Here is a 70,977-nt window from a genome sequence, read left to right as displayed (position 1 = left end):
GGCTTCAAGGGTCATCTAGTCCGGCCCCCTGAAATGCAGGACTCTCAACTAAAGCATCCATGACAGATGGCCACCCAACCTTTGCTTAAAACTTTCAAGAAAGGAGAGTCCACAACCTCCCAAGGGAGACTGTCAAGCAGCTCTTACTGTCAGAAAGTTCTTCCTGGTGTTTTGTCGGAATTTGCTTTCTTGTAACTTGAATTGTGTCTCTCCCATATCGACACTCACGGCCAAAGCAGGTGCTGTAACTCTCCTATAGTTTGACTTCAGCCCTGAAGGTGCACCCTTCCATGGTCTCCCAAGACAAACAGATGCCAACCAACACACTGCCTGATGCAAACTATTCCCTAGCTCAGTCCCCAGCACACTACAGTAGTACCTCGGGTTAAGAACTTAATTCGTTCTGGAGGTCCATTCTTAACCTGAAACTGTTCTTAACCTGAAACACCACTTTAGCTAATGGGGCCTCCTCCTGCTGCTGCAAGGTACTATTTCTGGGTTAACCCGAGGTACTATTTCTGGGTTAGCAGAGTCTGTAACCTGAAGCGTCTATAACTGAAGCATCTATAACCTGAAGCGTCTGTAACCTGAGGTACCACTGTACTAGATTTGGAAAAGGCCTTTTATTTGAATATTTTTTATTTTCAGTTTAAACTGTAAACTGAAACTGGAAAAGGCCTTGTCCCCTAGAGTCCACTGGGTAAATCACTCAGCGGGTCCGCTGAGTTCAGACTCCCCCTAACATTTCCCCAAATATACAGCTGTCACCACCTCCTGAGCTAGAGAAAGGAGTAAGATTCTCCTCTTACTGTCACTTACAAAAAGGATGGGGGGGGGGCAAATTGCATCTACCAGCACACACCACTATTCACAGGAGTTTCACACTGTCAAAATTTGGGCTGGTATACCAGCATATGGTTCCTTCCCAATATTTCAAATTTAGCATGGCATGCCGGTATATTGACTAAAAAGCCACAGTTCCTAAGGCAACAAGCTTCTTCAGTGTAAAAGAATGATGGAAATCAGGACAGAAGCACTAGCACTGTAAGCAGCAAACACACACAATAAACCCTACATCTGAATGCAGCCTTGCTCAACTAACTCTCCTGCTCAGCTGGCTCTCTCCACGTCTCTCATTCTGCCTGCCATTCCATCTTGCTCTCCTGCTGTCACTCATTCTTCCTCTCATCCTTCCCATCACACATTTCACCAGCAATGGGAATGGCATCTGCCTGAGGAGCTGCCAGTCTGAGTCAGCAATACTGGTCTGATTCTGCATAACACAACTTCCTATGTTCACCTGAAAGGTTTCAGTTTTGAACCATCTTGAATTGCATCAAATGGCTCACCTGCAGAATCCCTGGGGCATTTAGTTATTCATGGGTAGGGGTGGGTGAATGTCAGGTTTGGTTTCTCTCAGGTTCTCATTTTCTGATCTTCAGTTCAGTTTTCTACATTTTCTACATCAGCTTGTGATTAAAAATAATTTCTCATAAATGTATATCAGCATTTCAGTGTGAACTTCCAATATGTACATTTGTAAGCAATCTTCCTTAAGGTTTGCATTTTGCAGTTTCCCATAATCTAAAGCATATTTGTATGCCGTGTTCACTAATATGTGCATTATGGTGCACATCTTCTCAGTATATGCATTTTTGGACACAATACTTGGCTAGAGAACTACACTGAAAGATTTGGAGGAATCTGAATGTTGAAGGATGGCTGTGTTTCAGTTTTCTTATTGTTTGGAAAGTGTGATTTCAGGTAGCTCCTCTTTTCAATTTGAACTGAATCAAATTTCTTCCCCAACCCTATTCAGGAGCCCCTATCCAGGGGATCTCAATTCAGTGATCAGAATCCCATTTCAGTGATGGCAGAACAGTGAATGCTGCTCACAAGATCAGACTTAAAGAGGCAGAATGGTTCTACTCATGTCAGCTACAGACTTGGCTTCGTTATTGTTCTCTATATTTTAATTTAGTAACTATTGGAGAAACTTGATAGCAATTCACCTTTGGAATTACAGGACTACAGAGACACGTGTCAGATAAGTGCCAGACATTATGCTATGACTTGAATATGACCTAAGCCCAAAAGTCGCTTTCTGTGCTGAAGCATTATGAAAATATGAGGAAAAATCAAATGTATTAGAGATCTTAAAGTTCACGGCAATACATCAATGTTAACCACCGGGACAGGATTTTGTCATCATTCATTTCCACGTGACATCTGAGGCATCATGTAGCTATTATGCCAAACCCCATAATTGCTACAAATGATGTCACGTAGGAGCAAGCCATTTCAATAAATAATGCAAATTGCTAAAAGAATGAATACTCTACTAGAAATCTGGACAAGTCATAAATAATGTTGATGAACTACAAGGAGAGAATTTAAAGAAGAAAGTGACACGTATGTTTCACCGTTGTGGTTGACAAGTATGTTGCTTAAAATGATATTCTTGAGAAGCACCATGGGGAAATGAAAAAGAAGGGAATGGGTTTGTTCTTCAAACAAACGAAGGGCTCTGGTCTTTCCAGGAGCCACTTTCTGGCTATTGGCCTTCACCAGGTGAGGCAGAGGGCTCAACCATTTGCCCTCTGGCACAAAGCTTCTTTCTTTCTTACACTATTTAGGGACCATTATGGGCCTTTCCTGGTTAATTCAACAGTGGGATTCTCCATTAGATGTTAGCCCTTGCTGGATCCAGGAATTAGGAGCTCAGGCATCATGCAGCCTAAACCCTCACCAAACTTGCAATAACCCCTTTGTTCATGGCTCTGGCGCCATCTACCACAAGCATGTGACCCCTCAACAGAAAAAAAGATTGCCCCTAAAGTATCAGGTATTGAGGAGCTTGTTGATCTTTGCTATAACTTGAAGCCAAACTGACATCTATGGCACACAGTACTTTTTATCAGTTAAGGCGAGTGTCTCAAGTCACAATGTTTAGAATAATGATTCGGAGAAGACTTTTCAGTACAGCAGCCCCAAGTCTGTGAAACACTGCTCCTGTTAAGATACTACAGGTGCTCACAATCTAATTTCTGGGGGGGGGGGGGGGGGAAACCTAAGACATTTTTGGATGTAGCCATCCCAACCAATTCTCCCTGCTGCACTTTCTACAGTGGAGACACAAACAAAGAAATGTATGCTGCTTCTGTGCAACCCACCTTTAGAAGTTCTGTCACTCCTTTGGTAGCAACTGACATTCCAGCCATCTTCCCGTTGGGTTCACTGCTTCTGATGTACTTAATGAGCAATCACTTATTAACAGGGTGGTGATGGATAAACACTTTTTCAGCAGAGGTAATTCACACATTTGGCCAAGTGTCAAGTAATCTGATGATCAAGGGATGTATGTGTATGTGTGAACCTGTTCCAAGTCTGGCGGTAGACTAAATTGAATTACTCTTCAGGAAATATTTCCTGCTACCTTAATGAAATTGATTTGTTACGATTATTGCATCATTCTTTAAGCAGCAGAATAAATAACTTACTTGGAGATGATGTAAAGGTTGAGAGACAGGTGCTGAAAGCAAGCAATTCCTCTTTCAATCTCACTCTCAACATGATTGTTAAGATTTGCAGTCAGGTGAAGAGAGAGCTATTCTTTTGCCAGAACAGTGCTCTATATTCCTTCCTGAGCTCCTAAGCCTACAGGGATCCTGACTCTCAGAAATGTGTTTGTTAACAAGTCAGTTGAAATTCTGTTGCCAGCCAGGCAACTCTCTCTCTCTCTTCCTGACAGCTGTCATGGATAACATTTTCCTGCATGACCCCAGCAACTATACAGGTTTTATTTCCCCCCTTAAAAAAATAAATCACAGCTTGACATTATTGACCAGCTTGAGAGAGGGGCAGATCTTGAAAAAAGCAAGGACGGGTTCAGATCTTTATCAATGGCAGGTTGATCGTCTCCAACTGCTCTATCTGATAGACAGATCTATCCTTCAGCCAAAGGAAATATCCAGCCTTTGCGTTACTGAAGAGGCATTAAGGAAGTGTGAAGTGGTAAACTTCTGCTTAATCCATAAATCCCCAGCATATAGCCCATGGGCTAGATCCAACCTCTAGCCATTTTTATCCAGACCTGGCCACCTCTACCAAATTTTAACCATGGTACAATGGTTGCCCCCCCGTGTCAATGAAAAAAGAAATCTCTTTAAATAACGAAAAGGAGAGATGTTCAAATCCAACACACACACACTTCTAGACGGCACTAAATTCATTATGTCTTGAGCATGCAGTACAGCAAAGTTATATACAATCGGCCCCCACCTCTAAGAAGGATTTTACTTTCTGTTCTGTGGGTGAATTATGCACTGGATTTCTGCAACTCTTTGCACCAACTGGAGGGTGTCTTATGTGCCTTGCTGGCAAAACAGGAATTTCAAAATTCTGCAGAAATTTCTAGTGTCAGCTGAGAAAAGCTTGCAGGTGTATTGGCAATTATAGCCATGTGGGTCTCTGTTTTCACTTTATTTATTGTTTATTTATACAAATATTTATATACTGCTGTATCATTAGAAATATATTACAGCAGTTTTTAACAGTATAAAAATGTAAAGCTTATCACTTTACAAGTTAAAAACAAAAGCAAAAATAAATTAAAAATAAACATCAATAGACGATTGTGGTGAATGCACTCTTAATTGTTTGCATAGGTCTGTCCCAAAAGTTTTCAGCAGCATCTGGAGGGACAAAAGTTCCCCACACCTACAGTGAAACATTAATGGAAGCTGACTGCATTGTACTGATATCAAGACAAGACTGCATATTGAATGACCTTATAAAACATTTTCACAAAATGAAACGTCTGTCCTTTTTAGCAAGCATTTTGTTTTTGTTTTTTATAGTTGTACATACAGGTGGCATTCTGTTTCCAGGATAGCTGTCAGGTTTTTTGGTTGTTTGTTTTGCTTGGAAAGGAGCTCCTCCACCTTTTTGCCAAAGGCAAAGTAATATAAAAAAGTCTTTGATGTGTAATTTCAAAAATAGTCCTGAAGATTTCAAGAACTTTAGGATTTTCAAATGCTGCCATTCACTTGTTTTTATATAAAAATAGTACATTTTAACAAGAATCCAAGTATTAAAGGTGCATTGCAAACTTGAAACTCAGGATTGTAAGCCCCAATAATTTTCCGTAAAAATTTCAACTAATCTCAGACATACTCAGAGCAGAACCACTTAAGTCCACTGATTTCAATGGGTCTGTTCTACGTATGGCTAATGTTGGATATCATCCAGTTAAGTTTCAGGACTGAAGCCTGTACTGGAATAAAATAAATAAATGAATGAATGAGAGAAAAAGTAGTTTGATATAATTGACCCAAATCAGAACCACATTTTCTGAATTTTATAGCTGCACATCCTTAGTATCTATGCTGCCATACAAAGAATCAGACACAATGAATTGCGAAGTGATTTAAAATATTTCACAATTATAGAAAAGTGAAATTAGTCTGTTTTTAAGGCTTATCAATGGAAATTTCTTAAACACTGTAGCTATAATTTTAGATGTAAGACTAAGTATAGTTGTACTATACAGTTCCTAAATTGTGTCCAGCTTAATCAAGTCATAAATGTCTGCAAATTAAATAATTAAATACATTGCGCTATACAACCCTGAGATTCGTGAAATTCTTATAAACATCTCTTTAATTAACATTTTTTTATATTCCTAGTAAATAGTAATTGCATTAAGATCAACAGCAGCTTTAATTCTAACATTGTTTCTTTTACACAAAAAATATTAAGTGACAAGTGCAAATTACAAAAAGAACCCAAGAGAAATGCAATTTTCCAACTAACAGTAGCATACTAATGTTGGCTCCATCATTTTTAGGGCTTCTTTAATGTGAAAGAACTACTCTAAGAGAAGAGACCTTCACAGATCCAGTGACTGTTAAGTAATCTTTGGCAATATGGTGGTCTTGATCCATACATATCCCTTACCGCCCCTGCCCCCCGCTACCCCAAGGAGAAGGTGAGGAAGCCACAGGCAGACAAGATGATGATGCGTCTTTCCCCGTTTTGCATCCTTCTCATTTGTACTTGCTTCTTTCTGCTTACTTCCCCATGTCTCACAGTGAGGGAAAGCGAGGGCAGGAGAGAGAAGAGTAGCAGGAGGGAGTAGCAGGAGGTAAGCATCTGCTCACCATTCCTCCTTTCTCTTCAGGGTAGGCAAATCATGTGCCAGACTGTAACTTTAGGGAACCTGAGTCAGCCCAACCAGCACTAGGTGTCAACCCAATTAGCACTAGTTGTTTAGGCGGTACTTTGGCTTGTCATCCAACCAGAAAGTCTAACTCAAGAAATAGAAGCAAACAACTTACTTGAATGCTCAAGTATGCTCATGTGTTGTATTTTCTGGGCCCACAAACTGTTCTACTTCATTCTGCTCACAGAATGCTCAGGATTTTTGAGACTCAACCAAGGAAAGATCATTGGAAACATAGAATTCCTGGAGTTCTTCCTGCTCATATTTTATGCAAGGTCTTTCTAAGTGGGTCCCAGGTTCCAGGGCATTCTGACCAACAATCTTTAGGTTCACAAACTTGATTTTCCACGTATTCTCCCTAAAGGGGCATCGGATGAGTCCAAAGATTTGTTCAAAGATGCCCAAGCAAGAAGTATTTCTATGAACTGTGCCTGCTACTGCCACCACAACTAACCCATGTCGTGAAACTGTCCACTTCAGCCCACCAGCGTCCAAGTTCGGGTTCAGGAAGAGGTATTCTTCTTTCACCAATGACAGTAAACGAAGGCTAACCAATTCTGCACCCAAGTACTCTTCCATGTTTTGTTCTGAAGTGTTATAGCAAAACTTTAGGATTACATCATCCCAAAAATGTTGTGGTCCCCATTCATCATGTGGTTCTCCAACCAACGGGTTCTGAGAGTTCAGAATTCCAAAGAACCACTGGCAAAACTCCTCTCCCAGACTGTGGCAATCTTTGCTGTGATCTTGCTGGTCTCCTCCTTCCTTCCCTCCCTCTTCAGGTTTCTGAAAAACAAAGTAGGGACTTTTACTTTTAAGCAGTAACAAAATGTACTGATTCCCTTCCACATGATAGTTCAGCAAAGCTGAAATGGACTCTACAACTACAACTAACATGGAATGCAACAATTAACACTGCTATAATTTCTGCTTTGAAGATGTTCAGAACTATGCATACCAAATGAAGGGGCTGTCTAAAGATGTGTGGAATAGACAGTTTACTTGGATCCCCTTTATTAGGCAGAAAAAAAACTCTGTAGATTTCTGTTTTGTGCAAACAGGAACCATTCATTAGTCAGGGGTTGTATGAAATGCTGAGCAAGTGGATTTCACACAATAGGACTTCTACTTCCTCTCCTCCCCCATGTTCAAGGCAGCAAAAGAGTAGGGGGAAATCAGATGTACACATAGTACTCTCCAAACTGAGTGAATGAGCAGGAAAATGGCAAATGCAAATCAATATAAACAAGTGAAAACGGATGCATCTTAATTTCACATATACACTCATGGGGCCTGAACTGGCAGTGACTACCCAGGAACAAAACCTGGGGGTAGTTCTGGGTAGTTCAATGAAGATGCTGACCCAGTGTGCTGCAGCTGTGAGAAAGGCAAATTCTTATCAAATTCCATGCTAAGGATCATTAGGAAGGAACTGAAAATAAAACTGCTGATATAATAATGCCATGATGCAAATCTGTGGCATGAGTGTATTTGGAATACTGTTTATGGTTCTGGTTGCCTCACCTCAAAAATGTGTAGGAGCTTGCAGAGAATGAAAGGGGTTTGACTCAAACATCTAGATGGTCACAGGTTCCCCATCTCTGCTCTAAAGCACAGTTGTGCTGAATATGGCTTCCAAAACTCGCCTACTTTCTGTAGGAATCACTCACAGAAGCCTCTCTCATTTAGACACCTGTTATTCTACTATCTTCAAAGCATGTGAGGAGCAAACAGGAAGGTCCGATGCTTATGTTGCACAAAATGCTGTCACATGACACATTTCTAACAGAAAGAATATGCCCCCTGCTACTCCATAGAAGACAAATGTGAACAACATATTAAAGCATGAACAAGCAACTAATTTCCAAAAAGAATGCTTTGAATTTACAATAAACCTCACCTGTACATCAGGTTTAGTATAGATTTCTTCCGAGCCATTATCTTTTAGCTGTTCACACCAGTACTCCTTTGCACGATCAACAAGTTGGTGCTTTTCAGAAGAAGGTGGCACTATGACTCCTTTTGCTGCCAAATACTTGAAGATTACCTCTCGAAATACCTTCTTTCTCTTCAGCAGCTCTTCAGCACTTTGACTGTACAATACGATGGCATTTATGGCTTCTGAAAATAAAATCAGAAACAGGGGTGTTCCTTGAATCCAATTATCATTCTGCAAAAGAAAGCTGGAACTTGAGTGTTGGTCTTAATCACTTGAGAACCGTTAAAACGTGCTTTCGAGCTATTATGTCTCTCAAAAACACCAACTGGTGTTCCTTCCCTCATACCCTTCTCCCAAGCCAAAGAAATGGGTAAAAGGCAGCAAGGTTCTCACTGAAGACAGAGGCCTAAATATTGTTGAGTCTGTCTTCAGTTGCAGCTGCTATTCAGAACATATTTTCCCACACAGGTTCATGGTCCAATGTAATTAAGTCACATGTTGGTTGGCAAGAAAACAAGTTCCATGTGCCATTGGAAGCTAGTTGCCTTATATTGGGTCAGATCATTCCTCCATCTTGCTCAGTATTATTTACACTGACCAGCAGCAGCTCTCCAGGGTTTCAGACTGGGTCTTTCCCTATCCCACCTGGAGACGCTGGGGCCTGAACCTGGGATCTTCTGCATGCAAAGCAGCTGCTCTGCTACATAGCGACAACCCTTCAGCTTGCCATTGACAGCCAATAAGAGATCCAATGGAAATGCATGTTTCAATCAAGAATTATTCACCAATCAAAACAGAATAATCCTTATCGTAATTAAGTCTGCCTAAAGATGTTCAACTACAAGGGTCTATTTGCAATATCTGCAACAAGTTATTTCCCCCCATATAGTTATTTACGAGGAATATGCATCAGCTCTCTGTATACCTCAAATAATGATGCATATTGGGGTGATTCAGGAAGACTTTGATGTTTCCAACTTGGACTGCCTGCTTAACAAAGTGTATCAAGGGCAAACAGGGAATCACCAAACTTGTAAGTCTGTTGCCTGTGTTTTTCCATAAAATTAAACACACATCCCTCACTTTTCTTTTGAGATACAAATCCAAGCTGAGTGGGGAAATGCCCAGAATTTAAAAGGTTGTGTATGCGCAAAGGGGGGGGGGGGGAGGTGGAATAATATTTCATTTTGACTGACAGGACTAGCTTTTAATCACAGTAGATAATTTTCTCAGTGTCCTCCAGGCATGTCCAAAGTCCATTTCGGGGGCCTAATCCAGCCCGCCGGTCGATTTAATCCAGCCCCCATGGCAGTATATGTCCTGGGGTAAAATATTTTTTTAAAAAAACTCATCAACTTCAATCCTAAACAAAGTTCAACAATTTTAGGGTAAACTTGTAAAAAAAGCTTTGGTTGGCCCTCATGCATGTTCACTTCATCAAATCTCGCCCACTTTGAAAAAAGTTTGGACACCCCTGGTGTACTCCAATCACAGTGATTTGAGGAATGGTTTTCTTTACGCAGGTCATGATTCTGGATGTGAAAGCAGGGCATGAGCGATGGAGTTAGACTTATTTTCCAACTATTCTTTTCCTAACAATAAAAAAACATAGTGTTCTCTTATTTCACAGAGTGTACTTCTAGGAAGGAGGTGGTGGAGGGGTGAGAAAAAATGCCTTTGCCAGTATAACAAAGATAAAATAAATCACCTAGCAGGAAAGCTCTCCTTCTCCCAAAGTCATTGGGTCACCAAAAAACTAGAGAAGAAAATGATCCAAAACAGTTTTGAGTTGCTTCCAAATGCTACAAATATAAGGTGCAACTTATGCTCACAGCAAACCTCTACCATTTACACTTCAAATATTTAATTTATTTAAAGTCTTATAACTTTCTTTAGTTTGGCTTCTTACATTTTAAATTGAATCAGAGCACCTTCCAAAGGCTATATTTTAAGTACTAAAAAGCCGGCTATGTACTCCCCAAATACCTTCTCAGATAAGCACATAAATGTTCTTATTTTAATTCCCACCTCCCACTTGGAGCTATAACATTACTTCACTGTGTTCCAAAGCAGAGTAGCCCTTCCCCTAGGCACTGATGGAAGATGGGAAGAGATGAAAGTTGGACAATCTAGCCAGATGCTCAGTATAGTAGAATACTGACAAGTTCCTGTAGGATTTCTTTTTCCCCAAAAACATAACACATCCCACAATTAAAACACAACATAGGATTCTAGTGTTCTATAAGCATTCTAGTTTATAGGCAGAACAAAGTTCTAAACTTAAATTGAACACCTTCATTGGTATCATCTTTCTGTAGGCTCAGTTCTTTAGTATAAATTATTGCTGCAATCACATGTATTTGATCACTGCTGAGTAAGCAAAGAATCCAATGTTGTGGAAGCTGGCTTCTGTCCACACAATGGGACTTTACTTTCTTCTGCTTCCCTACCATAGTACTGCAACTGCCCTCAAAATCAGTCTTCAGAAGGCCCAACCCTCCAGAGCAATTTAAAAGAACATTCAGGAAGCTTTAAAAAATTAAGTTCTGTTACATAAGCAGAAGTCCACTGGATACAACACTAAGAATTACAGAGGTTTTAAATGCTCCCTGGTAAGAGACTTAGAACCATTTCTTCACCAGGTAAAAAAACCATCACTAGATCACTGTATTTTAAATTATGTATGCACACACAGCTGCAATTCCTTTTTATAGTACTGTGACTGCACATGTACATGGTATGGTATTAGTTGGGGCATTTGTGTTATGTGGTAGATGTGCAGCTGTATGAAAATATTGGTTATGTAACAACAGGCAGCAACACAAAGAAGCCCCTACGCCAAGAATCCACATACGTACAAACTAAATTCAGACAGGGACGGGAGAGGCAAGGGCAGATCAGTAGAACACACCTTCCTTTAGTTGAAAACAATGGGTTGTATCCTACCAATTCTTACTCGGAGTTGACCCACTGAAATTAACGTCCAGTAACTTCAATGGATCTACTGTGAGTAGGACTAGTGTTCAATACTACTCGAGGATTGGAGAGGCAGAGCTGCCACTGTCCTGGTGGTCAGAAGAGAACCAAGCAGAATGGAAGCAGCCTCTTGACCCACGACACTGAGTCACTAATGCCTCCTTCTCAAGGCAAGAACAGGCTTCGAAAACTTTAGAAGCTCCCCTAATTTTTTTCAGTGTCCCACCTGTGTGGCTGCAGAAGCCATGAACACTACTAACTCCACACAGTAACCACATACGTACTTCAACTTCTATCTACCTACAAATAAGCATTACCTTTTATCATATGACACTACTACTCATGCAGCTGTATGAAATCATCAACCAAGTAACAATAGGAAACAACACAAAGTGATTTTCTCATAATGGCTCCCTTATATCTGGACACAGTTAAAATAATAGTAAAAGACCCAAACTGCAAGCTATTTTTAAAGGTATATTAGCAATATAAAGTACTTCTTTATTTTGGTCTCATCAAAGACACATGAATTTAATATGCCAGTATCATATTTAACTGGCAAATAGTCTTTAACAAACATATGCTGTCAGAAGATCATAAAAATCCCTATTTTACAAAATAAAACAAAAAATTATAGCTAACATGACAGCATGCATTTTTGTCTGGACATATTTTCTGGTCAAACAAATTTATTTCTAACACCCACTAAATGTTAGTGAAAAAGGCTCCTGGAATGGCTTACAAATATAAACCTCTTCAATCAGATCTGGAAGCCGGACGGGTGACAAACTCTGGGCCAAGAGGGCAGACAGGGCTGCTCCTGTCAGCTAGAATCTTCAGATGGATTTGTTAAAGATTAAAAAAAATATACGGATTTCAGTTAATGAAGCTTAAGGCTTCCAAATACATACTTTTGCAACTGTGCCCCCTTAAAACAGTGCACAACGACAACACAGCTCCTGAAGTCCAAAGACTTGCTAAGTGAACTCTGTCTGCTGTTTTCTCTGCAGTTCTATGAGCCAAAGAGTCAAGTCACACTTGGAGCAGAATATCAGTTTTGTTCCTACAACCCGAAGACCTACTGTGGCAAAACAGCATACAAATATCTGCACTTGTTTTCAAATCGCTGGCGGTGTGCTGTTGTTAAAAAAACACTGAAAGTTAGGAGGATGTGTGTGTGGAGAGAAATAAAGTAGCTTAAAAACAAACTGCAAAATAAATACTAACCCCATCGTTCATTGTTGTCCGCGTCATTCTCCCCCCCCCCCGCCTCTTAGAAATACCAAAATTATGCAGTATTCTTATTTTTCCATTAGGTTCGACCATTTCCCCTCGAGGCGCTTATGTTCGAAAAAGCGATTTTTGTTATTGTTTGTTTACTGAAACCCCGCCTTTTCCCCCTGACAGGGACTCAAGGTCTCCGCCCCGCTTTCGCCCATTTCTGGCCAGAGTCTCTGCACTGACTAAGCTAGAAGACGAGAGTCCGCTCCGGAGTGAGACCCACAAGGCTCCACTTCTACCTTGGCGGTCGTCCGGCTGCACGAGGCGGTTAGTCACCGTGTCCGTCAGAGACAGCAGGTCGTCCGTGTGGAGAAGATCCAGGAGCTCCCGGCAGCCGTCCCGCTCGCGCTCAGTCAACCCCGCCCAGGCCGAAGCCATGGTGGTGGTGGCGGCCGGCGGCGGCGGCGGCGTCGCCTCTTGGTGGTGCGAGGTGAGGAGCGCAGGCAGGGCCCCCTCCCCTCCCGCGCCCACACAGAAGCCGCCAGCGCCCCCCCTCTTCTCCCCCCCCTCCGCCACAGGAAACCTTGGCAACCGACAGGCTCAAGGGACAACGTGCTTCCGCCGCTCGGGTGTTGCTGCGAACAGCCTCCGGCCCCGCCCCCTCGACGCGAGCGCGGCTTGAACGGGTTCGGCTTGGAACGCAGAGGGGGCTGCATTGGTTCCGTTGTCTTCTGAGGCCTCATCTAATAAGGGGGATCTCCCCAAGCATATCTTAGCCAAGTTTTGGCCGTTGGAAGAGAGTGGCTGCCGCCTGCCTGCTGTGATACGCAACGAAAGGGAGATGAGGAAAAAGGCTGCTCTCTAGGCCCAGTGCTAGTGCGGCCAGCAAAACACATTATTATTATTATTATTATTATTATTATTACCCCAGCCACTCTGGGCGGCTCCCAATGAAATATTAAAAACATCAAACGTAAAAAAAAACTTCTCTAAACATAAAGGTAAAGGTAAAGGTACCCCTGCCCGTACGGGCCAGTCTTGACAGACTCTGGGGTTGTGCGCCCATCTCACTCAAGAGGCCAGGGGCCAGCGCTGTCCGGAGACACTTCCGGGTCACATGGCCAGCGTGACATCGCTGCTCTGGCGAGCCAGAGCCGCACACGGAAACGCCGTTTACCTTCCCGCTGGTAAGCGGTCCCTATTTATCTACTTGCACCCGGAGGTGCTTTCGAACTGCTAGGTTGGCAGGCGCTGGGACCGAGCAGCGGGAGCGCACCCCGCCGCAGGGATTCGAACCGCCGACCTTTCGATCGGCAAGCCCTAGGCGCTGAGGCTTTAACCCACAGCGCCACCTGCGTCCCCTTCTCTAAACATAAAATCCCCCAAAACAACTCAATATGTGGCAGCATTTAGGGTTCCAGCCATGCCTTTTTCTAGGATCCTTCATTCATCCCCTCCTCCCCCCCCCCGTAACTTGCTGAGGCTTCACTGGGCTTTTTTTGTGGGGGGGGGGTTCCCCAAGAGTATCCTGTACTTCTTAAAAGGTTGCGCTCCTCCAAAACTACGAAAACCTCTCCCTCTTGTGCCTAGATGGTGCCACTTCGGTAGTACAATGCGGGGGTTGACAGGCTTCTGGATTGCTGGATCTACTTTAGGAGAACCCCAAAATCTCCCACCCAGAGCAAGGTGGAAAAAACGCAGATAACAATCAAAAGAGAATGTATCTGAGGCACTTGTCTTTACCTGAACTGAAATCGCACTAAAGTCCACACATTGTTAACAGTCTTCATTTTAGCTACTGTTGTTAAATATTTGGGAGTCAGAAACCTTAGCTGATCTGCAAAGATGTTGGTAGTGGCAGAAAAGCAGCCATCACAAACATGGGTGGTTATGTGGGTAAATATTTAAATACGAATCGTAGAATATAAAAAAAGTTAACTGTTTGCATGCCCTGTCACTTTAATATTTTCCCATGCTTTTGAATCTATTGCCAAGGGAGTTTTCAAACCTGGCCAAACCCTGATCAACTAAGAAAAGCCAGGTTAACTCTGCGATGTTTCAACCTTGTCACTGTGTTCCATTGCCACTTGGCATATTAGACCATATTTACTTTAGCAATATCATTTGCTTGATGGCCTTGATCATTTGCTTTGTATGGCTGCTATACAAAATGCAATGTTGTGTAGTCTAGAAGTTGTAAAGCAATGATGTATCTACTTGTCAAATATTTCCTAGGTAGAATCCCAGACACCATAAAAATCATCTTTAATAACAGACAATATTTTATTGAACAGTTCTATTTACAATACAAAAACTTTAAAATGGAAACACTACTGTTGATTTATTGCAGTTTGATGGCTCAGTTTTAATTTGTATTCATATAAAATGCAAAATAAAATAATTTAACATTCAAGAAGGAAGCACAAATTTCCTTTCTTGGTGAATCTGTAATAGCTTTTACAAAGTAAGAGTCTCAAAATGCACACACTGCATTTAATCAAAGTGTTATACAGTACAAAATAAATAAAAAAAACCACCCCTTTTAAGTGTTTCATCTTACCCCTTGGTGTTAAACAAAGAGTATCGCCGAACCTTCTTGTTATACATGATCCGAACTATACAATTTATAGATGTTTAACGAATATGGCTAAATAACCAAAGTACCAGTGACCTTTCCCACAGATATCCTATTTCCAACTTTTTCTAGAAAACTGGTTGTAGAGGAAGGTTACCCAGAAAATAATACAGTTAGATTTTTACATATCCTTTAAAATGAACCAAATTTATATAGTAACAAACCTGTGAACGTCCTTTTTAAGTGTCTTTCAAATCCTAAAGAAACTGATCTGGAAAACACAGCCAACAGTTGGGTAGTTTAGAACCCTTTTAGGCACTAAGGGTTATTCTAAAAAATAAAGAACCACTGATAATCAGATATGTAACTGGGGGTCAGAATAAACAGAAATGCTTGAAAATAATAGTTTTCCCATATGATAGCATAGTTAAATACTGGGCATTCAATTAGAAAACATGGTCAGCTATGAAATCTGTATTTGTTACCCTAACTGGGGCAGGCGGAGATTGCCAATATTGCCACCAGCTGGTGAAACATAGAACACACGGCACTGTGATGTTTTCTAGCCCTTAAATCTTAAGACAAGAAGATAGTCATGAGTTCAGTAACACTTCCATGGCTGTGGGCATTCTTTTTCTCTTGACATTAGGGTAAGGAAGAGATGGAAAGGGACTAACACCTGTCACAGCACATTTCTCTGGGTAAACCCTTCACAACAACTATCTATTGTGCTGTCCCTTTTGGAGGTGGGGGGCATAAACAGCTGGAGAAATACAGTCCTGCGGACAGATAGATGGAACACCATCCATTAATAATTGTTCAATGGTTTTTCTTATTTCAGTTACTTAGAATGTAGTCTATCCATATATAACAGCTTTAAGCACACTAAGTTCAATTATTTGCCCCTAGGTGTTTGCATCTCAATAAATGTATCACTGTGTTATCTGAATTAGCAAATCTCCACTATCCAACAATCCTTGGGCCAAAATCTAAAACAAGGAAGACTGAACAGGATCATCGGGGGGGGGGATCCTCCCCATATGGTCCCGGCAGCTACAGTCTTTGTACATCTAAAGCTGGTTCTATGCTAACAAGAAAAGGGATCCCAATTATTTCCCAGAACAATCAAGAAGTTACACCAGGGGCATGGCAGGTGGTTGGTTGGTTGAAGTTCCCCATTCCCTGTATTAAGTTTAACAGTGGCAGCCTACAAACAGCCAAAACCTAAGATTGGGTTTTGTAACCTGAGCCCTACATCAGAAAGTTATCCTGAGCTCTTTTGCAACTGTGGGTTTGCTAGATTCTGGCCACTGTTTACGGCAAACTTATTCTTTAAAAGCCACACAGATTGAGTTTGCAATCTTGATTTTAAAGCATTCCTGTTTTAAGGTGCCTGAAATCCCAAATATTCAGATACCTGCCAGCAGACCCATCCTTTTTGCAATGCAATGGCATGCTGTCCTAGTACTAAAACATATCCAAAGCATTTGTGTGGTGGCATAGCAAAGATATCAGATAATAACTGAAAAGTACTGGTATATTCATTTTTAAAATTTCTTTTTAAAATGGTTTGATACAACAAGCAAAGTGAACTGAAAAGTAAACATTTAAGAGAAGGGTAATTTTTTCTTTTTTACAAAATGTTTCCTACAGCTATTTTGACTGATTTTCTACACTTTAGAAAATAATTCATCAACTTCAAAAAGGAAATCATTCCTGAGGAAGCCAAATTTTGAATACCCAATATATGGTGATATACAGAAAATAAACACAATTTCAAACTAAAGAGGTGTCCAAGATTGTTGTCCATATCCAAAAAATAAAACAAAACAGCAGAGCAGATAAAGTATCACAGCTACAATATCCACATAAACTGGAGAGGGAAAGCTCTGCAAAACCCAGTTGTCTTTTAAAGCAACTTGATTATATAGTGCATAATAATTTTATTTGTTTTAATATACTCAGTGTGATGCCACTGAAGCAGGTTTTTGAACAGCACTAATACTCTTCCATTCAAATATAGCAATGTAACTAGAAATAAATAAAAAAGCCAATACACACAAGTCCAGGACTACCTGAATATGAATACTATTGAAAACTGAAAGTGTCATGGCCATTAGTCATGATGGCTATATACCACGTCCAGAATCAAAGGCAACATGCTTCTGAATTCCCCCTGTTGAAAAACAACCTCTTGTGGACTCTTGCTATGTTCCTTGGTCATTATCTTAATTTTGACAGAAATCCACTGAATTAAATGCCATTTATGAGAACTTCCACTTTTAATATTCCAATGATAGGAAAAAATATTTACTAATCTAGTAATGGTATCAAGCAGATTCCAGCTAAATCACAGTTAAATTCCAAAATTTGTTAATGACTCCCATTTAATGTAAACTGCTAAACACTTATGAGTGCCAGGGTATACAGAAACAAAAAAAAAAAGTTATATTGGATCTCAAGTGGTAAAAAGCAGAGAACCCAGGTATGGCATTTGTGTAATGTGCTATGAGAGTTATTTCCGTGCAAAGTAATATTTTATAATTTATACATAACAGAAATCTGCTATTATAATCTGGATTATATTGGGATTGAATTTTGCTATTTTAGTATAGTCTAGAGTAGCTCTGACAGTGGACAGAATACAAACTAAGCCTTCTGCAAAACGGTTCCTTCAAAGACCTCTGATCCAGAGTTCTCACTGGCAGAAGGAAAAGTAGGCAATTGCTGCCAAGTTCAAGGTGTTGGTATTGACATACAAGTCCCTATGCAGCTCAGGACCAGGTTACTTGAGAAACTGCCTTATCTTACATACAGCCAGTAGATCAGAGTTCCTCCTACAACTTCCAAGGATTTCAGAAGCCTGCTCCACATTAACTCAGAGCAGAGCTCTTCTGTGAAATAGCATTCCTGTTGAGATATGACAGGTGGCCGCTATCTGCACTTACCAGAAACGGCTGAAGCCATTTTTGTTCCAGCAGGCTCTCCCAGCTGGGGCTTTGCCAAGAGGGTCCACCTGTTAGGGTTTTAGTATTTTCAGTATTTTCTGTTTTTGTGTTTTTGACTGCTTAAATTATTCTGTGTAAACCACTGAGATGGTGGTTTAGAAGGCAATTAGTAAGTGTAGATTAAGTAATACCTATGGCTCAACAAAAATCTGGATCCAAGTCAATAACCTCAAATGCATGCAAAGGTTAAACACATACTTTGGTGTCCAATACACTAAATGATAGTTTTAGTGTACAAGCATGTTTGTACACTATAATTCCATCCTCCCCCACCCCCCGGTTGGCCAGATTTGATTATGGAGGTTTTGTTTTTAACTCTGAAATACGCTTGTTTTATGGATGAGAAGAGGTAACTATGTGAACCTGATCAACAAGGTGAAATGCCTAAAACTGTGTTGATAACTCACACACCATCATTCAATGCTTTGAAACATACTCCACCCAAATAAATATCTCCAAAATATCTGTGGTTAGCAAAGTCTCTTGACATGTGACCTTTCATGAAATGAAAATTTGCATATTGATTTATTCAAGAAAATATTTGTTTGGATCTTATTTTGAATCTGAATGCTCTGTCTTTACATATACAATGTTATGAATGAGGTTGGTTAAAGCTTCACCTCTCAAGGCACAGTGCGAATTGTCCTTACAGGCATTCAGTTAGCTAAAGAAACAGTGAGTCCTAAAATTTTTACCACAAATTTTGTAAAGAAATACATTTCAATAATCTTTCAGAAAAAGCAACTGTTTCATAAAGATAATTATATCTTCCTATACTGATAACAATATGGGTATATTCGTTTAATTCCCTGCTCTTTCACCAAGAATGAAGTTATTTTGCCAAGTGCTTTTATTCCTAGGATTGACAATCTACTTTGAATCTTGTGGGACTCTAGAATAAATGTATCTTTTTAAAAAACAACAACCAAGTAGCTCATTTTATAGAGGAAACTGGTCTTTCAAGATATCAACCGTACCAACATAATAACTATACTTTTAATAAAAAAATCATTTTATATTCCAGGTCAAGTTCAGCTGCCTTCAATAGCATATGCATTTACTTTTAAGCCTCAAACTGCATGTATCCAACACTATACTTAAATAATTTTCACTTCGCCTGCATTCTTTATAGATGTCATCTATGGGTCAGGTATTGGGAAAAAAAAAAAAGGAAAGTTGGTGCATTTGAAAGAAGTTTAATTACTTGTGTTTTGAAATATTAGATTGAGACATGCTTCCATGTTTTGTATGCCTTAACATTTTTACCAGGATATGGCCATGTTCTGATCTTCTGTTACATTCACGAGTTCGCTTTCCAAAGTACAGTACAATGTAAGCCAAACGCCAATGCTAAGAATAATCAACCTCTACAAACAGATGAACTTTTAATTGACTGGGTTTTATGCATACGGACATTTAATAGAATGATTCAAAATAGCTGTTATAATATAGACAGGCTTCCTTTGACTGTGCACATCTGAAAGAGGCATGTACCACTTGTGTTTCTCCCTAGTTCCCACTCAGTATGTTACTGCACTTTGAACTTACTTACACTGGAACTTCTTGTAGGACCTTGTGGCTTCTAGATTACTGGTACTTTGGGGGCTTTAACACAGTTTTTCTGGACTCAAATTCTGCAGTTCCTACAGTCACTTAGATCTGACCCAAGTGAGCAAGATCATGATTTTCTTTAGTAACATCAGACTTCTTTATAATTAAGGCCAACAGGGGAAAGACAACTGATGCAGAATATTGTAGTGCTCCACCACATCACTCTTCACTGAGAAATCTTCTCACAACATTTGATCAGGCACCTGTGAACAAATATTACATTATTATGTTTACAGTATACACAATACAGTATTCTCTATTCTTGTTTTATACTGGAATTCAGCTACTTAACAAGTACGGAATACGGTCTTTAAAAAAGCACTCAAACTAACTTGCTTGCCTATGTTATATTCTAAATCTGACAGCTTATATTCAATTTTCTCTTGCATCTATCTACCCTAACATTTTGGATTCATTTCTCCTTAAATGTACTGCACTCATTTTCAATATTTGTCTGGCACTTGCTTGTTTCCACTGTATCTTGTCTAATGCTTTTATAACTATACATGGACCTAGTATTTCAAAACTTACTTTCATCATCTGAATCGAATCCAAAGAGTGTCCGACATTTCTTTTGTGCAAGGTGAAGCTCAAGTGCTTCTGAGTTACAGTAGGTGGTCAGGCATTTGCTGCATCTTAACCTTTCCGATTTGCTACTAGTTTTATCTTGTTCTGAATGGGTATCTACTTTTTCAGTCAAAGTTTTTCTACGTTTTGGCATGCTAATGTATCGCTCATCCAGGTAACTTGGTGGCAATGGTCTAACAAAAGGCTTTGTTAAAATTAAGCCATATGAAGTATTTTCTGTTATCAGATTTGGTTTGGAAGGCAACTGAGCAACACTGTTTGGTGGTGTATCAGGAGAGTTCTGTAAAACAGGCAGAACGGATCCATTTTCTGTCCTTGTTTTGTCTATCACACTTTCCGAATCAGTATCTAGGGATGCTGAAGAAGTCTGTTCCAGTTCACCATACCCATTGACTAGTTGGTCAGTAACATTACAGCTCTCTGAATTTGGCTCTACCGCAGGTATCTTTTGGTCTATCAAGTTCACCACTGTAGCAGTACCTTCACATGCATTTTCATTCCCATTCGGAATTACACTATTAATTTTCTTCTCACTCTGAATGTAAGTCTTTGGTTCTGTAGAATCTTTCCTCGCTTTCCATGTTGGAACTGGCAAGTCTATTACAGTCTCCTTTTTACTATTACTACTTTCTTTTTCCTGGATGCTACACTGGGATTCCAAAGTAGTATCTGAGAAAATGTTTTCATCAGCTTCTTCCGAAGGACCAGTTTTGTTGGAATAATGCTGAGCTTCATGCTCATACAGCAACGAAAGATCTTCAAAAAGTTTACCGCACTGTGCAAAGTTACACTGAGCTTTAAACTCACTGTGGCTTTTTATATGCTCCGCAAGTTCTGTGGATAGCTTAAATCTCTGATTACAGTTAAAGTGTAAACAAAAATAAACATTTGGATAAACATGCTGCTTTAGATGATCAATAAAATGTTGAGAATCAAAAAACTTTCTCTGACAGAAGCGACATTTTCCTTTATTAGACTTCATTATGTGTTCTTGCACCTTCAAATCAGAGGGGTGAGCTTTCCGGGCATGTTTATTCAGAAATCTTATCTTTTTAAAGACTCTAATACAGCCATTAGCAGGACACTTGAAGTTACCTGCTTGGTCCATAATGTCAGAGTCATTCTGAGGGCATAACACCCCATTTACTTTATGAAGTACAGGCAACTCTTTATTTAGGTTGCTATCACGTTCTGGAAATCCTCCCATGGTTTCTGGTTCAGGAGTATTATTTGAACAGCTATCACAACTACCATTTTCAATAATGGTACCCAGGCAACTATCATGATTTTCAGTTATATCAAATAGGAGTTCAGAATTCTGCATCTCCTGATTTGTATCCGGTATGATGACAACCTCTACTTTGCTGTCTTTGCAGCTTTCCGACTTCCCATTTTCAGTTGTGACACCTGTATCGGCACAGTTTGTTTCATTTACATTAGGGGTTTCCTGATCATGACAAGTAACAGCAAGGTGACGCCTTGTCATTTTCTTGATGTGATTCTTTAAGTGCTTGAGCATTATTCCTTTTTGCCTGAATTTCCTGCGACACATTACACAGGAAAAACTGCCTTTTTTCTGATGAGCTTGTGCATGCCTCACAATGTGACCACCAAGAAATTCCCTGTTACATAACACACAACGGTGCCTTGGTACATTGTGATCGACTTTAGATGAACTGAGAGTTATATGGTTTTTCTTGGAATTATCATGTGCTCCAGAAGGGCTATCATGCTCTAGTTCTGTATTGTTTTCATCAGCTATACAAGCTTGATCACCACGCAATCCTCGACGTGTCTTTGAAACATGTGCGGAAGAATGCCCTGGCGTAGTTTTATTCAAATCAACTGATGCTTTCTCCTTTAGCAGTGCTAAGCAGTTCTGCTTGATCATCAAGAAATTCCAGAACTCGGGATCAAAGAACAACCCCTTTTTCAAAATTGGAAGCAGCTCAAAACGCACACGATTCTGAACGGAACTGGTTTGATCATTGTACTCTTCATCCGCACATTTATACAGATGTTCAACTGTGCTATATGATTCCAAGGTGCGCTCAAGGAAAAAGACAGAAAGAGCACATATTCTGACAATCTCCAAGTCATTTGGCAAAAAGTGAGCAATGGTTTTATATATCAGACACTTCATTTTTGGATCATCACGGAGATCCAACTGGAGAGCACTTCCACATATCTCTACACAAATCTGCAGGCCTTCTTTGCCAACCTATGGAAAAGAAATGAGACAATATAACTTACCAATGTTTTCAAAACCGAGAACACAAAGACAATCCAATTTACTGGGATCCTTCTACATCTCATAATATTCTACAGCTATTTACAGATTATAATATACTGAACGGAGCAGGCATGAACATCCCTGCCAAATATGTTGTTTAAAAAAAGCTTCTGTTTAGCCCCAAAATATTATTTTTGCCATGTTACGTTCTTAACCAACAGTTATTGTTTTCTATTACACCATGACTATTATACCAAGCCTTCAATTGGAGTAGTCTTACATCAGGGGAAGGGCCAATGAAGTTGTCTTCCTTGATATGAGCTAGACTGATGGCCTGAGGCTACAGCAGCCTCCTATATACTCACACGACTGTTACAGATTTATAAAGGAGACCTCTGAAAGCACAAAGTTGCACCTCTGTATATTAGAAGGAAGTCATACTTCTGGTTGTACTTTCATGGTGATGTAAAAGTCAGGAAAAGACATATTTCCCTTATGGTGCAACACACAATCTCCAGATGCACATATAATGTATACATTTTAGTGAAGTATGTCTACATTATAGTGCAATGAAATGAGTAATACTTGATGGCATTAGTAACAATGGCAATATAGATAAGTAACACTGGAAGATTATTTTTTTTTAATGCATTTTTCTCGAATAAATTTACAGAATGCAAAAAACTAACAAGCTAGATGCAATAAAAACAATCTTCAAAGTTTCTGTTTAAACACCACTTGACCTTATGTCCCTATACAAACAAAGAACTACAAGTTTCAATAGTGGCACTGTGTACATTTCTGCTGCAAACTAAACCATGATTTCACAGTATGTTTTGGATCTTAACCAGGATTAAAATAGTGGTTAGCATTAATTATGATTAAGAGTTATGTCTGCAATGCTCCTATCTCAGATGCAGCATCTATAAACAATTTCCTGACATTTAAACTAAAAGTTCTATTATGCAACTGTACTCTGTGTACAATAATTATTCATAGCAGTGGTGGAATCTAGTATTTTTTTAAAAAAAAGAAGTTTGCAAGAAACAATAACTTACTTCATCCCTAATAACTTTCATGAAAGGGAATATAACTCTTATGTTTGTAGCTATCCTTAGGAGGTGGTAGCATTGCTCTACAAATACTTGTTTTGATGGATTAGATTTAAGCTGCAGTTTACTCCAAATAAAGATCAGGTCCCTATAAAACAGAAAGTGGTTTGTTAGCATGGAGCTCAAACAGCAATTCTGTAAGTGAAATATTTATAGAAGAGTAATTATGCTACTAAGAACACAGTAATTTACATATAACTCAGGATTATAAACGCAGACGCGCGCGCGCACACACACACACACACACACACACACAGAGAGAGAATATACAGTATATCCCATGCTCTAAGGGTATCTTCAACAGCAATTCAGAAAAGTGAAATCTTGACTATGTATTAGTTACAACTATAAGTTACACTTCTACTAGCCTTTAGTAGCAATATGAATCTACAACCTGCAGATATGTTACCATAACAGAATATTATGAGAGATAAAGTATTTACCATATGCAATACATCTCTCCCTTTTTGAGCTGTGGAATAAGGAATGATTCACAAAGGTACAAGGCTAAGGCAGTCTTCCCTTCCTTTGCAATGTTGCAGATGATTTCAGTGCCATTCTTGCAATCAGTCCTCAGCAAGTGCTATACAATCAAAATGAGATCCATTTGAGTAAGTCTAGTAACGTTAATGCTCACCATTTAACAGTAATTGGAATCCTCAAATTGCTGCTACTAGAGCAATTGCTGTCAAATATGAATGCCAATTTTATTTTGGGTTAGGATTGGGAGTGTTGCCTAGATTTTTATTTTAGAATGGAAGTATATTAAGACAGTTTCTATACAACATTTATTTGACCCTTATAAAAAGCTAGTTTGGCAATTTGATTTCAGTAAAATGCATCCCAAAAACACTCAGTAACAATGTTAAAAGGGATTTAAAAAATAACTTCATAATATTAACACATACAGAAACTTGTGATGGAAGTTTAGCAGTAAACTATAACTTGCTGTAAATTGATGTGTTTTTATTCAACCCTATGTAAAACTATTGATTGTAACAGAGTAAAAATTGCTACCTTATTAGTTTTGTAGCAGAGTGATTGAGAAAGATAGTATCAAGTATTATTTTAATTCCAGAATTAAATTTAAATTCCAGAATTATCTGTGTATAAGATGACTATTTAGAGAATTGAAGACCATGTTTTAGATTCATCACTGCCTGCGGCATACATTTTTTCTGCATCAACACTTTTTCTGAACAAGGTCTAACCACTGAGCCTCTTGGGATTGCCAATCGGAAGGTTGAAAGTTTGAATCCGCGCTAGGGGTGAACTCCTGTTGTTCTGTCCCAGCTTCTGCCAACGAAGCAGTGCAAAAACCTAGCAGTACGAGTAGATAAACAGGTACTACTGTGATGGGAAGGTAAATGGCATTTCCATGCACTCTGGCACTCGTCATGGTGTCCCGTTGCACCAGAAGCAGTTTAGTCATGCTAGCTACATAACATGGAAAGCTGTCTGCAGACTAACGCCGGCTTCCTCAGCCCGAAGTGAGATGAGGGCTGCACCCCATAGTTGCATTTGACTGGACTTAACCATCCAGGGGTCCTTTACCTTTAACCTTACATACAGTGCCACTGCTATGGGATTCTATTGAGAAGACTAACAATTAATACTGTTCCAGCCTAAAATGTTTTAAAACTGTTTTATGTTTTAAATAACATTAGTTGACACTATAAACCGTTAAAATGCTCACTCCCCCTCCCTCCACGCCACGAGAAAACATGGATCTCATCAGGAACTGCTTGCAATTTGGTCCCATCAATTTCGCCTCTCCATTCACTTATATATGCCCCCCATCACACCAACTATGGACATCCAGTTCTGGAGTAGGGGTAGTGCAATGCTAGCATTAGGATGGAAACAGCTTCTATTGCTCTTCAGAAATTATATTCTGTACAAAGTTTGATATTTAGTGCAGGAATTTGATTTTAAAACATCCTTGTTTTACCATTTGTCTACTTTGCTGTAATAGGAATTTTACAATTATCATCAAAACATTAAGCTATATTGTTAAGCACAAAAATGTATTGAACAGTACCTCCTGAAAAAGCTGGTCTTCCAGTGGTGACATATAAAGACACATGAAAAATGCTTGATGGAAGTAAAGGTCTTTACTAATATCTGGATGATTCATGCAAGATTTGATTAGAGCCATTGCCTCTGGGATGCGTTCACAGGCAATAAGGTATCTGGCACGCAATTCAAAGAACAGAGGGTTTTCAGAGCTTAAATATTTGTTAACTGGTAAAAAGAAATGAAAAAAACCAGTTAGAGTACAAAAATCTTAAATGCAACATAGGTTAAACAAAAAGTTCTATTTTATAAAGATGTAAGGTAAGAGCTTCTGTTAAAGTTAACAAATTTTGCTAGGTCAACCTCCCAACAAATTGCTTTGGGTATTTATGAATTGCATATGTTGTTGTGTAAATCTGGTTATATTATACTGTATTTTTACCTGTACTTTATGTTCTAAGTATGTTGGAGGCCTTTTTTTCTGTAACAAACTAACAAATTTAATAAAAAAAATTGGTAAAATATCTAGATTAATAATAGAATGAGGTCAGTTAGGTGTCAGCTACTTTAGAAATCAGTATAAAAATTCTTACATTAACAAGAAATAGCATATCACCTCCACTGCCACATGCCTCTTTCATATTAACTCAGCCCCAGTGACTGTTTAATGACAACTGTAAGCCTTTTACTTCACTATTCTTCATTACAATTGCATTTCAAACTCCTATACAAGCAAATGTTTCACAATTGACTGAGGGGAAGATTTGTATAGACAATTGGGGGAAATGCATAGAGTTGTTCTTTGAACTCTTTGCTCATCAGGAGCAATACACAGAAATTGAAAGCTCCACATGTATAAGCGGCCAATAGGGCAAGACTAGTGTGCTCATATTAAGAATAACACAGGCCATTTATTCCACCCGTGTCTTTTAATTTCCATGGCAATTCATTTTATTCTGTTAATGTGATTTTATGGGGTGTTCTTTTTTCTTTCTTTTCCATAACTGTCAGCTGCCCTGGGAATAATGATACAGCAGGAAGAAAGAGAAATTCCGTTTTGGGGGGAAAATTAATGAAATTATAAATGTCAATTCTACCCCGCTATCCCCAGTATAAAATGAGTGACAGACAACCTGCAAATGAAGTTACATAAAATTATAAGCAGATATCGTGATTTAGGACATATCTCTGTGGTATTATTTTGGTCTATTTATGGAAAAAAAGCTTAGTACCCAACTCCTGAGAAACTGGCTTTGCTTTAAGGACATCTTGTAATATAGGATCTTCCCAAGGCCCTCCATCTCTGATAATTCGAGTCACCAACTCCAAGTTAACGCTTCCGTATCTGCTCAAGAGGTTCTGACATTCCTAAAATGGATACAAATATTTCTTTAATACATCAAGTGGACTGAGCTTTGTTTGTCTTTTCATAAATAAATTGCATAATTTAATATAATTCCATATACACACAGGGTAAAATACATATAAAGCATTTATTCTTGTTTAGCTTATGTCATGAGTTAAGGGCAACCTTTTCCGTTGTTTACATTTGTATTTTCAAAGTTTAAAATATTTTTTTTTAAAAAATGAAGATAACAGAGATATCTTGACTAGGTGGGAGGGAAGTCAGAGTGCTGGCCAGTAATGTGTTCAGGTTACCCTTCTCAATGCACCTTGTCTAGCTCTCTCAAGCTTTCCTTCCCCAACACCTCCAGCAGCACACAAATATATCACAGAGACTTCTGCAACATTCTCTCATTGCTTCACAGGGTGAAGGCTGAGATGGCAGTGGCAATGCTGGGAGGCAAGCCCAAAGTGCTCAGTGTTCTTGGTGAGTGAAAAGGCTACAAGAAAGACAACAGACAATGGTATTGGCCTGGCAAAAAGCTGTGTGACTCTCAGGCTTACTTCCAATTGACAGCTCGCAGTAAGCACCTTGTCATTTAGCACTAAAAAGTTGTTTTCTACTTTCCCAGTGTGCCTGTGAGGACAAGACACTGTAAATGTGGGATCCAAAGTCACAGGCTGAAAAAAGTTGGCCATCCTTGTCCTAGGGAAGTTTAGCATAAAAAGCTAATCTTACTGATCTTAGCATAAAATATTTACCAGTGATCTCATTTCTCAATTTTAAGGTTTTTCAAAGCAGGAGCCTACTTTTTGCTTACTGAGTCTCTGTCACATACTCTGAAAACTGTAATAATAGCCTTTCCTCAAATGTATGAACAATAAATTACCTGGATTGAGCCCAGCATATCTTTTAAAGGATCTTCATAGAATTCATCCTTTCCAAAGAACAGCAGCAATTCAAAAAAACTCCTAAAAATCAAAGCAATTAGGAATCAAAAACGAGGCAAAAAATGAAGACATATTTAGTTCACAAGTTTTAAGCGCAGAATTTTAAACTAAGCACCAATGTAACACTAGCCCCTGTGGGCTTTATATCAAAGAAGCACCCTGAATTGCATCAGAACACATGAGGAAGCCACTGAAGATACTAGAGCACTAGCATATGTTCTCACTTATGTATCACGAAGATGAAACTTGTGTGACTGAGATAGGAAGGGACTGGGAACCTGTGGCTGTCCAGAAGCTCCTGAATTCCAACTCCTGCCAGCAAGAATGTTCAATGGTTGTGGATGACAAGAATTGTAGTTCAGCAGCATCTGGACGGCCACAGAATCCCCATTTCTGCTATGAAGTCAGCATTAATTCTGACTATCCCTTCCCTCATATTGCACATGGCTTGCCAGTCAGTATTAATTCAGTCCTATCAGTATTCAACTTCATAATGGCTACGCAGTGGGCAATCCTCAAGACTGTGGAACCTAAGAGGAGAGAGAGCAAGTCAACTCCAGCTTCCTGGATAATCTAACCTAATGATCCCAAATGCATGTGGTATTATGAGAAGCAACCCTTATAGGAATCTGCAAGGGAAGTTCCATACATGTTTCACTATCCATTCTGGCCTTCCTGCCAAAAATACAAGTAACTTTTTTTACAAGCCTCTGCTAAGGCATTCGTGACACAAACAGTACCTCAAACAAAAGTGCTGATTATTTTATCCACAGGCAAAATTTAAAGGCATAAATGAACACTTCTGGAAGCCAAAATTCTTCCTCAAAACCAGACACAGGCAAACTCAGCCCGCCAGATGTTTTGGGACTATAACTCCCATCATCCCTAGCTAACAGGACCAGTGGTCAAGGATGATGGGAATTGTACTCTCAAAACATCTGGAGGGCCGAGTTTGCCTATGCCTGCTCAAAACCTTCAAGCTGGGGATTTCCGTGTAAATGCCAGGGTTATCTCCACCCCTACGCTGCTTTAAAGTTGGGAGGAAGGCTGGCAGCTTGATACATTCTTCAGAGGGCCGTGTCGTATTTGCTGTGGTGAACAAAAGTACTGAAGCATTATTGTAAAAATACGGAAATTTAGCTAAGGTATAGAACACTTAGAGAAACTACATCAATATTGACTAACTACAGATTTGGGCTTTTTAATTTGCAGTGCCTAAGGAAGAGACTGGTGATTCCAGCCAGCAACTAGCCAAGTGTCTCCTAGTCTTCCCTTGTCAAGGAAAACCTTTCCCACACCCAGTACATACTCTGCACTGGCAGCTGATACTGGCTGATATGTATCAAAAAGAGACAAGATTGAGCTTTCAGTATTTCAAAACATACTGTACGGGATCTTGTGACTCACAAGTCAAACTGAACACAACTATTATTTGACAGAGGTGGCAGACGTGAGGCAGACAGGGGATTAAAAATAAAAGGTATTTCAATCTGATCACAGATTATTTTGATCATCATTTTTAAAAAAATGCTCAAAGCAGGTTTATCAAGTGCTTGAGCTGGTTTCCAATTTAAAATAAGCAAACATCCTAATATGGCATATCAACAATTAAGCTTCTTTTAAAAATAGTAATAACACCATCTCATCTAAAACTAGCTTTTCTATGAAATGTTCAGCTCTGTTTCACATCTTAAATTCACAAGGGAAAATCCACACCCTCCCCAAATCTATCATAGAGCTAGATTAATTCAGTGTTTCCCAACCTTGTGCCTCCAGCTGTTTTTGGACTACAATTCCCATCATCCCTTGCCACTGGTCTTGCTAGTCAGGGATGATGGGAGTTGTAGTTCAAAAACAGCTGGAGGCACAAGGTTGGGAAACACTGGATTAATTAACATGTGGAAAATGAGAACTATCACCCAATAATATATATAGGCTAATCCCAGCCTTACATGTGAACACACAGGAGGATATTGTTAGTTACAAACTGAAACTTGTGAAATGGTTATGACAGCAACCATTGATTTTTGCATAGTGGGGGGGGGGGGGAATGAGAGATTAATCTTCTTCACAACACTTAACTCAGAAAATACACAGCTGTCATTGACTATGCGTTTCTCAAGTGATGAATTATCCAGAAAACTAGGACAGAAATAGGAGAAACAAATATTTTGCTTTGACATGTTCTGCTGAAGTTGTTCTGTTTCTATTTTCCCAAGCATTTTTATTAACCAGTTGTACAGGTTTGCTGAGGCCTCAAACTATTCTTTATGGTTTCATTATATATTTTATGATATAGTTTAGCCCTTTTACTTGTTCACAATGCTGGAATCTTACAGGATGAAAAGTGAAATAATAATACTTACAAGGCTAAGCTACTCAGCACATACTGCACGTGCTCACAATCAGTTGGGAATGATACACAAGCAGATGTGAAACAACAGAGCGCTGTCTGAAGCACTTGAAGCTGTGGCAGAGGGACCTGCCATCTTCCAGCATAGTCTTCCACAACCTATTGGCAGGGGAAAAGGGAAAAAAGAGTACAAATTAAATATGGTCAAAATTAGAACAAAGAGGAATCCTAACAAGTTGCAAAGCCACGGGGATCTCTTTTGTAATACAGTAGTACCTCGGGTTACATACGCTTCGGGTTACATACGCTTCAGATTACAGACTTCGCTAACCCAGAAATAGTACCTCGGGTTAAGAACTTTGCTTCAGGATGAGAACAGAAATCGTGCTCCGACGGCGCAGCAGCAGCGGGAGGCCCCATTAGCTAAAGTGGTGCTTCAGGTTAAGAACAGTTTCAGGTTAAGAACGGACCTCCAGAACAAATTAAGTATGTAACCAGAGGTACCACTGTATTTGGCAAATGGGCAATCCACTCTCAGGGTCAATAAAATTGCTACCAAAATTTACAACAATTTGAGACAGGACAGGAACTCTGATAAACAAGAACTAGATCTGGATGAAACTGAGGACTGCTAACACAGGCACAATATAAACAAGTGTGCCTACATACACAGAAAAACTACTGGGGCTAGGGGCCCAACAACTATTTGTCCTGACTTTTTTTACTTTTGAAATGTTTCATTATCCATCTCAGTGATGGGCTGGAATTCTTTCACCAAATAGCATTACTGTATTTATTTTTTAAATATGTATCTGATATAAACACACCTCACTGCATCCATCCTCTCCATAATTCAGAAAGAGCTAACAAGCAAGATATAGCGAAGAAATAGAAAATAAAGGGTAGTATGAAGAGAAAACAAAGCAAAAGAAGGAACGAAGAGTGAGAAGTAGACCACCACCAACCTAATGGATATGTGTGGGCTTCAATGCTGATCAAATATAATATTAACAAATTATCTTTTGAAAAACTGCACTTAGAAATCTCATTTTACCTGTCGGCAGGTAACCATTCCTTAGGAAGGAATGGTTATTTGGGGCTCTTTGTTTTGAGCAAGCTGGTGTGTGCTCTTGCCAGGGAGAGGGAACAAAGGTGCTTGCAGGCATTTAGTAACAAGCAGTTCTTCCACACATCCTCCAACAAGACTGATGGGCTAATAAAGACAGGAGGGGTGGTTGGAGGGGGGATGAGAATGAATACTTGAAGGGAGGGCAGTGGGGTGGCCTGCTAGAGATCATCAACATGAAGTGACCATCATTGCATAAGGCAACTCCTCCCATTCAGTTTTTACCACTTTGAATATTTTACTAACCAGGTCTAGTGATGAGGAGGGTATTCAGCATCAAGTATATATTGCAGAAGCTGCACAACTTGTTCAAATAATATTTAAAGCAGTATTTAAATGAATATGTTGAGTGTGCCTTGCATTTGCAAACACAATGGAATATGCAACATATTAACTACAGAGGGGACAGAATCTGTGTTTGCATGTAGATTATGAGGTTGAATCAACTGTGTTCATTCATTTATTTTAATAAAAACATTAAATATGCTTGGTGGCATAGAAAAGTTCAGCAGACATTTAAAGATTAAAGTCTGCTGAAACTTTACTGGCATTGCTTTCCATAGGACAGGGCCAATAACATTAAAGGCTTGTTTTCTCATTGCTGTCAAATGAGCCTCGCCAATCCCGGGGACAACCAATGAAGCTTCACACAGTGAAGAGGTTGATTTATATCCCATTTCCATTTTTTCCCATAGGCTTTTTTGCTGGATAGGGTTAAATTGATCCAAATCTGTTAGTAAAAATTAAGCATATATGTTTTTAACATAAATAGATGTCAAGCATGAGATGCATTTTCTCCAGAAACAACAATACTGCAGTAATTTATAATTCTTTTTAACATAGCCATACTAGCTGCAGCAGCTGTAATCCTAGTACATTTCCGAGCACAATTCAAAGTGGTGGTGCTGACCTTTAAAGCCCTAAATGGCATCGGGCCCAGTATACCTGAAGGAGTGTCTCCACCCCCATCATTCAGGCCAGACACTGAGGTCCAACACCAAGGGCCTTCTGGTGGTTCCCTCACTGCAAGAAGCAAAGTTACAGGGAACCAGGCAGAGGGCCTTCTCAGTAGTGGTGCCTGTCCTGTGGAACGCCCTCCCATCAGATGTCAAAGAAATTAACAACTACAGTCATACCTCATGTTGCGTCCACTTCAGGTTACATGTTTTCATGTTGCGTCCTGCGGCAACCAGGAAGTACCAGAATGGGTTACTTCCGGGTTTCGCCGCTCGCACATGCAAAGAAGCACTAAATAGCGCTGTGCGCGGGCGCAGACGCGGCACTTTGGTTTGCGTCAGTTCCGTGTCACAGATGGGCCTCTGAAACGGATACCATCCGTAACACGAGGTTCCACTGTATCTGAGGATTAGAAGACATCTGAAGGCAGCACTGTTTAGGGAAGTTTTCAATGACTGGTGTTTTAAAGTACTTTTAATCTTTTGTTGGAAGCCGCCCAGAGTGGCTGGGGAAATGCAGCCAGATGGACGGGGTATAAATAATAGATCATCATCATCATCATCATCATCAATGGGAATGGTTGAAATGACACTTGTTACCCCCACCAATATCACTTAGGAATTCGGATAGAAGAGAGATGATTTCATGATAACAGGTAACAAACTACCAGGTACAGTGGTACGTCTGGTTACAAACTTAATCCGTTCTGGAGGTCCGTTTGCAACCCAAAACCGTTCTTAACATGAGACACACTTTCACTAATGGCACCTCCTGCTGCTGCTGCGCTGCCAGCGTGCGACTTCCGCTTGCATCCTGGGGCAAAGTTCACAACCAGGAGCATCTACTTCTGGGTTAGTGGAAGCATTCGTAAGGAGGGTAGTACATAACACAAGGTTCCACTGTATAAGTCATCTGGCATCAGATACATATATACATAATTGTCAGAGCTGCCTCTAGGTCCCAGCTCACAGAGGACCAACGCTAGGCTGTAGTAATGTACAAAAGTCTTTATTGAAGTTCAGTTTCCATTTCAAAGCCACAGCGTGCAGCCCTACGTCTTAAACCCTAGATCAGCGAAGTCCCGTCTGAGTCTCCTCCCCTATGACACCAGTTTAAGATCCTAGCCCTGCTCCACCTTTTACGCTGCTCTCTCCTCCTCTGGGTCCTCCTGCCCGCTGGGGCATTGCCCTTTCTGGACTCTTCCGACGCTGAGTCGCTTAGCTCCTCCCTCTCCCTCCGGCGGGCTTTAGGACCCGGTTCCCAATCCTCATTCTCTGCTGTCCCGCGCTCCTGTACATTTGAACTTGCCTCTTGCGCCAGCCCAGTGACCTTTCTCCTAACCGTTACACTACTTCGGTCACTGCTTCCCTCTTCCGGGACACTGGCCGGATCTGACCTCTCCTTCGTTGTCCGACTTTCTGATGGAGGCGTGGTCAGCCCTGCCTTATCTTCTCTCCCTGGTGGGGAATGCACTGGCCCCGATCCTTGGGACTCTTCCCCCCCACTCTGCTCTGGTGGGGAAGCTGGTCCTGATTTCCAGCTACTGCTCTGGGAGTCCCTGCTGCCCCCTTGCTCCTGGGGCATTCCCCTTGGGAACCCCCTACCCCTGGCCACTGGCGCCCCCTTCTGTGAATCTTCCGATTCGCTGGAGAGGCTCATGGAATCCCTCGGTCCACTGTCCTCTTCTCCTACGCTCCCCTCGGATTCTTCCCCTTCGCTCTCCATCTCCTCTCTTCCCTGTGCCTCTGCTCCTGAGCCCCTGACAATAATTTTATTTGTATGCTGCCTTTCCATAGTTAAAACCATGCTCACAGCAGCTTACAACATAAAAAAAAATAAAAAGTACACAATCAGATTAAACCATTTCCACATAAATCATAATATGATCTAAAATAAGGTACAAAAAATATATTAAAAACTGCAGCAACCCCACCCCCAACAAAACCCCTAAACCAGGCATGGCTAAACTTGGCCCTCCAGATGTTTTGGGACAACATCATCCCTAGCTAACAGGACCAGTAGTCAGGGATGATGAGGACTGTAGTCCCAAAACATCTGGATGGCCAAGTTTGGCCATGCCTGCCCTAAACAACACCCCAACCCAAGAGTCTGCTCAGTAGCCTCAGGGCCCTTCCCTCCCAGGCTAGGTGGGAAAAGGCCTGCAAGGCAGAGAGCAGGTCTTCTAGGACTCACAGCCAAGAAGGTCCAGCTGTTAAAGAACTAGCTGTTTTACTTGTAGCACATTATCTAAATATCAGCACCCAAAACCAGCTTACACTTCAACTGCACATCTTGAAGTAGTCCTTTGGTCACAGTGGTTTACCTACCTGTAAAGAGCTGAAGGCTACCCTGTGACATTTCTAGCATGGTATACTATTTTAAAAAAGCTTAATGTTTTCTCTTTTATATTTCCTCACTCAGTCTAGAATAGGCTAGATTTACTCTGAGATAAAATTTGCAATTCAAAGTTACTCTATTGCATATACACATAATTATATGCTATGGAGAAAATGTAAAAATGCAAGGTATTTTGAACCAACAACAATAAGCAAGAGCAAAGATATTAAAGTTATGCTCTTACAGATTATCAGCCAGTTAAACAATGTACGAAGAAGTAGGAGAAATGTTTACAGCCAAGGTGGGAAACGTGTGGGCTGGAATCCAAATCCTACAAACCTGAGCTGGAATGGCCAATAGGGATGGTAGGATGTGTAGTCCAGCAACATCTGCAGAACTACAGTGGTGCTCCGCAAGACGAATGCCTCGCAAGATGAAAAACTCGCTAGACGAAAGAGTTTTCCGTCTTTTGAGGTGCTTCGCAAGACGAATTTCCCTATAGGCTTGCTTCGCAAGACAAAACGTCTTGCGAGTTTCTTGCGAGTTTTTTCCCTTTCCCCACCCCCTTTTTCTAAGCCGCTAATAGCCGCTAATCCGCTAATAGCCGTGCTTCGCAAGACGAAAAAACCGCAAGACGAAGAGACTCGCGGAATGGATTAATTTCGTCTTGCGAGGCACCACTGTACTTGTTTTATGATTTACAAGTTTAACAATGAATGCACCTTTCACTGTGAAAGCAAAGAACACATTGTAGCAGTATTTAAAAGTCAAGGAACACAGGAAGAAGCCAGTAGCCTGGTCCCATGATAGCTGCAGAGCAGGGGAAGCCCCTTTCTGTATGATCAGCATGGGAACACAAGATACTAACTAGCTTTTTATCAGTTATGCTAGTGAAAGACTTATTTTTCTCCTCAGACAGCATGGAAACCAATAAGACTGGCTGAGGGGGAACAAAATTACATGCACACCTTCCTGGTGAGTTATTAAACACAACGCTGTTTAAAATGCCCTTTTAACTCTTGGTCTTCAGAAGTTATGTAAAAGACTCAGCATCTACTGAGAAATGAGACAAGCAGTGCAATTCTACCAAATCCCACTGTGTTCAGTAGGACTTGCCTGTTGATAAGTATGCACAGGATTGCAGTCAGAATCTTGTATATGAAAACAGGATAGTATTGCTAAGATGCTGCAAAAATATAGTCAGCTCTCTAGCCAAAGGGAGTAGTTGATGAAAATAAGAAATCTTGTAAGTAGCAGCTAAGTTCACTATTCCTATAAAGGCCTACCTCAAATTTCAGAACTCAGAGCTTGCAAGGTAAATGAGCACCTGCCATAAAGTACTTACCATCAAGGAAATAATTTAGTAGAATAATATTAATCAGATTATGTTCATGTAAACTGAAATGCCCAAAGACTAAAACCCAGCTCCAAACTTGGATCCCGACATGTGTTATGCATATCCTCTACCTACAAACATTACTAACTGAACAGGTGTGTTACTCAACATCAAATTGCAAAATCAATGTCAAAGTTAGGAACACCCGTTGCTTACGCATAAACTAGTTATGACAACTAAATCCTCCAGTCCCATATGATAAGGAATAGGAATTGTAGCCATGAAAAAGCACAGCTTCCTTTAGCTCTGTTTCACTATTGCTTTCTTGTAATAACACTGTCTCCTTCTTCCAGTTTAAGGTATCAATTTTCTTAAGGTTTTTTTTTTATATTAAAAAAACTTGACTGCAAGGTACTGCTTGTCAATACACATATATGACCGTCAGACTCACACAAGTTAATAGCAATACACTTTTCCATATCAAGCACACAGCAATGTATGTGTTATTGGAATTTATTAAAATTGTCATTTTATACTAGCTACTTTACCCTGAGCATCCAATTGTGGAAATTTATAGTAATAATTCAGTAACTTTGTATATCATTTTAAAACCACTCTACACCAGTCAGGAACATATTCACAGGGTTGTACACAATGAGTGCACAAATGAATTTACAACACTGCCTGGCCGAAGCAGCTAGCAAGGCCTTCCATACCTAAGCCTCCTCACACCAGAGACAGAGAAAAATACAGCTTACAAGGCAAGACAGATCCTTTATGAGAAAAGAGCCAAGGAAACAGTGACAGTGGAAAGGCACAACACTACCTGGTTTAAACAGAAAATGGAGGATATGAGGCCAATAAAAAAATAGAAAGGCAGGTTAAGTAGATTTCCATTCCAGCCCTAAACACACTGATTTGGAAGTCTAAATGTTTATCAATGAAGACTGTTTAAAACTGCAAGTTTTACCATGCCAACCAGATTTTTCACCAACTAACATAGCACTGTAAGTGTGGAATAGATGAACTCTCAGTGCATAGAATCTACATGTTTGAAAGAATGGGGAATGAGAGAGAAACAAAGACTGGGCCATTCACAGTCCTATTAAATCTAGTTTTTAAAAATCAAAAGCTGTGATGAAAGGATTACAGAAAGGATTCTTTAAAAGGTATCAGCACACAAGATGTAGCTAGCTAGAGATTTGCAAGTTAGTTTCTATCAGCAGCCTTCCTCCAAAGCATAGCATTTTATACACTGGCATTTTTTTCTGTCTGCATGCTGTTAGGGGAGGGGAGAGAGAAGCACCTAGCATATAGTCACAGTTGTGCGCTTCTGCCTGTTCTTGTCACTACACCACAATCAAAAGTGCCTAACACAGGTTACAAAGCTATGGTGTTTACAATAATCTACTACTCAAGCATTTGATATACTATTTATATAAAACGCATGGCCAACATGAAATCAAAGCTATCTTCTGATTACCTTTGCATTAACAACCCAATATGAACATTAAAATTCAATGAGTTCACTTACTTCCAGGTAAGTGGGTAACAGGAGTCCATCCCAAATAATTTAAATACAAAATAAGAATAGCAAAAATTGTTTTTTATTTGGCCACCAAGTCAATACATTGTCATCCAATCAATTTTGAATTGCTGTTGCCTTATATACAAGCAACCTACAAAAAAGCAAACAATGCAGCAATGACATTTAGCTGTCATTTATCATCTTTAGGCTGTTGAAACTGCTTTAAAAATGTTCCAAACCTGGTAAATAGTTGAACAGCAAGTGTTTCAAAATTAAGCAAATAATTCATTAGAACAATTGACTCCCGGAGGGGAAAAAAACCCTGATTGATTCCAATGAGCATAAACACCTGCAAGTAAGTTTCGCTAAATAGAGTGAACTTCACCTCAAGCACGCATTGCACAGGACTGTTAGTGTCATAAGATACCTTGTAGAAATAGCAGCCGAGTGATGTTTCAAATAATACGAACCAAGCAGTTGATTAATAAAACAAGACCACTCAACCAACCTCCTCCTCTTCCTCCTCCTTTTCCACAGGGAACAAAAGCCTTCAGGGACAGCTACCCCCTCCTAACAAACAGCACCAGCAACGCAAACTAGTTTGCCACCAGCCATTTTCCTCGGAGCGCATTTTTCTTTCTCCCGTGGCAAGGAAGCCTTATTATTATTATTATTATTATTATTATTATTATTATTATTATTAAAAGATAGGAAGGACAGGCCAGGAAAGACTTTCAGCGGAGGAGAACAAACCTGTCTGTCTGTCTCCTCCTGCTCCTTTTTGCCTCTTGCAAACAACTCGCACCCCCTCCGCCAAGCTTTGACCTCACGGGGACCCCCGCGCGCCACCCGGGCAACTAACTATGTAACTGCCCGATGGGCGGGCGGGCGGAGAGGGCGGGGAGAGAAGCTCCCTCCCAGCACCCCCACCGCGACAGCGCCAGGAAGGGAGGGGGGGAATGAAAAGGTCAGGCCGAGCTCCACTCTTGACACCCCACACAAATCACTGTTCCCTCTCACAATAAAAGAAGGGAGGGCCAACCCCGAGCTCGTGAACCTCGCTATTCCCTGATCTGAGGGGAGACTAGAGGAATGGGAGAGAAAATGAAGGAGCTTCCCAAGCGCCCGGTCGTCGCCCGTGAGGGGTGGGGGGAGCGAACAGGGGCCCAGAGAAGGGCGCCTCGCTTGGGCCGAGAAAGGGACCCTCAGCGTCGCCCCCTCCGGCGGTTGGTCCGCCCCCGCGAAGCGCCTCCAAGAGAACCACCCGCAGGGGACCCGCCGCCGAGCAGGTTTCCTCCCCGGCCGCCCCTGTCCTTCTGTCCGTCTCCCCAGCCCACCCCCACCCTGCAAGGTGTCAGCCGCCAGGGGGCGGGGCCAGCGCCTCACCTGGCAGAAGCGGTAGCAATAATACTGGCTGCTCAAGGCCGGGGACAAGCCGGTGGGAAGCCGCGGCCCGGCAATGGCCTCGAGTTCCTCGCCGAGCCTCTCTGACTCCTGATCGCTCTCGTCTTCCGCCATGCTGCTCCGGCCGCCCTGCGCGTACCGAGCTCCTCCAGCTCCCCTCCCCTGTGCTCCCGATCCGCCGGATGGCCCGCCCCCTGTCGCGGCGTTCCTCAATTCCGGCACCACCCCCCACAGGCCGTCCTTACTGGCGAGCTCGCTTGTCAATCAGCCGCCACGGGCCCCCGCAACCTCCGACCCTCCGGCCGTTTAATTTCGGCACAGCTCCGGCTCTCCGGCTCCTGATTGGGAAACGCGCCTCCCTATCCGCGGCTGAACTTTCAGACCCACATTTTGATTGGCGGGAGGCCCTATCGATCAACCCCCTCCCCCCCTCCTAAGCTCCTCCTATGCCCTCGGCGATTGGGCCCGCATTTCATCCTTCAAAGTAAACAATCTCCGCCTCCTCCCTTGTGAGTGGGCCGCGGCATCCCCCCTCGACTTCCGCCTTCTCTCCTCAGCGACTGGCGCGAGCCCCTGCCACTCTCCTCGTCGCGAGGCGCATAGAACGCCGTTCGCTCCTCCCTCCTCTCGCATGGGCGTTCTCCCTTTTTCCGACGCCGTGATTGGCGGCGGTGTTGCTAGGGGGGGTAAGTCCCGCCCCCTTGGGCTGAGCCGGAGAGAGGAAGCAACTCTGTCCAACCGCCCCCACCGCCCCCCTCCCTCCCTCCCTCCCGCCCTCCTCCTCCGGTCTGTCTATCTGTCTGGTAGGCGGCTCCGCCAAGTCTGCTCCGCGCTGTCGCGGGACCTGGAAGGTGAGCGCGGAGCAGCAGGTCGAAGCTGAGCCCCGGACCCCCCCGGGGACAGAACAGGCGGCTGTCAAGAGCTGTAAGAAGGAGGTTGGGCGGCGGGGGGGGGGGAGGGAAATGGTCCCCCCTCCCCACCTGGGTGGGGAGACATAGCATTGGGTTGTATGGAGAAAGGGGTGGCTAAGATGGGGGGTGTTGGGAAATGGCGGGCCAGGGGGCGCAGGAAATTCTGTCGAGGGAGAAAGAACCCCTGAGATTTGGAAGCGGCGAGTAGACTACTAAAGGGGGGGCTACGAAGGAGGTGTGTTGGGGGGCACACGTTGGGGCTCCTCGTTAAGACGAAGGCATTGTGGAGCATAAATGCTGTATCTGATGAAGAAAAATCTGCACAGGGAAATATAATGTGGGAACCTCTAAAGAGCCACTGAGAAAGAGTTTGGCACTGTAGTAGCGTAAAATTCACCGAAGAACAAAAAAACCATGTTCCTGGTGAGGTATCATAATGGAGCGTTTATTGGTGGGTCTAGTTCTGGAAACGTTTGCATGAGGTCCTTGCCCACTGACTGGTTTGATGATTCAGGTGCTAGTGTCCCATGCGTATAGTACTAATGCATGGAGTAAGTCCTGTTGAGCGTAGTTGAATTACTTCAAAGTAAACAGTAACATGCCTAAATTTGAACTGTAAAGCTGTAATCCAATATACACTTCTCTGGGAGTTAAGGTGTAGGGAACTTAGTGGGGCTTCTGCACTATGTATACTATATTTTGCCTCCTGAGAGCTCAGGGTAGTATTTGTTCTTGCACAGTCTCTGTGAGATATGTTAGTCAGGATTATAGTTTTTTTCCCCCAGGGCAGCTTTCAGTTTTATTGATGTCCACTTAGTTTTGGCTTATCTTGGAGACTTCAGTACTATTATGGTTCCAGGCTTTGCCAATTGTTAAGGCATTGTCTGGCCTAGATTCTGTGCATTTTGTTTTAATCTAGTTCTCATGACAATATTGATAATAGGAAAATGTGAATTGTATTTTACCTGAAAAGCTGATTCTTTCACTAACCCTTTCATAGTATTTACCAGCTGGTGTGAAGAGGATCATAATCTTTTAAATTTCAAAATTATGGCTATTATTACAGACGAACACCCAAATGAATCTGGTGACAGCTCACATTTTGACCCAAGATTATGCCATGAAATAATATCTCCAGCCCCTCATGCTTTAGAAATAGAAATCTCACATATGGATTCTCATGAATCCATACTATTTTTACAGCTGGATCTGCAAAACCCACCATTTATTATAGTTCACTCCTATACTGACAGGCTGTACAATTAAAGGAACCCTTTCCCACACATGCACACATGAAAATCTAGCATTTTATGACAAAGCTGTGGCACAAAAATGCAGGTCCAGGGCATGGTTGCACGTCTGAGACAAGATTGCTCTTTGGCTTAAATTCAGACTCTCTTCACACCTGCACTGTCCCATCCATCATCAAGGCATAACTGAGAGTACAGCATAAGAAATAGTTCACCTAATGCTCTACACTACAGCAGCATCATTCTGGAAAATGCAGTTTAAGACATAGATCCAAGTGATTTCTACTAGAATCACAAAAATACTCTGTCTTATCGTAGCTCACAGATTACAATGTTAAAAAAAAAAGCATAAATTCAATATATTGTGGCATTCCCATGGTGCAAAACAAAAAACCAACAACAATAACAAGGAATGGATAAGAGATTCTCAGTTTTTATAGGTACTTATCCTATAGCTGCTGCCCAGTTGCAACTCATATCAGTATCCACCATCAAAAAACAAACACCCTTTTACCCAGCTTTGTGGTATCATTATAGCACAAACACCTTGATCACACATGGTTCAGCCACAGAATGTGTGGACTAAATTCATAGAGCAAACAACAGTTTGCCCTTGCTGTTAAGTAACCACAAGCTCCCTCAAATATCCAGGAGTTGGGACAGGGCTTTCAAATCAGAAAATATGGCTTCCAGGCACACATGAGGAGGAACTGTTCCATAAATGTGCACTTGCTAAATCTGGGAATGGATGCCTCAGATAAGAATAATGAGGACATTCTATGACATTTGCTTTAACCCAGGAACCAGTGACTAGACTGTAGTCCCTCATTAGATAAAGTTCTCCTACTATTTGCAGCTTTTTCTTTTTTCAGTTCACCATTCTTATTGCATCTGGGCTATTATGTCTGCACAAAATCGCACCCACCAGATTAATTCATATAGAGTAATTTCCCAGTTTTGTATTCACACAGATTAAAATTCTCACTCCACTCATAAGCAGACATTGAAAGAGGTGAAATAATTCTTGGTAGCCACTGTAATTATGACAACATGATGTAGATGCATTGTTAATCTGTGTTAAGTGACCTTGAGTGACCACATTTAGGGCATGCACAGGCAACTGATGAAGTGATCTACTGAGTACTTCTTCTGAGCTCTTCTGGCAAATGAGCAAGAGAAATTGAAAAAGCTCATTTGCGGCAGAGGATAGGGCATGATATTAGGATAATTCCTTCTGACTTGAGGCAGGTCACCACTGCTCTTCATAAATTTATTTTAACCAACCGCAAAACCATGCATGTGTTGCCAGCATCAGTTGGGAATTGTCCATCTGTTGTGATTTTAAGTTTAGCCGTAAAGGTAAGCAGCAGTGCTTCTCTTCTTACATGGTGAAGCTGTGGGCATCACTCTCCCTGCCCCCATGTTGTTCAATTCACATATGAAGTTGCTGTTCTATATTGATGGGTGTACACATGTGCTTCATCTGGGGGAGAGAGAATTTGTGTCCATTGGGATTCATGCAACTAGGTATTGGTGTGGAGCAGCCACTTCATAAGGGAGGTATCTGTCCATGGTAGCTAAGGGGCACCATACTGAATGAACTAGGGCTCAGAATTAGAGCAATGTGCCGAAAGTCTGAGTGTATACCAGATAATACCCTACAAGTGGCAAGGCAAGGGCCCGAGATTATTGATATTGGGGAAAGCACTCCTTTAGGTACTTGAGTCCCAACCCACATCTGCCTTGGTATGCTAGTACTAACACCTTGGATTGGTGGTACATGGTGCCATTGAACTGCCCCATTGACCAACCTGGCAGCCAAATTCTGCACTAGCTTCAGCCTCCAGCATCCCATATTACAGCAGTGCATTACAGTAGTCCGGACATGAGGGCCCCAAAGCATAGGCAACTGAGACCAGGCTATCGTGGGCCAGGGATGACTTGAGCTTGCAAACTGGCCTAAGCTGGTCTTAAACACTCTTAGCCACAGACAGATTCCAGTGACAGATCCGAATCCAGGAGTACTGTATTTCCAGACTACAAATCTATAAATTTCTTCAAGGGGAATGCGACCCTGCCCAGAGCCAGGTTTCCAGACACAGGAACTGCTCACCTACAGCACCTCTCAGTTTTGTGACTCCCACCTACCCCATCACTGCTTTCAGATACGTTCAGCACCTTTGAAGTCTTCCCTGATTCAGATGAAATGGAGAGATGGAACTGCATGTCACCAACATAATGTGCTTTCGAACTGCTAGGTTGGCAGGAGGTTCCCTGTTTGTGGAATGCCCTCTCTAGTGAGGTGCATCTGTCTCCATTACTTTTAACTTTTAGAAGGAATTTGAAAACATTCCTCATTACCCAGGCATTTAGTGACTAAAGAGTACTGAATGAAATACTGTTTTTAATTGAAATTTGCTTTTAGATGTTTTCAGTTGTAATAGTTTTTGGAATGTTTTGACAGTGTTGTTTTTGAATTGTGGATGTGTTTGCCACCCAGGGCTCCTTCCGGAGAAAAGCTGGGATAGAAATTCAATAATTAATTAATTAATCAGTAATTTGGCAATAGGATGGTGAGAGACAACTTTATGAAATTGTTTAGGATGTGAGAAGGAGTGAATTAGGTATCTACAAATGTAAGTTTGTTTGGGGCAGGAGCAGATCCTAGAGTATATCTTAAATTTGTAGTTGCCTTGTGAATCTCATGATGTCCTTATATACATAAGATAATCCTAGATTTGAGAACCTGAGATAGGGAAGCCTCCCCCTCCCCATTAGCTGAATGCAAGTGACTGTAAAAAGTGCATTTGGAATTTGTTAAAATAGATCGTCTGCATAAGTTTTGGAAAGATCTATTAGTAAGTGGTTTCTTTCAAAGACAGAGTAAGTAAGTAGTGCTGTTGAGCAGAGGTTGGAACCGACATCCCACTTCAGCTTGAATCCACTTTTATTTTTCTATGAAAAATCATTATCAAAACAACAACTGAATATTCCAATTTGCTACTTCTGTGTAGCAAGTGGAATTTCCCCAGCTACCACTGCCGGACTTGACAATGGCCTCTTCTTATAATAGGGAACTTGATAGAATTCAACCACTAGGTGTCACCCTTTACCATTCAATGAGGGATATAGCTTCTTTGCCTGATAAACTTGTGATTTGTCAGTTCATTTTGCTTGTTAGTTTGTTACCAATGAGCAATATCAGTTTATCCCATCTGCTCAAAATAATATATTGCTTCCTCAGTTCAAGGAAATAAGTGATTTATAAAAAATAAATATAAAAAATTGTGACAATTCCACCCCCCTTTTCTGGCTCATTCAACATTTAATCTTATTAAACATTTTCTGGTTGTGGGGATGGGACGAGGGATAGCAAGAGAACCAAGATTAGGAGACTACTCTAAGGTAGCTTACCTTACTTTTCCATAGATAACGGGAGGACGATTTTTACTTTCAGATCAATCCTTCTTTACTCAGTAAAGTAAGACCTATTGCATCCATTGGAGCTTATTTCCAGGTAAGTGTGTGTAGGATTGCAGCTGAGTAACTAGGATTTCCTTCTGCATATACCTGCATCAAATTGTACTGACTGTGATAACATAAATCCAAAATGCAAGTTGTATAATTGATCATAATTGGGAATTTTGCAATATTCATTTAGTAATTGTTCGTACTGGAGAAATGTGTTTCTGCTTAGCAGCAGTACTGCTTTTCTGAAATCATAGCAAAAATCAGGTTGGGTTTTCAGAGCACTGTAGGAATGTCCCTAAATACTGAAAATGTCTGCCTACTTTATGGTGCTGTGAGTTGAATTCTAATCCACCTGAAATGGGCTGGATGTTATGCTTTGATTCTGCCCACTATCACCATGCTTTAAGGCATTTCTGCATTTCCTTCCCTTAAGACTCAAAACCAAAATAAAAATAAAAATGGGGAGAGATAGTGAATGCAAGAATAAACCACAAAGAAAAGCGCCAAAAATATTCCATTGTTGTCTGAGGTGTTTTGGAAACAAGAAGTTCAATCATCAGGGCAATCTACAAATATATAAAAACATATCTAAGTAATATTTTGAAACTAAATCTATTTAGTTTTATCTGAATAAATCTTTTCCCATTCAGTTTTGCACTGGAACAAGCAGTGAGGCTTTATACTTCACTGTAAATATTACCTTAATATATCTCACAAACATTTACCTGTATAAAATCAAGCATTATTTGTATTATGTACAAACCATTTATCATAAAAATAATAAGATGTTTGCCATGAAGGTGGTTATTGTTGGTATTCCACATTTCAGCTGGGAAGATTCTTAGGATGGTATATTCAAATATACAAATCAATGCAACAACCATAAGGCCAGCAATGTTAAAAAAAAAAAAAAAAGTTTGAACTGCGACCATAAGTGTTAGAGATATCTAAAAGTGTCATGCTGGTGGAAGTAAAATGCTATGCAAGCCATTTCATTCAAATGTTTTAAAGTACTGTGACGTGCCCTTTTCTTTCTCAACTGCAGATGGAAGCAGGAGTTGGATTTAAGCTTCTTCAGTTAGTTTAGGTTCCCAGTTATAATTCTGTGAAAGTTAGCCTCTCCGTAACAAACCTGAGCCGTGTGTGGAACTGGAGCACCTGATAGAGCAGTGATAACACCATGGAAGTACGTTTTTCACTGGGAATTGCAGCTGATGTTCATAACTTTAGCTACAAATAATGGAAGTATGCATCATATTCATGGACAAGATAGCTGCAAATTACTGTACATTGCAGTAATGTTTGTTCCAAAAAATTATAATTTATATGCTTTTAATTGATATGCTACATCTCCCAAGCCTATTTTTAAAAAATCATGAAAACTCTATTTTAAGAAGAACCTTGGGCCAGTCATCAGTGCCAGGGGCCAACATGTGACTTACATATGTCTGTCTCTAACATAAACATAGGGCAGTATCCAGCTAAATAGGCCCTTTAGTGCAAGACGTCTGGCTGTGCAATGTAATTTCTCTGCCCTCTCCTCTTTCTGTTCATCCTATAATTCTGCTCCGGGGGGTTGGAAAACCTGAAACAGATTTAGGAGGAGCACAGAGAGAGGAGACTGGGAAGTTCTGTTGTGTAGCTAAAAGTCAGTGCGCTAGTGGAACTATTTAGACGCATACAGCCCATTTTCTTTAAAACAACTTTCCCATCATAATTTTGCTGTTGTTCACAAATGTCACAGCATGGTATAATCATCTTGTACAGAGTACATTTTTGCCTGCAGTCAACTAGTAGAGAAATCGGCATTTGTATCTCTTGGTGTAGGAACGTTTTGGTGACTGAACATTCTGGTATTCAGCTATACCCAAGTAAACAAATCCCGCTGTTTACTGGAGACTGCACAGAGTGAACATAAATGTAATACTCTATCTTGTTTTTTCTGTTTTAAGATCAGTTTACTGAAGACTGCAATGGAACGATTTGACGTGAAGCCACCTCCCTCCCGGAGCCGTTCTAAAACCGCTTTGTATGTGACTCCTCAGGATCGCGTTACTGAATTTGGCAGCGAACTGTATGAAGACGGGGGGAAACTGTACTGCACATTCTGCAATGTGGTCCTGAATCATGTTCGCAAGTCGGCCATCAATGACCATCTCAAATCCAAAACGCACACCAAACGCAAGGGGGAGTTTGAGGAGCAAACTGTCAGGAAGAAACCGCGAACTCTGACTGCCTCTTTGCAGTGCAACAGCGCAGCCCCAACAGAGAAGCCCGGTGTCGTCCAGGACTTTGTAAAAATGTTTCTGGAAGCTAGCATTCCCCTCGAGAAGGCTGATCACCCAGCTGTGCGAGCTTTCCTCTCTCGCCACGTGAAGAATGGGAACTCCATACCCAAGGCAGACCAGCTAAGAAAAGCCTACTTGCCTGATGGGTATTCACACCAGCTTCTCAAGTCTGAAGACCACTGAGTGGAGGAGGCCACTTGGTTCTAAGTGTGGAGTATTAACAGTTGCATAGCAGTGACGTGGTTTATTTTTATATTCATGCACATGCAATGTTACGTAATGGTTTTTGTATTGTAAAATGACAATCTATTGCAAAACGCAACGGTGTGCAACAAATTGTTGGTGACTCTAGTATTACAAGAGTTTGGATCTAAAATGTTGTTGAGCTCCTTGAGTGGGGGGAAATGGCAGAAAGGTGCCATGTTGCTGAGTTTGTACAGTCCAGTGCTAAATCATTATTGTAGAAAAATTCCTTTGCTCGCTTTTCATCCTCCTGCATTACCTGATAATTGCAAATGATCAAATTAGGCATGGTCAAACTCAATAGTCTAATTTCTGGCTTTAACATGTATTCATATATGCCCAATATGCGTGCCCCATATTTTCAGCATAAATTTATCTCCAGCATAGCTATACTTAGGGATGCCAAAGCAATCCTGCAAGCTTGATTTCCAGTGCTACTGTTTCCGTTTTTCTGGTTTCCGCTATTATCCTGAACCCACATTCTGTCTCATTCTATGTGATTTACATTCTGTTGGATGGAGAAGTTTTAACTGGTGGCTGGATGTGCAAACTCTTGCATAGCTATTGAGGGTTGAAAGGATGTAGATGTGCATCCCATTGAAAGGCAAGGGTAGCATCTACTGTTGGATGCTCATTCTGCTGAGCATCCCTTTTGCTTACACAGTCCTGAAAGCAAGAGTATATGACATACTCCACAGAATTAAAGGAGCAATTTTCCCACATCCCTAATTATACTACAGATCAGAGGAAAGCTGCAGGACTGTAAGAGTAATGTTACGCAGTCAGCTGCCTGTAGATGGCAATGTTTTGCAAATAATGGATATAAATATAAGTTGTCTAATGTGCATTTCCATTGCTCCCTGTTTAATTTCAAAGCTGGCTCAAATAGGTGGTTGGGTTTTTTCCCCCCTAATCTACGTGAATATCTCATGTTTTTGAACTTTGCACAGTTTAGGTTTATGTAATACGAATTCCTAGAGTTACTGATGATACCTTTTGCTTCACTGTCTGTTGTCTTTTTCTTTATGAAATGTTTTCCAAGGAGCAAAGCATTAATAGGAATTTGTAATTCATGACTAAATATTTCTTCATGCATTAGCTAACAGCAATTCCTGATCCTACCACAGTTAAGCACTTTTGGTTCCCATTGATTAGAATGGGAGAGTTTACCATAACTGTCTTTTCTATTGATTGAGTTTTTAAATGCATAACTTTTAAAAGCACCATGCCCCAGACATTTTACTTTTTCTTGGTGGAATTGCAAAGGAAGCAAAGTAGCTTTTTATTTCTGGCCTATTTTTAAAAAATTATTATTAATTAACATCCAAAGCCCAAATCAAATAGAAAAGAATAGGAAACTTCACCATAGACATCTGGTTGGAGTCAGATGATGGATCCATTTCTTTCCCCATACTTTCCCCTCTTTTCTTGGACCAAAACAGATAAGAGAGCAGAATAAGCAGTTTAAGGAACATGCAGATTCACTGGAAGGTTTTGACGCAGTCACACAGGCAATATTGCATTGAAAAGTTGCATAGAGTTTGAGGAAGCGGGTGATCACCAAGGTAGACCCATTGAAATCAATGGAGCCAAGTTATTCTAGTAGGTATATACTCTTTATGTTGGAGATTATCCAAAATCTGCAGTGCCACGTTGAGCTTGGCATTGGTGAATGTAGCCCAGGATCTGGACTGCTTAGCTTACGAAAAACAGTATATTTCATATTTAATCCATTTTTTTGCTCTCATATTTGTATGAAATTGCATAGGTGGCATCTGTTATAGGTTTCCATATATTTGAGGAGGAGCTTCTGTGAGTCCCCCACCCCACCTTCCTTTTCCCTTTTCTGTTTTTTTCCTGCCACTGCAGTTGTTGCCAAAGTACTCTGATTTTTTGTTTAAAGAATCCAATAGAACCCCATGTATTGCTCCTAATGTTACATCTGCAGCATGGAGGAAAATATTGGGGTTTTCTTTCTTGGGCTGAACCTAATCAGCCCTAAGCTTAATTAACTCGTAACTGAACAAAGGATCACAGCCTTAATATTCAGTTCCAGAATGAAAAACTGTTACTGGCACACAGAATGTGTGTTCCAGTATAGACTTCCTGCACAATAGTTCTCAAGTGCAGAGATGCAGTACTCCAGTGCAGCATTAAAAAGAAATGTGTTACTCTATTGGACTGGGTGACACTGGTGCATCAGTTTCATAGGCAGGCCATTGTCAAGTTTTAAGATTAGATCAGCTTTCTTACCTATGAAGAAAGTTCATAATAATGAATTGGGAGTAGAAAAATGCCTGTTTTGGTCCATAGCAGATATTCTGTTGAAAATTTATCTCATTTAATTTCAGATACCTTATATTTTTTAAAAAAATAAACATTAAACAGTAATCTACCTTTGTCAGAGAGGAATGCTGGAGCAAGTGGGTAGTTCCCTACAAAAAAACCACCTGTTTTTATTTTATTTTGCTTATCTACTAATTCTAGTGAATTAGAATGCTGTGCCATCAATATATGTGTACTTTCCTGTCATCTTCATCTACAAGCTTCCTTTGTATGATGTCAGAAAGGGAGTAGGTGCCCATTGTGCATGGCAGTGGGAAATGCATGTGCTGTACTCCTGGGATATTTGTATTGCTTTGGTTCTTCTATTTGTAGGGCAGCCTCATCACTCACAAGGAAATGTCAGCAAAGAGTGGGGGAGGCGGTCGATGTGTGCATTTGCACACTTTCTTTTCACCCTTTCAATCCATGAATTGCCTTGTGCTTCTGAAACTTACATATCTCACCACAAAATACATTAACTACCCCTGTCCTAACTTGGTTCCCTCAAGATGTTGTTGGGTTCCAACTCCCACCAAGCCTTAATGGTTTAAGGTTCAGAGATTATGGGAGTTGTAGTCCACCAACATTTGGTTGACTACCATTCAGTTAAACAGTTCTTGTTTGGCCCATTATGTTTTAAGTGAAAAGGCTGTGCATAAGTGTGCTGTGTAGAAGAATGGAAGCTGCACCATGATGCCATTAACCCAGATGACTGGTACAAATCATGGAAACAAGTAACATTAGATTCCTTTTCTTTAGGATATTAAATCACTGTTTTGACCGTACCAATGAAAAGAATTGTTGAAAGCCAGACTTCTGTAAGCATAAAATGGATAGTTTACCTTTGCACACGTTATTTTCGTGTGATTTGTGCATGTAAAAATTAGAACTGAAATAAGTAACTAGTAGCAACCTAGCCAAAGGAATATAACTTAATATTTTACAGATTGGTCTGAGTAGTTGCCTAAACATGATTTGGCTTTTGAATAGCTATTGAAAGCCACAGTCCTGTACATGCGTACTTCAACATAAGTCATGTTGAATTCATGGGACTTGCTTCCAAGTACAGGATTTGGCTGTTCTCAATTGACATAGAGCAGAAACTTCAAATACATCAATTTTTGTTGATCTAGACTCCATTGAACACAAGACTCCTTTTGTGAGACAGAAATGTTTCTAAGCTTTCTTAATGCTAAAATGAGTATCTGGTTGAGAAAGAGCATACATTTACTGAAGCATCCTTCACAATCAGATGTTAACGTTGTACAAACCAGTCAGATTGGGTTGGGGGTGAAGGACGCCGCTAATAATGGGTTGGATCAAAGCCGAAAGCTCAATCCTATGCATGTCTACTCAGAAGTGAGTCCCATTGGGCTTACTCTCAAGTAACTGTGCATTAGAGAACAACCTAAATTAGTTGCATTTAGTTCCTGTTGAGGTTAATGGAACTTAAGTCATGATTAACACTTAACTCAGTGGAGCAATATATTGAGTAGAAATGCATTGGACTGCCCTGTAAGTTTGAATACAAACCAAGGTGTTACTGTTCTTCAGATAGTTGTCAAGAGATACCTAATTGTCTTTTGAAAACTGGCTCCCACCAAATTTCCAAACCTGCATTTTTATGAAGTTAAAAGTTCAGGTTTTTATATTGATTGTTATAATGGATTGAGAAAACTTTTGAACTAACCTGTCCAGTTTACAAGAGATGGCATAAATAGTTTCTGCCAACTAGGATATGTTCTTATGCTACTCAAAAATCCCTAACTCCCTAAGGTTTTTTTTTTTAAATAAATAAAAAAATAGTCTATTACAACCATGCAAAGATAGATAGTGACGTAATTAAACTGATTTTGTGTCTCCATTATAACTTTTTTTTCTTGAGTGAAATAAGGAACAAAATAACAGTGTGCTAACCATTACCATTTATTTATAGATATATATTGTATGGAATATCTTGCTATCCCTTTTTACTGTTCCATCTTTGAATTTGCTGCTAGGATATTTTTTGTTTGCTTATGCATGTTGAATATTCATTGTCTTTATGTTTTTAAAGTTCTGTGTTAACTTTACAAAATAAAGAGTTTTAAAACAATGGCAGCAAGGTCATATTTGAACAGCAAAAGATACATAGCAGAACTGCCAGATAGAGAGGTAGCACTGACTACTTTTCGTTTCCCCCTTTCTGTTATTTCTTTTGGCAAAATAGAGCAATCCAGGCCACCATGCTACATGGGGTTTGGGTGCAGCTGAGATGTCCCTCTTCCTAGCTCTGCTAGCCTCTACTGACAGGGGGGGGGGCAACGTGCCCACCCAAACAACAGGCAGATGTTACCACTAACAGCCCATTCGCAGAAAGCCTTGACATGTGTTTTGGGGAAGCAGGCCTGGCCTGGCCTGGCCCAGCATCCACTAGATTCTCCTGAGATCTTGCCACCCTCAGGTCATGACATTGGAGAGAATCTAATCTTCTTTGCTGCACCAGCCTGGCTGCTAACAGAGCAAAGGGGTGTTTTTGCTTGCCACTCCACATTCCACCCAGGTTGGTGTGAGCACTGGGAGTGTCGAGTTGGCACTCTGTGATGCCCTGCTTAGAGTTTAGGATTGCGCCTAAAAATGTGTCAGTGTGTTATATTGTAGCATAATAATTATCTAAAATAAAGGCTTTGCTTCCTTATTTAAAAAGAGTCATTTCAGTGAGTGATAAGGAGCCTGTGGGACTTCAAATGTGGGACTCCAGTTTGCACCCTCTTTGATTGTTAGCCGTATTGGCTAGGACTGATGGGAGCTAAGAGACCAACAATGTCTGGAGGGCTCCACATTGGGGAAAGCCTGTTTTATCCAAATACCCAGGAGAAGAAAACACCTGGATAAACAGCGGGGCACGGGTTTCTCATTCCTGGCGGATCCAGAATAATTTATTTCTTGTACAGCGCAATGAACCAATGTAGCTGTTTTGACAACGTTATGACAGCACTGCTGGCCTATGAAATAATTTTATCCTTTTGACAACACAAAAATTCTGGAATGTCACCTTTAACTGAAAGCAAGTGGATCTGTCTGGAGACAAACACAATTAGAAATAAGAGCAGCAGATAAAATCACAACAGTCTCAATAGCAGCAAGAAGGACCAAAACCAGTCCAAGGTAATTAAGCTCTCATAAAAGCCTGCTGAAATAGGAGAGTTTTCAAATGGCACCAAAGATTCATCAGACCTGGTGCCAATTGTATGCCAAGGGGGAGGGCATTTCATAGTTGGGATACCTTTGCAGAATAAGCCCACGGGTTATCAGATGTCTCTTGCATGTGAGACAATGATAAGCTAAGTGAGCAAACTTCTAAAATAACAAATAGAAAAGATTTTTTCAACCTGATTAAAGGACCCCTCTTGCCCACAAAACTTCCTATATATTAAAGAAATCAGGAGCAGGCTGTGGACATAGAAGTTTCCTCCTATAGCTGTCCCAGATTTCTGCAGCCTTTTCCTTATAGTCTCAAGCATTGCTGAAGGACATCATCTGCATTAGCCCTAAATATTAATTTGGCTTGGCAAAATTAGAGGAAACCTCACTGGCATTAACAGTGGTGAGAGAAACAATCTCTTAACTCCCTCTGTGTTAACAAAAATGCAAAAGTATATCATTATCTATCTATCATTAATATCCATAAGCGATCTGTGTTATGAAATTCTGTTCAGTCATGTTGCTATGTGTACAAGTGGCAGGGGCAACAAAATGTTGCAGCATATTCTTATTTCATAACACAGGTATTCCTGCTCAGGGTGCCAGCCAGGCCCTCCTTCATCAAGCCATTCTGCAACTGCTTGCCACCATTCCATGGCTACTGAGCATGTGCAGACCTCATAGGGTTGATGTGAAGGTTCTTGGAGGGAGGGTTGCCCCAGTGGTGTGAGTATTTTTATTTGTTGCCCCTCTGCAAAATTCAGGGTTCCTACTCATCATGCTGATACTTCTCTACAGGGCTTTTTCTTCAGCCGGAACACAGTTCTGGCACCTCTCAGGTGGGCGCCATGGCCATTATAAGAGAACAAGGGAGGCATTTGTGGGGAGTTCCAGCACCTCTTTTTCTAGAAAAATAGCACTGCTCTCCCATTTTGGTTACAACTTTGTTGGCACTCAGCACATGAGTTCGCTCTTAGAAGGAGTGACATGAATTTCCAAAAGAAAGAAGACATCCAAATGAGGTGCTGCAACAATTCTTTATTTTTTATTTTTTCAAAAAAAAACTTTACTTTTTCAAATGCTTAAAAAAAATGGAAGCTACTCTTTGAAAAATGTTCTGTGTATTTCATTTTGTTTCCATCCACCAGTTCCTCTTTCAAGGTGAAAAAAAAAAAAAAAACAGATTTCATTCTGTCTGGTTTTGGAGGCAAGAGGCTTTGGAAACCAGCAGCGGCTGCAGGAAGTTCTACGGTGAGCAAATTTGATTTGTTGTGAGCGTGGCAGAGCTTTTTCACATCCCCTCATGCCTCCACTCTGGCTCACTTTCTTGAGGTAACTGAAGTGTTTCTGCATGAGCCTCCGCAAGCCGAATTAAGAAGCTGCTGAAACTGCACCAGAAAAACAGTTTCATCCCGACGGATCAGCTTTCTTTTCCACGATGACTATGAAGTGAAGCTACATTCCAGGCCATGTACGCAGGTAGCTTTGCAATGTGCTCCCTCTTTCTGATGCTGACGCTGGAGAATACGTGGGCACATGGTAAGATATGGCCGTATCTATCTGAATGCCAGTGAAACGTGTGTGAAACCTTTATTTCTAAATGTTTTCAGGTGGCTAGACACAACTGTTAAGTTCAGGCTACAGCTCAAATTGGGTTAAATAGTACAATAACGGGCCTTATTCCCAGCCTTAGAATATTTCACACCAGGCTTCAGCCCCAATAGAGAAACCACTATTAATCTATATTCGAACACTATGGGGCTGAAGTTTCTCTTCTTCACTGAATAATTACAGCCACTCTTCATATGTGAATTGGTGTCTTCCATAAGATAATGGGCGCAGTATCAGAGAAGAGCAAGCAGAGTGTTAGCAGGATGGAGACATTATATAATGAAAACAAGCTGAAATGACTAATCCTGTTCATTCCAGTATAAAAAACAGGAGAATGAGTGGCAATATGACAATATAGTGCAAAGGGCAAATTAATATGGCCGATTGTTGATGAGATTGGAGGCCTAACAATGCTGGAAGGTTGCAGGTACCCACACTATAAAACTACTCAAGAATAAGTTTAGGTTAGAGAGAAAGCTTCTAACTATTAATCAGAGCGTAATATTCTGAAATCCTCTCTCTGCAGTTGTCTGATAAAGTTAAATGCATCAATATTTTATTGCTTTTAATCGGTCTGGAACTCAAGGTAAAGAAGCAAAACAACTAATGTTTTACAGGAAATGCTTTGACTGTGGCAACCATTGTACCATGCAGAGGAGAGACAAATGTTTGGAAACATCTCGTAGATACCTTCACCTTACCTCCATATGTTTTTATGGCCACTGTGAGCAGACAAATGGGAGCTTGTCTTTCCTGGAACGTTACTTATTTATTTTAAACATTTTATAGAGCACTTTATCTTCAATGAATAATTAAACGTTAGAACATGTGAAATGGCTCCCTATCACCAAAGGCTGTTCTGTGGTGTAGGTGGGTATAGTGTTGGACTAGGATCAGGGAGACCTAGGTTCATATCCCCCCAGTGGTGTCGCCCGCTGGGTGTCAGTCAGCATGGGTGAGCCAGTCACTATCTCTCAGCCTAATCCTACATGAAAGCCTTATTGCGAAGGAAAAATGGAGACAGGGAAAATCCTGCATGGTGCCTTGAGCAACTTGGAGGAAAGGTAGGACACAAATACAGCAAATAAATAAAGTAATGCCAGGTTGATTAACACCTTCATTTGTATTCAGCAGTGCATATTCAAGTATGAAACTACACATTAAACCAGCAAATGTGTGTTTCTCAAAGTACCAAAGAGAAGTGTGACCTAGTTCTTCAGTTCCCAAGATTTAAAAGAAAGATTTTTGCATCATTCTCTCTCTCTCTCTCTCTCTCTCTCTCTGTGTGTGTGTGCGCACGCGCACACACACACATGCATGCATGCCTTTCAAATTTGCAGGTGGTCTCATACCATATAATCTACATCTGAAGGATTTGGACTGCTGGGTGCTGAAGAGTCTTTGTGAATTTTAGGAAACCAGTGGCACTCACCTTCGGGCAGCAATCAACCTCATCATGAATTTTGTGTTTTGGAGGCTAAGTCTGTTGATGGCTACCAGCCATGATGGCTATGCTCTGCCTTCAAGGTCAGAGACAGCAATTCCACCATTTGCTGGAAACCACAGGAGGGGAGAGTGCTTGGGTCTTGATTGTAGATTCTTCTATTCAGATATGGGGAGGGGAACAAGACTTACTTGAGGATATTGTTGTGGCTTTTAAAACGCCTCAACTTCGTAAATCAGATCAAGTTATTGAACCGCACCGTGTCATTCCATTTATGCCTACTTGACCCAGGCAACCAAACAGCACTCTCTTCTACCACTTTTTGTGGCAAACTGGCTGCAGCCTGCTACTTCGTCTTTCCTCCTAAAACCACAAATTTACATAAGCCCCACATAAGTCCTTGTTCTCAAATTTCAGTCACACACCTAGTTCCATTTCCACCTTCTGTAGCTGAAGTTGCCTTGTGGTCACTGGTCAGAAGGTAGTAGGTGAATAAGTTTCCTCATTTTTCCAATCTGAAATTTAGCTCACTTCATTAGTTCATGATATGGTGTGGGTTTTTTTAAGTCCCCATATAAATCCATCAGCATTTTAGTGCAAATTTCTCATAATATGCCCACTTTTGCCTAATGTACACATTTTTGCAAAGTAAATTTCTCCGAATAGAACACGTTTCTGTGTGTTATTTTCACTGATGTATACATTCTTATGCGCACTTTGCCCTGGTACAGTGGTACCTCGGGTTAAGTACTTAATTCGTTCTGGAGGTTCATACTTAACCTGAAATTGTTCTTGTTAAGAAATTAACCTGAAGCACCACTTTAGCTAATGGGGCCTCCTGCTGCCACTGGAGAACAATTTCTGTTCTCATCCTGAAGCAAAGTTCTTAACCTGAGGTACTATTTCTGGGTTAGCGGAGTCTGTAACCTGAAGCGTATGTAACCCGAGGTACTACTGTATATGCAATTTTGCTCACATTATTTGACTGGAGAACTGTGCTGCAAAATTTGGAGAAATTTGAATTTAGGATGTTGGCTGTGTTTCAGTTTGCACGCTGTGCAAATTAGGTAGGTTCACCTTTAAATGCAAATGGAATCAAATCCCCTCCCCCATGCCTACTGCCCCATTGACCACAGAAGGCATTGAAGAAGGGCTTACCATTGGTAAGGGAGCTGAAGCTGCTGGGTTTGAAGGGTGCAGCAAGTGTCCTGGTAAGCTGTGAATTCCTGGGATTGATGGAAGTTAGCTGCACCAGCCCAAAAGCTTTCAACATGATTTTGAAATGTATACGATAGATGATAGATGGATTAGATAGATGATAGATAGATAGATAGATAGATAGATAGATAGATAGATAGATGATAGAGATGATGATAGATAGATAGATAGATAGATAGATAGATAGAACCCCACCCATCTGGCAGGGTTTCCCCAGCCACTCTGGGTGGTTCCCAACAGAATATTAAAAACACTATAAAACTTCAAACATGAAAAACTTCCCTAAAAAGGGCTGCCTTCAGATGTCTTCTAATAGTCAGATAGTTGTTTATTTCCTTGACATCTGATGGGAGGGCTTTCCACAGGGCGGGCGTCACTACCGAGAAGGCCCTCTACTGGTTCCCTGTAACGTCACTTCTCTCAATCAGGGAACCGCCAGAAGGCCCTCAGACCTGGACCTCAGTGTCCAGGCAGAATGATGGGGCTTAGCAAGAAGTAACTGTTTGGTCATCCAGACATCTGATAACAGACTTCTGATGCCAAGGTCCAGGTTATCTGAAATACCACATTCCCTCATACAAACCTGTCCAGGCTCTGAACTCTTTGTGGGAGGTCTTTCTCTTGTTCCCACCACCCACTTGGACAGGGCCTTCATGGTGTCTGCTCCCAGACTTTGGAACTCCCTCCTTAAAGAAGTTAGATTGGCTGTGTCATTGCTGTCCTTCTGCTGGCAGTTGAAGACTTGTTCCAACAGGCCTTTGGGAACTGACTGTTTTTTTAGGAAAGGGGTGTTGTTGGGATTTGTAGTTTCTGTTTATGTTTTTAACAGATCTTTTTATAGCATTTTGATTCTGTTAGTGTTTAATTACATTTTAAATAATTATCTTTTCTTTGTTTTTAAGCTTGTTCTGTTTTATCTTTGTAAGCCGCCATGAGTTCCAGTCTGGGGAAAAGGGATAGAAATAAATATACTAATAACAATAATAATAATTTATAAATATCTTGACTGTGATTAAACCAATAAAGATGACTGATGTCAATATTTTATATCATATTAGCTTGCCAATCAGCTCTTCTCATCTAAAGGTATTGCATGGATGGAAAAACCAACAAGACGCCAATGAAATGATATCGCTAAAAATGCAAAAATATCTGAGGTGTGTCAGGCATAATTTCCACCCCACTTTTTTCTTCCAGGGAATGAAAACTGCACTATTTCTGTCCGAAGGGGAACCAACTACACGATAAATGCTGGCATTTCATTCAGTATAAAGTGCCCAGTAATGGATTGCCAAGAGAATCTTACGATAAATTGGTACAGGAACAGTGAAATTCTGCCTCAAGGACAAAGACACAATATTCTTTGGAAAGGCCATGATTTTGTTTTGCAATTTTTGCCTATTTCTAAGAATGACAGTGGACGCTATCAGTGTCGAGCTACTATAGGGGAAAGCATACTCCCAGGCCATGAAATACAAGTCATTGTACAAGGTAAGCATCATAAGCAATTCTGAGAATGAGGGCCTTTTTCCAATTCATTGTTTGCAGCAACAGGCCTATGGGCAATTCAATCAGCCTCCTGGTCAGTTGCCTGGTGCTTATAGCCCTGCGGTCATTTGTTTATGTTCTTGCTCTGCTCAAGAAACGCACATCAACACAGTCAAGGTTTCAACTGTACATTGATTTTATTTCCTCTTCTCTAAGCACCTCTGGCATGCTGCAGGCTAACCCTTTCCTCTTATCTGTGTGCAGCACTCTTTAGTACAGTATATAAAGCCAACTGTCAAAAGGCCCATCAAAGTCCCAGCCATGTTGCATGCGCTGCCTCTCTTACAATGCTGGATCTACAAATTTTGCAATAGGCGACAGTGGTCTGCACTGCTGCCCCGCTTCTCCATCTCAGCATGTTTAGCCCAGTGGCAACAGCTGAGAAGGATGAAGAGAGTGATTTGAAATTGGAGATTGAAAGGATCAGCAGCAGGTGAGCTCTCCAAGGCATAAGGGAGGCTTGGAAATCCAGCTGAGCTTCAAAGGAGATGGGGGCGGGTACTTGAAAATTGAGCCTTTCAACATGGAGCAGGTTTCCTGAGCCTCCGTGAATCCATCTGGTTCAGGTGGAGCTTGAATGGAGGGTATGGGAGCCTTAGAAAGGCCACCCCACACTGATACTTTGAATTTCTCTTCCCCTTTGGAGCAAGGCAAAGTTGGATAGGGGCACACACACAGGGACATGCTCGTGAGAAAGCCTGTAATTTGCCACCACTCCAAAACTGCCACAAGGGCATGTGCCCCCTTCTGCACAAACACCCCCAATCCAGCACTGCTCTCTTGGTCATAGAATCATAGAACAGTAGAGCTGGAACGGACAACAAGCTGAACTCTTTTGATGACACTGTGAGCCCGGGGAGGCAGCATAATCTGTACTGAAGTGTGTGACTGCTATTAGAAAAGGGGCTTGTTTCTAACTGAGTTATGCTCGGAGTAAACCCACTGAAATGAATAGACCTAAGTTTGTCATGTGCATTAAACTGTTTCTAATGATGTGTATTAAATTGTTGCAACCTGCCCTGGGACTTAGTTTTGAAGGGTGCATCATCATCACCTCAAGGACTGCCTCTCCCCATGTGAAGCGATTCAGACCCTGTGATCATCATCTGAGGCCCTTCTTCATGTACCTCCTACGTGAGAGGTCCAGAGGGTGGCAACACAAGAATGTGCCTTTTCTGTGGTGGCTCCTCGTTTGTGGAATGCTCTCCCCAAGAAGGCTCACCTGGTGCCTTCATTACATATCTTTAGGCGCCAGGCAAAAACATTTCTCTATAAAACAGGCCTTTGGCTGGTTAACATTCTATATTCTTTTAAACCTGCTTAGGAGAGGGGGGTTATTGCTTTGCTTTTGTTTTATTATGTATTTTGTGTTTTTCTTTTTATGTTGTGAACCACCCTGTGGTCTTCAGATGAAGGGAAGTATACAAATTTAATAAATAATAGTAGTATACATAAATGCTTTGCTTGTAAGCTGTCTTGAAGGCCGTGCATGGAGAAAGGTATATCCAGTGCTTTTTTTCTTAAAAAATGTTTAGGGGTATGCACCCCCCTGCGTCCCCCCCAGAAAAAAGCACTAGGTATATCTCCCAGAATTCTTTTTTGGGGGAAGTCCTGTTTGTTTAAAGTGGTATCATAGTGATTTAAATATATGGTGTGAACGTTGGCAAAGATTTGCTCATTTCTTCCTTGCTTTGCGGTATTTCAGTTTTCCAAATCTTGATGGGGTTCATTGCAGAAAACAGTTAAACCCAAGTGCTGCAGTTACAAAATGTTCATCACACATCAAAGACATCACGGCTCCCTTATTTGCAAACAATGTGTAGAGCAGTAGCCTTATCAGTCATCTGCCAAAAAATAGGCTGTCTAGTAGTGTAAAGAAATGAAACCTGTACAGACTGCCAAACAGCCCATGTTGTAACATCTAAATGACTCAAATTGGTATTTGGACTTTCTGTGTATGTAAATTCAACAAGAGGGTCACATTGCCCAGAACTTACATTTGAGCTTAAGAAACGGCCTGTATAAAATTGAAATGCTGAAACCTTTACAAAATAAAAATCCCACAGGAGGCTGAAATACGAAACAAGCACACCTAAGGCTGTGCAACTCTTACTATAGCGCATGGGTAGGCATACTAAGGCCCGGGGGGCCAGATCCATCCCAATCGCCTTCTAAATCTGGCCCACAGACGGTCCAGGAATCAGTGTGTTTTTACATGAGTAGAATGTGTCCTTTTATTTAAAATGCATCTCTGGGTTATTTGTGGGGCATAGGAGTTCATTTTTTTTTCTTCCTTCAAAATATAGTCTGCCCCCCCCCCCACAAGGTCTGAGGGGCAGTGGAACAGCTCCCTGCTGAAAAAGTTTGCTGACCCCTGATATAGCTGATCTCAAATTGACTTACCTTAGTTTCAGTTCTCTAAGGGTTGAGTTAAATGTGACTTTTGACGCACATAGTTGGGATACTGTACTTCTCTCTTTAAAAAAACACACACAAAAACCTAAAAATAGTCATAAGCCCCATCCCTACAACATCTGCATCAAAACTGAAGAAAGGGGAAGTTTATCCAACTTCTCCCCCATGATGTTTCCCTACTGAAAATTATTTCTCTCCCAAACTGTTAATTCACCCCAATGTTGCTAGCTGATGCAAAGAGCTATTTCAGGGAGGCAATGGAAGGATGGCACAGGTAATGCTATCGTGTGGCACATGAGGAGAGGTCAATACTCTCCTACCCTGCCACTTTTCCAGCCAGAATTAACACCTGCTCCCTCACCCCACCCTCATGACTGCTATTAGTTTGTTTTGTGAAAGAAAGAAAAAAGAGAATCTCAAGCAAAGGATTCACAGATAAGTTTAATATCAGGTTTACCTTGAGGCTAAGTTTCAAGTATCTACTTGTACTCTATAAAACTGCTTCCCTCCATTCATCCAATCATAGAATACTTGGTTGGGTATGTGTGTGGGGGGGTGTCACATGATCCTCCTCCCAAGTATTGAAAGTGAATGGGGGCTGAGTGGGCTAGCCCACCCCCTGCTGCTGTTGTGCCCAGTTGAAATGGGCCAGTGTGGTATAGTGGTTAAGAGCAGTGGACTCGTAATCTGGCGAACCGGGTTCAATTCCCCGCTCCTCCACATGCAGCTGCTGGGTGACCTTGGGCTAGTCACACTTCCCTGAAGTCTCTCAGCCCCACTCACCTCACAGAGTGTTTGTTGTGGGGGAGGAAGGGAAAGGAGATTGTTAGCCAATAAAGCGGGATATCAAATCTAAACTCTTCTTCTTCTTCTTCCTGTCATCCATCCTTTTGAAGTGTGTCTCTGAGTAAGAGAGAACCCTGACTAGGTCATGGCTCCCCTCCTCATGGAGTTCTACGCATGTACTGTATATTGGTCTGCTTGTAGAGGCTCTTCTGACATGCTCCAAACACAGAGATGGAGTGTCAGCGGCTGCCCAGCATACAGTTCCATGACACACCCATCCTTTCAACTGGGGCTCAGGGCACTAGGGCTCTAATAGCAGGTTGAAGGAGCTATTTTGGTAATGAAAACAGTATGGGGGGAAAGCTAAAAATGTTTTCCCCTCCAGGGATCCTCCTCCTTGCTGAGTTCAACAATAGAAACACTGAGACTGAGGAGTAAGTTGACGAGCTGTGCCACCCCGGAGTGAATGTTAGTAAGAAGGCAGGCAGGCATGAACTGGAGGAGAGCAAACTCAGATTATTGGGGCAGTGCCTCATTTGCCCTTATTTGACTCATTTCAGCATCCTCTGCCCTCCACTACAGAAACACTGGGAATTCTGGATCCTTCATTACCTTCATTATAGCCTCTCTGGCTTTCTAGATTGCATTAAGAACATTTGGAGATCATAATGTATTGTCAATGACCCTTGTGAAACCATTCTGGATCAACAGATTACTTCTGTTAGGAAGCATGCTATTTTTCTTTTGAATTTTAATTGACTTTTGAATGCTCTTTCTCTTTCTGAGAATGCTTACTTTTAAACAGTGTTTAACTTCTCTTACCATATTGGTTATTTCACCCCCGTTAAGTTAACTGATGGTGAATTCTGCTTTGGTAGGGGGTTGAGGGAAGATTTTAACTGCTCAGCTCTTTGTATTTGCTTAATGATTAATAACTGCATTGCTGTATTGAAATATAACATGTTGCTTTGGCATTAGGACAATAGCAAATGTAAATAGTAATTATAGCAACAACAACAACAACAATAATAACAGATCACAATAAAATAACAGAATCTGAAAATGCTGCTGCAGAAGATAATGAAGCAGTTGGAAAGGACATGAAGCTGATTATTTATTTCCTGTCATTCCTGGGACCGCTGTGCCTCTTCATTTTGAGCTGCTTGGGCCTGCTGTGCTGCATAAGGAAGCATAAAGGTGAATTCTCTCAAGATCTCTCTAGTTTCCCCCTCTTTTCCCTGGGCAGAGATATTCAGCTGTCTCACTTCTGCTACTCAAATATCTTTTCAGTTCTCATATTACCAGGGCTGAACCTACCCACAGGCAGAGTGAGGCAGTTGAGTTTGAGTGTTACAGAACTGCAGCAAATGGCTACTTCTAAATTTATTATGATTATATTTTATTCTTGGGGCGAGGTGTTTGGGGGGGGGGAGTTCTGCCTTATGGGTCAAAATAAGTTGACCAATCTTGGGAACCACTATGTGCCTTGATCGGGGTGGGGGGAAGTGGTGCCACCCCCATTTCTGTTCTACCTCAGGATAAAAAAAAAGTGTCTTAGGACTGCTTCCATGACTATCTTCCAAAACTCACAGTCTTGGATAAAAGCTACTTATTTTAAATATTTATTGCCTGACTTTCATTATAACAGCATAGCAGTTTTGGCCTATCCATAAAATTTGATAAGGATTTCCTTGATCCCCTTTTTATGAGACAGGGCATTTTCACAAGCTGCGTTCTTGTTTTTGTACAATGAATGTGACGAACTATCCAAATGTTGTTCCATCAATAGCTGGTGTTTTTCTTTTCCTTTCCAGTGAACAGCAATAAGGGCCCATCAATCTCACAAAGTGAAATGAATGTGGTAGGTTTCTTCACTGATGAGCCTGGTATTGAATTTCCGAGTACTTAAATGCTCATAAGCCCCTTTCAGGCATTCTGTCCCTGTGTACAGTAATCACATGAGCTGAGGCCATGGAGAAGTGTGTGCTAGCTTTCCCCTACCTCCCTAATCATCACCCACCTCCCTCCATGAGTTGCAGGGTGACTGTGTCAAGCCTCCTGGACCCATGGAAAATCTTGGTTCCAAAATGCACAGAGAGCCCCACAAGTGCAGGAGGCTCCCTGATTCACATGGACACCACCACGAGGTGAGAATAATGACAAGGGGTGAAGCTAGGGTGCTCATCCCTACAATCCCCATGAGTCAAACCATTGGTCCATTGAGCTCAGTATTGTCTGCACTGAGTGGCAACAGCTCTCCAGGCTTTGGGGCAGGATTCTTCCCAAGTCCTACCTGGAGATGTCAAGAATTGAAGCTGGAATCTTCTATGGGCAAAGCAGATGTTCTACCATGGAGCTACAGCTTGAATTCCTGGAGAGGGCTAATGTGTTATGTTCCAACCCCTTCAAGATACATATAAAAACCTTCACCTCATGGACTTTGCCACTTAAAGGAAGCAATTTTCATTAATGAACACAGGAAGAAAGCTCAGCCTTCAACTGAAGTGATGTTTAGTTGTGTTTTAAATCCTAGCCATCAGTGACATTGCACCTTACTGAACTACATGGACAAATTCTGCCTCCCAAGTTGCCAACAACCTTAACCAGATAGCGTGAAACAACAGAGGGAAGAAGGGAGGTAGAAATATGGGTAAATGTTCTTAGTTTTGTGCAAAGCTGGTTTTTTGCTCCAAAGTTCAGCTTTTTCTAGACTTAGAAGAGGTCCAAATGAGGCATCATGTCATTATTCATGACTTTAGCCTTTACATGGCTGATCTTTCTTTTGGGAGCACAGACTCCCAATTGGAATTTTCCTGCCACTGCATTGGGAACAGGACTATGTTTGGGACAAAGGACTAACACTCCTCTTCCACATGTAATCCCAGTCTAGTTCACCCTGATCACTACCGCACTATTTTTTAAAAAAATCAACCATTTGATTTTTTAGCAAGTATTGAAGACATGAATAGTGCCATGTCTCATCTGTGTCTAACTTCACATCAAAACAATACATAATCTGATGAGTGTCAACTGCACTTCTTTTAATCCAGGTGCTTTGGATGTTATCCTGGGTATTAAAATGTAAAAAGGCTTCTCCAACCTGCTACCCTGCTAATGTTGTTGGACTCCAACTCCCATCAGCCCCAGCAGACATGGCCAATGCTCAGGGATGATGGGAGTTGCAGCCCAACAAGGTCTAGAGGGTCAGGGATGGGGGAAACCTGTGGTTTTAATGAAGGCTTGAAAAGCGACATCTTCCCTGATGTTTGAGCTGTCCACGTCTGACATGGTTGTTGTCTTTGCCCCTAGCTAGATATGTGATTAAGATACTGCACTCTCTCATGAATCTATTGTACTCTTGTTTCCCCCATAGCTTAATAGCAATGCAGATGCCCAGTGCAGCAATGCCTCCCATACGATACCTGCATTTCATCAAGCTGCTGAGCCTTATGTGCTGCAATTTCCAGATGATGATCCCATCTACGGCAATCAATGCAACTGCTGGAATGCCATCAGGGCACCACCCAAGCCTACATGTGATGAATGTGTCTCCAATACCCAGCAACTCTTACCTCAAAAGAAGGAAGCCCTTATTTATGCAACACTGAGCTATGGGGAACCTGTTCAGAGACATGAGCATTCCGCTGAGACGGAATTTACAGAATATGCTGCCATTGGGCTGAATCACTAATTGTGGACAACCGCTCATTGTTTAGCATCATATAGCTTCTTCCACTGTGACTCTGCAAGCTTTCTCATCAGCTTCACTCTGATAATTGCTTAGTGCATGGGTATCGCACCATCTATTTCCACTAGGAGCATGTGTTCATTCATTGATGCTATTTATTATTTTGGGGTTGTTAAAATGACTCTCTTGCTGATGTTATCTATTCTGTTTTCATAAGCTGCTCTGCAAGTCCTAGTTTCCAGAAACCTTGATCTAATCAAACCACATTACAGTTGGTTGCATAAGCAGCCTAGCTGTTTATTACTAAATCCCTTCAGCAAAGAGAGACAAATCCTGTAAGCAAATCCCGATCACTACCTAGCTTTCCATAGAATTGGATGGTGAAAGCTTAGGAATACTACAACAAAAAGAAAAGAAAAAATATTCTGAGAAACTGTCAACTTTTGTTTGCACTTCCAGTTTACTAAAAGACTGCAGGAGATAAGGGGCCCATCCAGACTTGCATTTCCCCCGCTGCTTTCCCCCAGTAAAACCCAATCTTTACCACTGAATCGAAGCAATAAGGTTTTCTCTGGCTTGATGTTTGTTCTCAATTAGCGCTAAAGAGCAGGTTTTCCAGGGGAAAGTGGCAGAACAAAGACAAAACTGCTTGGACTCATGCCAGGAGAAGCTTTCTAGGCATGGGGCAGGCAGAAGTGTGGACATGCCCTCTCAGAGCACTTTTCAGGTGGGATTCAACCACATGCCAACAAATTCAGGTCATGCAGTTAAAATGATTTGGAGCTTTTGCAGAACAAACTCTCTTCCCCAAAAGACTGGACTTTTTGCAATAAGGGAAGTGACAGGGAAATTCGTTGGAACGTGTCCTTTGACACAACGTCATCAAACTTCCTTGCAAATGAGAATAAATGGTCATTCAATAGCCAGTGTAGTCTAATCTCCCTGCCAACAAGTTGGGACGAATGCCCAATAATCTGGTCATCTGGAAGTGTGCTCAGTGAATAGAATGAATGTATACATTTTCTACTGACTGAAAGCCAAATTAGCAGAACTTTAATCATGTATTTCATGGATCTCATCCTCAACTAGGGATATCCCATCAGAATATTAAGCAAAAGAATTTTGAGGCTAAATGAACCAATTACTGTATAGATTATAGTAATTATCTCCACTAGGAATGAACTGGAAAAGAACTAGATGTGTACAATAAATTATGGTTGATAGATAAATGATTGCTGCTCCCTGTCGCTGCAGATGCTGAAATGGCTGCCAGCATAGTCCACAAACTGGCTTAAAAGGTGGTGGGGTGAGGAAATTCATGGAGGTTAGGGCTATCAAATGTTCACAGTGGCTATATGTGTTCCTTTCGCGCAGGATAGCACTCATATATCACGCTTGTAGACATCTCCAGAGACATCTTATTGGCCACTGTGGCAAACTAGGATTCTAGACTTGGCCTTTGATCTGAACCAGCAGGAACCTTCTTATCTTCTCTTTGTTTATTTAATAATGGCACCTCCTGCCTGTTTGATCCAATGTCCACGTAGAGTGGCCATATGAAGGAGATGGCAGGGCTCCTGCACCTTTAACAGTTTGTGTAGAAAAAGGAATTGCAGTAGGCTTCACTTTCCAAGAGGAGCCCTCTGTGCTTCTTCATTCAGCCAGCCAATGTCCAACACAACCTATCTCTATAAAGCCCAAGGAAGCAACCATCAGTAATAAGAAAGCTGAATGAGATAAAATAAAGAAGTGGGATCATAAAACCAGCAGCAAAAGTCAAGCAGGGGGAAATAAAAGGGTGCTTAGCTAAAGCACAAAGGGGGACTCTGGGAAGGACATTCCTCTTGAAAAGATCCAGTACCCAGTTGCCACCTGCCTAATCTCTGGCAGATTACTGAAGCAGAAGGATGCCAGTACCTGAATCTCTGCTTTGACATACTGTCAATAGTGGGATGAAAAAGGAAAACTCAAGAAATCATTTCAGAACACTTTCAGCTAAAAGTGCCCACAGTGTCTCTCAGGAGGTAGAAGAACCCAAAGATCTAAAGTATTGGCTTAATGAACATGTTGCTCCCCTGTTGATATGAAAGACACAATATGTGAGAAAAACAGGAAGCGCTTTAGCATCTCGCCACCAAGCACACTGACTGCAGAGGAAAGAGTGCTGTGTATAGATAAGAGTGGGTTCATGACGTCGATGAAAGGATGTGAAAGTGCATGCAGCTCAGATCAGATATAATTTTTGGGTGGAAAAAATGAAAAATGATAAGGCAATGTATGATTGTGATGGTGGCTTCCTCCTGGGGGAAGATATATATATATATATATATATATATATATATATATATATATATATATATATATATATATATGTTGTCGTTTAGTCATGTCCGACTCTTTGTGACCCCATGGACCAGAGCACGCCAGGCACTCCTGTCTTCCACTGCCTCCCGCAGTTTTGTCAGACTCATGTTTGTAGCTTCGGGAACACTGTCCAACCATCTCGTCCTCTGTCGTCCCCTTCTCCTTGTGCGCTCCATCTTTCCCAACATCAGGGTCTTTTCCAGGGAGTCTTCTCTTCTCATGAGGTGGCCAAAGTATTGGAGCCTCAGCTTCACGATCTGCCCTTCCAGTGAGCACTCAGGGCTGATTTCCTCAAGAATGGATACATTTGATCTTCTTGCAGTCCATGGGACTCTCAAGAGTCTCCTCCAGCACCATAATTCAAAAGCATCAATTCTTTGGCGATCAGCCTTCTTGATGGTCCAGCTCTCACTTCCATACATCACTACTGGGAAAACCATGGCTTTAACTATACGGACCTTTGTTGGCAAGGTGATGTCTCTGCTTTTTAAGACGCTGTCTAGGTTTGCCATCGCCTTTCTCCCAAGGAGCAGGCGTCTTTTAATTTCGTGACTGCTGTCACCATCTGCAGTGATCATGGAGCCCAAGAAAGTAAAATCTCTCACTGCCTCCATTTCTTCCCCTTCTATTTGCCAGGAGGTGATGGGCCCAGTGGCCATGATCTTTGTTTTTTTGATGTTGAGCTTCAGACCATATTTTGCGCTCTCCTCTTTCACCCTCATTAAAAGGTTCTTTAATTCCTCCTCACTTTCTACCATCAAGGTTGTGTCATCTGCATATCTGAGGTTGTTGATATTTCTTCCGGCAATCTTAATTCCGGCTTGGGATTCATCCAGCCCAGCCTTTTGCATGATGAATTCTGCATATAAGTTAAATAAGCAGGGAGACAATATGCAGCCTTGCTGTACTCCTTTCCCAATTTTGAACCAATCCAGTTCTAACTGTAGCTTCTTGTCCCACATAGAGATTTCTCAGGAGACAGATGAGGTGATCAGGCACTCCCATTTCTTTAAGAACTTGCCATAGTTTGCTGTGGTCAACACAGTCAAAGGCTTTTGCATAGTCAATGAAGCAGAAGTAGATGTCTTTCTGGAACTCTTTAGCTTTCATATATATATATATATATATATATATATATATATATATATAATCTCATTCATATTCAGTGACATCTAAAAGGTCAGCCATGCCCCACCAGTTAGTCACTGGCTGCCAGCATTGGAACTTGGAGTCACCTCAAAGGCATAGGTGCTAAGAGGTGCATGTGAACCGGACTTCAGGGCAATGGATGAGTTGACAGGTAAACATCAGATAGAATGACAAAATATCAGTGAGTCCCCTTAAAAAAAAACAAAAACACAGTGATGGTTATCATGCTTCACCAATCCAAAATTGAAGGTCTGGGGTAGATTAAGAATAATGACTGACTGAAGTTTTGCATTTGATTAAAAAATAATAATTATCCAACTGTACTCATTATTTTTTTAAAAAGCAATTTAAGTTCTGAATGAGGCTTGGCATGAGAAACCAATTGTAGATATTAAGGAAGGAGGAAAAAAACATACCAAATACCTCCGCAATCCACACACCATGATGAGAATCTCTTTGAAGTCCGAGCTCATACACCAGAGACTGTACAATTTTGCAGGTTTTTTTCCAGCTTCTTCGATCCAGACCATGTCTGTTTGTTTTTCAAATCTATTTATTTTCCCAAACAGATATTCCCGACTACAGGAGTGGCATCGTAGAGTGCCAGCCGTGACCGTGCTATTTTTGACCCAGTGTGCTGCTGGCTGCACTTTAATGCATGTCGGCAATCTCGGACAATCTGCGGGTCTTCGAAACAGTCCTCCCATACCCTGGGGGTCCGGTCTTGTGGGAGGCAGCCATTTCCCACCGCCGGAAACAGGGAGCTCCATATCTATGCTTAAGAAGACAACAGTTGCTTAGATTTGGTGATTCCGGTCCAACTTTTTAAATGACGCTTCCTGGCTGCCAGTAGGTCATAAACTATTGCTTCCAAATGTTAAGTGCATAGGATTGAGCTAAATATTTATTTATTTACCCATTTACTGATTAATTGCATTTCTGTATCTTTCTCCAAGGAGATCAGGAGGTAGGTTCAGTTGAGGGATAATGACTGACCCCAGGTCACCCACTGAGCTCATGGTTTCCTAGCTGTGTAGCCTTGCTCTCTGGTGTTGACACAAAGCCATGTACAGATGTAGACTCTTAGAAGTCCTCCATGCAAGGGCGGATTCTGATTGGCCCAGCATCCCCTGTACATGAAGAAGCAGTACACAGAACATTGGCATGTCACTAAGCAGCCTTCAGAAAGCTCCTAAATGCACAGTCTATGTGGGATGTGGGCAATGCATGTTAGTAATTGGGGAAGGGCTTGCGGTGCAACCCGCCCATGAATTTTTGCAACACATGAGGGTGTTTGAATGAACTCCCCTGTAGACACCACACCTCTCTTGTTCTTTCTTCACAAACTTAACTGTAGGTGTATTATTTCAATTCATGATTTATGTGCCACAGGTAAGGCATAAGCCCCACCCCACCTCCACAAGCCCAAGTGTTGTAATAATGATTTTAGATGCTTTTTAAGGAGCTTGGAATCTTGCCTGGCTTTGGTTTAGAACATCTACATTTTCTATTTTCATTGTATTTTTTATTCTAGTTTCGTATTTTGTTTTGCTTTTAATTTATTGATGAATTGTTACTTCATGAGATTGAAAAAAAAAGATATATATTTATGTATGTGAACATGAATTGCTTATTTTTAATTGCTACCCCCCCCCCCCAAATGATGACTCATTACCATTTAGGATTAAAGAGTGGGATGGAGATGTAGTAGCACTGATCTGGTTAGAAGTATGTAGTAGCACTGATCTGGTGCACCTTTTCAGCCAATGTTGTAGCACTGATGTAGTAGCACTGATCTGGTGCACCTTTTCAGCCAATGTTCCTCATCTCCTCTAGCCAATGTTCCAGGGGCCACATCCAATGGCAAGTGAGGCCAGAGGCAAAAGGGCTGATAAACAAATATGAATTTTACCCTCATGCAGTGGACAAGTTTCTACTCACTCACAAACCCTTCTTTGTCTTCCATCCAGACATGGAGGGAGCATTACCCGAATTCACAGACATATTCCAGCCAGCCGAAAACACTGAAGGAGGGTGCAAATGAGGGTGAGGGATGTGGGTCAGGATGGTGTGTGCCTTGAGAAGACTCTAGAAGGCCATTTAGAGAGGCCTGAGGTTCTCTGTCTGTGGTCTACATCCAATGGCAAGTGAGGCCAGAGGCAAAAGGGCTGATAAACAAATATGAATTTTACCCTCATGCAGTGGACAAGTTTCTACTCACTCACAAACCCTTCTTTGTCTTCCA

At 41.2% G+C, this 70,977-nt stretch overlaps 4 protein-coding genes across 15 annotated transcripts; 2 read left to right on the top strand and 2 right to left on the bottom strand.

Annotated features, from left to right (window-relative positions):
* Nucleotides 1-6,338: 6,338 nt before the first annotated feature.
* Nucleotides 6,339-12,887, bottom strand: LOC307215283 (uncharacterized protein C3orf38 homolog). Its single transcript, XM_079974453.1, has 3 exons — nucleotides 12,659-12,887; nucleotides 8,124-8,344; nucleotides 6,339-7,009 (listed from the first exon to the last, which is right to left on the bottom strand). Exons 1-3 carry the CDS (start codon nucleotides 12,795-12,797, stop codon nucleotides 6,416-6,418), a joined length of 954 nt encoding a protein of 317 aa, XP_079830579.1. The 5' UTR covers nucleotides 12,798-12,887; the 3' UTR covers nucleotides 6,339-6,415.
* A 6,235-nt stretch (nucleotides 12,888-19,122) lies between these two features.
* Nucleotides 19,123-39,016, bottom strand: ZNF654 (zinc finger protein 654). 3 transcript variants are annotated; one of them, XM_079974352.1, is made up of 9 exons: nucleotides 38,821-39,016; nucleotides 30,164-30,309; nucleotides 27,737-27,818; nucleotides 26,735-26,870; nucleotides 25,528-25,730; nucleotides 23,930-24,069; nucleotides 23,433-23,574; nucleotides 20,066-22,362; nucleotides 19,123-19,734 (listed from the first exon to the last, which is right to left on the bottom strand). In XM_079974352.1, exons 1-8 carry the CDS (start codon nucleotides 38,950-38,952, stop codon nucleotides 20,074-20,076), a joined length of 3,270 nt encoding a protein of 1,089 aa, XP_079830478.1. In that variant the 5' UTR covers nucleotides 38,953-39,016; the 3' UTR covers nucleotides 19,123-19,734; nucleotides 20,066-20,073. The 3 variants fall into 3 exon arrangements, with proteins under 3 accessions (XP_079830478.1, XP_079830479.1, XP_079830480.1); XM_079974353.1 differs by having other exon boundaries at nucleotides 19,123-19,756; nucleotides 20,085-22,362; XM_079974354.1 differs by lacking the exon at nucleotides 38,821-39,016 and having other exon boundaries at nucleotides 27,737-27,815; nucleotides 30,160-30,202.
* A 582-nt stretch (nucleotides 39,017-39,598) lies between these two features.
* CGGBP1 (CGG triplet repeat binding protein 1) lies at nucleotides 39,599-51,111 on the top strand. 8 transcript variants are annotated; one of them, XM_079974462.1, is made up of 4 exons: nucleotides 39,605-39,762; nucleotides 44,457-44,516; nucleotides 45,516-45,656; nucleotides 46,423-51,111. In XM_079974462.1, the coding sequence occupies exons 3-4, from the start codon at nucleotides 45,651-45,653 to the stop codon at nucleotides 46,939-46,941; spliced, it is 525 nt and encodes a 174-aa protein (XP_079830588.1). In that variant the 5' UTR covers nucleotides 39,605-39,762; nucleotides 44,457-44,516; nucleotides 45,516-45,650; the 3' UTR covers nucleotides 46,942-51,111. The 8 variants fall into 8 exon arrangements, with proteins under 8 accessions (XP_079830595.1, XP_079830592.1, XP_079830593.1 ...); XM_079974463.1 differs by having other exon boundaries at nucleotides 39,639-39,689; XM_079974466.1 differs by lacking the exon at nucleotides 45,516-45,656 and having other exon boundaries at nucleotides 39,604-39,762.
* Nucleotides 51,112-53,751: 2,640 nt separating this feature from the next.
* On the top strand, nucleotides 53,752-67,524 carry LOC307215398 (uncharacterized protein). 3 transcript variants are annotated; one of them, XM_079974591.1, is made up of 5 exons: nucleotides 53,752-54,048; nucleotides 57,980-58,273; nucleotides 62,606-62,728; nucleotides 63,346-63,392; nucleotides 64,905-67,524. In XM_079974591.1, exons 1-5 carry the CDS (start codon nucleotides 53,979-53,981, stop codon nucleotides 65,220-65,222), a joined length of 852 nt encoding a protein of 283 aa, XP_079830717.1. In that variant the 5' UTR covers nucleotides 53,752-53,978; the 3' UTR covers nucleotides 65,223-67,524. The 3 variants fall into 3 exon arrangements, with proteins under 3 accessions (XP_079830717.1, XP_079830716.1, XP_079830715.1); XM_079974590.1 differs by having other exon boundaries at nucleotides 62,585-62,728; XM_079974589.1 differs by having other exon boundaries at nucleotides 62,567-62,728.
* The last annotated feature ends 3,453 nt before the right edge of the window (nucleotides 67,525-70,977 follow it).

Source organism: Podarcis cretensis (genome assembly GCF_951804945.1).
Source record: "Podarcis cretensis genome assembly, chromosome: 4".
Classification (NCBI taxonomy): domain Eukaryota; kingdom Metazoa; phylum Chordata; class Lepidosauria; order Squamata; family Lacertidae; genus Podarcis; species Podarcis cretensis.
The sequence above is the reverse complement of the archived record's forward strand: the minus strand, read 5'-3'. Positions and strand labels throughout refer to the sequence as shown.

What these genes read in the sequence shown, in the direction of transcription:
- LOC307215398 (XM_079974589.1), top strand. Translation starts at nt 53,979, where the DNA reads ATGTACGCAGGTAGCTTTGCAATGTGCTCCCTCTTTCTGATGCTGACG. An exon ending in AATACAAGTCATTGTACAAG is followed by an intron (nt 58,274 to 62,566) that starts GTAAGCATCATA and finishes CAATAATAACAG; the next exon opens with ATCACAATAAAATAACAGAA. An exon ending in CTGCATAAGGAAGCATAAAG is followed by an intron (nt 62,729 to 63,345) that starts GTGAATTCTCTC and finishes TTTCCTTTCCAG; the next exon opens with TGAACAGCAATAAGGGCCCA.
- ZNF654 (XM_079974352.1), bottom strand. Translation starts at nt 38,952, where the DNA reads ATGGCGGAAGACGAGAGCGATCAGGAGTCAGAGAGGCTCGGCGAGGAA. An exon ending in ATATGCTGGGCTCAATCCAG is followed by an intron (nt 26,871 to 27,736) that starts GTAATTTATTGT and finishes TATCCATTTTAG; the next exon opens with GAATGTCAGAACCTCTTGAG. An exon ending in GGAGAGATGTATTGCATATG is followed by an intron (nt 23,575 to 23,929) that starts GTAAATACTTTA and finishes TCTGTTTTATAG; the next exon opens with GGACCTGATCTTTATTTGGA.
- LOC307215283 (XM_079974453.1), bottom strand. Translation starts at nt 12,797, where the DNA reads ATGGCTTCGGCCTGGGCGGGGTTGACTGAGCGCGAGCGGGACGGCTGC. An exon ending in GCAGCCGGACGACCGCCAAG is followed by an intron (nt 8,345 to 12,658) that starts GTAGAAGTGGAG and finishes TTTTATTTTCAG; the next exon opens with AAGCCATAAATGCCATCGTA. An exon ending in ATACTAAACCTGATGTACAG is followed by an intron (nt 7,010 to 8,123) that starts GTGAGGTTTATT and finishes TTTGTTTTTCAG; the next exon opens with AAACCTGAAGAGGGAGGGAA.